The sequence below is a fragment of the Peromyscus eremicus genome, chromosome 12 (genome assembly GCF_949786415.1).
Source record: "Peromyscus eremicus chromosome 12, PerEre_H2_v1, whole genome shotgun sequence".
Taxonomy (NCBI): Eukaryota; Metazoa; Chordata; class Mammalia; order Rodentia; family Cricetidae; genus Peromyscus; species Peromyscus eremicus.
In genome coordinates, this window is record NC_081428.1 from 18,872,458 (window position 1) to 18,944,546 (window position 72,089).

The window sequence follows — 72,089 nt, forward strand, 5'->3', positions numbered from 1 at the left end:
TGCTTGTGACCACTTTAGAAGAAATGTCCTAAAAAAAAATCCAAAATATCATTTGGCCCAGGCAGAGAGGCTGGCTTTATTAATATCTCCTCTTTTTGAAAACTAATCTTCCATTTTTGTTTTCCTCATAAATACACACAAAATGGTTGCTAAAATAATAAGTTTGCATGTGTTTAAATGAAAATTCTCTTGTCTCTTCTATATCAAGTCAACCACGCCTAGAGATCATACACCACAAACTCAAAGCGGCTGTCACATGCTGTGCAAGAACTTGGTGATCATAAGTAGATTTCATCATTCTTTTTTTTTCCATTTTTCTTTATTAAGAAATTTTCTACTCACTTCACATACCACCCACAGATCCCCCATCCTCCTTCCTCCCACCCCCAGCCCTCTCTCCCAAGCCACCCCGCATCCCACATCCCCCAAATCAAGGTCTCCCGTGGGGAGTCAGCAGAGCCCGGCACACTGAGCCTAGGCAGGTCCAAGCCCCTTCCCACTGCACCAAGGCTGTGCAAGGCATCACACCACAGGCACCGGATTCCCAGAAGCCTGTCCATGCACCAGGGACAGATCCCGGTCCCTCTGTCTGGGTGCCCCCCAAACAGTTTGAGCCAAACAACTGTCTTCTGTATCCAGAGGGCCTAGGGAGGAAGATTTCATCGTTCTTAAACAACAGTGAAAAAGGGGGGGGGGGATACTTGGGCATAAATGTGCTTGAGATGATCAGTCCATCTGCTAATCTGTCAGAGGTCAGCATACCGCTCAGTATTACTATGTTTGTATTTGCAGGCTGGCCTTGAACTACCTATAAGGATGACCCTAAACTCTTGGTCCTCCTATCTCTACTTCCCAAGTGCTAGACTATAGATGAGCGTCATCATGCTCAGTTTAAGTTGGTCCTGGGGATTGAACCCAGGGGTTCAAGGGCTCTCAGCCACTACTCTACTAACAGAGATAAATCCCTGAAACTTGTCACTGCTTTGTCTTGAGTTTTCTAGACAAACTTTTAATTAAGTCTAACACAGTAAATACAGTAAGTAAGCCTCATGGCAAATGCATGCCTTTCCAAGTGTAGGACTCATCCTGGGTGTGTATGTATTTCTCATTTAAACTCAAGCTATCATGAGAGTTGACCATATTCAACTTCTCTTCCAGTTCTAGGTGTAAGCCCACATGCTTATCTGACACACATGGGTGATGACCTGGATTAAATACCCAGATCCCACAGTGGAAGGAGAGAACCAACTCCTGAATGTTCCCTTTCCTCTGACCGCCAAATGAGTACCATGATACAAGTGTACTTACACAAAGAGGGTGGAAAGGAGTGGAAGGAGGGAGGGAGAAAGATTTATAATAAAATAAAACTGTAGTATTCTTTCTCACATGTCCTCAAAGCTATCGTCTCTCAGCCACAAACTTTTTTGAACCACAATGAAACCTTAAATTTTATATCTAACTCAATGCACATACCAGCAGTGGAGTCTAATATACTGGATTTCAATTTCTGGCTTGAGTATTCCACACCCAGATGTTTGATATTTATATCATGGGCTATAAAAGTAAGCCTCTGGTAAAGTGTTATAAAACAGGACTTCCTCTAACTTCAGACATCAAACTTAAACTTTCCTTTTTATCACTTTCATTTTAATGATGAGAATTGTGTACATTACTAATGACTGTATTTGGTCTACTGTGGGGGAAAAATTAATATCTTAGTAGTTAACTCCCAGTCTTCTTCCAGAAATGTCCACACAGAGTTTATCTATAGGCTAGAAAGGTGCTTGATGTGTTTTTAACAGGACAGTGGGTCAGCACCCAGCTTACCCATAACGTCAGCATCAGACAGCAAATCCCTCTAATGCAAATATTTCTAACCCAAACTTTTGAAGGGATGCTTGCCTACGGTTATGAAAAGTCCTAATTTTAAGAGTGATATTTTCTTTAGCATTAAGAGTTCCAATTGAGCAGCACTTGAAAAGGATTAGGCACTTAGAAAATGGATGAACAAAACTGAAATAAAACCATCACAATTCAATCTGAGTGGAAATGAAAAAGAATCTTAAAACTAATGGTTATCAATTTCCTGCTTATTAGAAAAGGAAAGAAGTTTAAATACATACTTCAACCTCAAACACATTCTTTCAGCTGTTCCAGGGTCTAAGACTGGAGATTTGGTCTTTAGTCTTTATTAGCCAATTTTAATGTGTAATGTGCAATGCATTCACACCCACCTCCAGTCAAAAACTTTTTGAGCACTGGAGCAGCCTACTTGTTCATCCTCTTCTAGGAGCTCTGACTTTTCAGCTGGACACATGGACACTTGGAAGAAGGACATGGTTCTCAAGTCTCCTTTTGGAGCAGCTTTAGGGTAGCAAGAAAATCCACACAGCAGCTTTCAGGTTAAACACTAAATATATACATATATATAATTCTTACGTAAATCTAAGAACATATAGCTGCTATATATTCTTTACATTCTCTTCCAAGCCTCCTACTCATTGTTATTTGCAATGCCCACAAAAATGAGCCCTGCATCTGAGAGAGAAAATTAAAGACACCATTCATGTCTGCGGACTTTATGGACCAGGCCCCCTACATCTAGACAATGTAGGAAAAAAATTAAAATCCCATCTTTCTGAGCCAAATGTTATTTGGCATTTTATGTTAAATGTGGTGAAGCCTAATCCCAACGGTACAAGAGCAAACTAAGAGATTAAATAAGTACTAAAGTAAATACAAATTAGAAACGTAATTCTTAGAGACAATCTGTTTGAAACCGAGAAATGTAAAGAATTCCAATATGGTTTTCTTTACCACTTAGTTTTTTGGTTTTGTTTTGTTTTGTTTTTTGGGGTGTGTGTATGTGTGTGTGTGTGTGTGTGTGTGTGTGTGTGTGTGTGTGTGTGTATGTGTGTGTGTGTGTAACACAGTTTGTGTGATATATGTATTAATGTGGATGCATGCACGTGTGTGAGGTTACACATGATTGCATATGCACGTTATGGAAGACAGAGGTTGACATAGGGTGTCTTCCTTGACTGATCTCCATCTCTATTTTGGGGATAGGGTCTCTCACTGAACCTGAAGTTCATTGATTCACCTAGGCTAGCTGGCCATTGAGCTTCAGGGATCCGCCTATCTCTGCCTATCTCAGCCCTGGGGTAGCAAGTGTGAGCCTCCATCCCAGCTTTTTACATTAGGTCTGGAGATCTGAACTCAGGCCGTCACCCTTGTCCAGCACACACCGTCATCAACTGAGTCATCTCCCTAGCCCACAACGTACCCCTTCCTCTGCTGACAGCCACCACCTTCCTCTGGTGAAATTCTTCTCCTATGTCAAGAGATCAAACTTTACCCCATTTCTGAGCCTAGACAATTAAGTAGTAGCCCTTAGAACTTGATCCAGGGGTCAGTTCATGAATTCAGAATCTGTTTTAATCAGTGTCACTCCAACATGTTGCACAATAAACACAATTCAGTGCTTCTGCAGCAAACATCCGCCATGCTTCTGTCATTCAGCTGGTCCCACCTAGCTTGACAATGAGGCTGGACGTCTGACTGCTCTAAATCTCCCATCCACTATACACCAGAGAATAACCAAGTATCTCTCGAGATGTTTCAGCACAGAAGAACTCCAGCTAACCCACAGAATCACATTTACAATGTGTCCATTAACAGCTCATTGGGGTAAAATGATACATTCAAACCACTATAGTGAAGTATAAGGTTGAAGGGACTAGGGGGGATGAAGAGGTAGAAATAAGATGCAATTTATTTTGCAGACATTGTGAGTTTCCCCGGTTTTTAGAGGTTTGGTACCAGAAGACTCTAAGTCTGGGGCTGCAGGTGTCAGGATTCCTATAGGAGAAAATGCGATCGTATATAAGACAAGCAAGGATATTGTCTTAGTCAGGGTTACTACTGCTATGATGAAACACCATGATCAAAAGCAAGTTGGTGAAGAAAGGGTTTATTTGGTTTACACTTTCACATCACTGTTCACCATCGAAGGAAGTCAGGACAGGAAGTCAAAGGGGACAGGAACCTGGAAGCAGGAGCTGATGCAGAGGTCATGGGGGAGCGCTGCTTACTGGCTTGTTCTGTAGCTTGAGTTTTCCTGCCTGGCCCACAGTCAGGACAAATCTCTCTCACCCACCAGTCCCACAGCCACTTAGACCTGACCAAATAAACACAGAGACTTATATTGCTTACAAACTGTATGGCCGTGGCAGGCTTCTTGCTAACTGTTCTTACAGCTTAAATTAATCCATTTCTATTAATCTATACCTTGCCACATGGCTCGTGGCTTACCAGGATCTTCACATGCTGTTTCTCATCGTGGCAGCTGGCAGTGTCTCTCTCTCAGCCTTTCACTTCCCAGCTTTATTCTCCTCCTTGTCCCGCCTATACTTCCTGCCTGGCCACTGGCCAATCAGTGATTTATTTATTGACCAATTAGCAACACATTTGACATACAGACCATCCCACAGCATTGTTCGGCCTGCTTTCTTATAGAACCCAAGACCATCAGCCTAGGGGTGGTACTACCCATCAATCCCTAATTAAGAAAATGCTCTACAGGTTTGCTAATAACCTGATCTTATAGAGGCATTTTCTTAATTAAGGTTCCTTCCTATCAGGAGACTATAGTTTGTGTTAAGTTGACATAAAACTAGCCATTTATGGATAAACATGTTGAGTATATTAAGTTCTTTACTTTAAAAGTGAGACCCTGAGCCGAGTGGTGGTGGTGCATACCTTTAATCCCAGCAATTAGGAGGCAGAGGCAGGTGGATCTCTGTGAGTTTAAGGCCAGCCTGGGCTACAGAGTGAGTTCCAGGAAAGGTGCAAAGCCATACAGAGAAACCATGTCTCTAAAAACCAAAAAAAAAAAGTGAGAACCTGTTAGAAAAAATATCACAAACAATTATGCATTAGGGAAGCTGTGGGGATTATGAAAGCAAGAACATGAAAGAAAATATCAGCATGTTAGTAGCAGGAATTCATGTGGGTTGGACTTTACTAATGAGTGGGAATGATTTTTTACTACCACACATATATAAGAAATTTTCAGGAAAGAAAGTTAAGTCCCTCCAATGGCATTGTTGGCTGATTTACATATCTTTTTCTCTTGCTTTTTGTCATGGAAGCCAGAAAAAATTAGAACAAAAAAGACCTATTTTTCTCAAACCTGTTTTTCAGTAGATTATATGTAACAAAGATCTGCTATGGTCTCTTAGGAAATCTCTTGCTTCCTGACCAAATGGCTTACCCTCAGACCTTTCCCACATCTTTTGTTCCCTATTTTCTTTCCTGGAGGAAAATACGGAGCCTAATTAGAGAGGAAAGCAAAGCCCAGAGTCTTGACAAGGACAACCGTGAGGCGCTTGGCTCTGTTGATACTGTTCAGACACACCAATAAGCCCCTACTTGATTCAGATACTGTTAATCTGGGGTTTTGTTCCTTTTTATCAAATGATTCGTAGCTACTCTAAACCCAAATTCAGGGTAATGTCTATTTTAGATCAAGCCTAATTATAGAGATAATCTTTGTTTATAGTATAGTTTCGCACACTTCAGAGTCAGTAATTTGAGGGGCTTATTATCTCTCTCTGTGTGTGTGTGTGTGTGTGTATGTGTGTGTGTGTGTGTATGTGTGTGTGTGTGTGTGTGTGTGTGAGAGAGAGAGAGAGAGAGAGAGAGAGAGAGAGAGAGAGAGAACACGCCGAAGTGTACCTTGGAGGGTCAAATGACAACTTTGGTCCTTGCTGTCCACCCTGTTTGAGGGAGTCTCTTGTTCACCCTCACAGCATCCAGCAGAAAGGGCTGATTCAGGAGCTTCCAGGAACTCTCCGGTGTCTTCCTCCCATCTTGACACAGGATGATGATAGACATGCGTTACCCAGCCTGGCTCTTATGTGGGTTTCTAGAATTCAAACCCTTTTGGGCAGCAGGCTTTTCACCCACGGAGCCGTCTTCCCAGCCCGGATTACTAGTTTTAAAAGGACTACATGTAAAGATAAGCACTCAAGTCTCTCTGTGCCTGTCTCTTGGATTAAGGAGAACTGAAGAGCAACCCTTTTGGAAGGATGGCTTTCCTCATCTCTGTATTGGCAGGGCTGGGTGGGGAATGTGGTATCTCAGTGATTTCCTCCAGTGTCGCCCCCATCCCCAGAATGGGAGCAAATAACCACCGTCCTGGCTATTCTTAACACATTTTTATTACTTAAAAGAGAAGATACCTACTTATATAAATAAATGAGATTTTCTCACAAGCAATAAACTGGAAATCCACTTGTAACTGTCTCAATGCTAAATAGATGAAAATACTCCTTCCTGTTAGGAGAAAGGCACAAAGCCATTCTGAGTGTCTAGAGGACGATGTCATCTGCATTTGTCTCAGTAAACTCTCTGAAGAATACACTGAGAAACCAGATGAAAGGTCTGCAGGCAGAATAGCCAAGGATTCCAGCCAGGATGAAATAAGGGGTACCAGAATAGCTCGTAAAAGAAAGCTGGCCACAGTATACAAAAATACCTATTTTTAAATGTCGGAGCATGGATTATACAGCATGTAGTTTTTAATAGAAAGGAAGGCAAGTGGGATGTGACCCACAATGCCCATGGTTCTATGCCTAGAGGTATTTTCAGACTGTGTGAGGAAGGGCCAAGCCACAGTGAGGAGAAAGAGATCACATTTGGAGACGGGGATGTGGCTGGAATTTGTAATAGACAGTGCTAGAAAGGGAGACCTATGCATAGCAAGGGTTTCAAACATTTTCTGTAAGTCTTTGGCTGAAGATAAAGCTGAGCATGTGTAGGGTGAGACCCCAAGAAGCTGGGTGGAGGGGGAAACATCCAACAGAGAAAGGACAACCACTGGGGACTACAAGTCGAGCATCCACTGGAACTCACAGCAATAGGAGTTGACTGAGTTCTACTCAACTAAGATATAGAATCTTTCTTGAACATCTGTGACACACAACAGAGAGCCCAGAAAGCCATTTTTCAAGGGTGGGACAACTAAAGGCATTTACAAACGAGCTCAAAAACAATTTTGGAGAGAATTGAGCTGAATACCACTAAAGTAACCTCTCAAAACAAAGTCCAAACTCCTCTAAAACTGTATATATTCAGTGTATCAATTTCGTAATACTGCCATAACAAACTAAGGCACATTTGTGGCTTAAGACCATATCCACTGTTATTTCACGGATGGATAGGTGTGGTGGTTTGAATATGAATGGCCTCCATAGGCTCAGAGATTTGAATACTTGGTTACCAGGGAGTGGCACTATTTGAAAGGATTAGGAGGTGTGGCCAGGTTGGAGGAACTGTCACTGGAGGTGGGGTTTGAGGTTTTCAGAAGCCCAAGCCAGGTCCAGTGGCTCTCTCTTCCTGCTGCCTGAGGATGGAGACATAGAACTTTCACCTCCTGCTCCCGGGGCCTGCCTGCACGCCACCCTGCTCCCTGCCCTGTCGATAATGGACTGAACCTCGGAAACCGTAACCAGCCCCAGTAAGATGCTTTCTTCTATAAGAGTTGTCCAGGCCATGGTGTCTCTTCACAGCGACAGAACATTGACAAAAACAGTAGAGTAGGTAAAAGATCCAGCAAAGTGTGGTTCAGTTGAATGCTCTGTTTAGAGACTCCTAAGGCTGAAATTAGGAAGTCAGTGGGATGCTGGAAGGAGTTTCCCAAGTTTCTCAGGTTGTTGGCTGAAGGTAGCTGCTCACAGATTAGAGCTGAGATCCCTTCCTTGCTGCTTCCTGGTGATGGCGATGGATTCTCCCAGTTGTTTTGGCCTAATCTTCTGATGCATCTCCGGCATTAGTTAAAGATTTCTGCTTTTAAGGGTTTGTATGATTAGATTCACTTACTATCATGCTTTACTGTACCTAGGACTCCAAATACAGTATTTTTCCACTAGTACCTTTCAAATAGACTTGAAAGCCAAATGAAACTTCTGTACATGTCCTTACACATTACTAATTCTTGTTTTCTGTTTTGTTTTGTTTGTTTTTAAGGAAATAAAGATGGTTTATTCTGAGGCCAAATAAATGAGTGACCACAGCCTGGAGTCACAAACTTAAATTGCCCCAAATTCCATGGAAGCTGTTTCATGAAATTCTTACGGTAACCAAATAAAGCAAGTTAGAAATCAAGCCATTTTTAAAAACACATTGGTGGAAGTATCAGAGAAGCAGGTTACAGCCAGATGGCGAAATCTCAGCTCTGGGCTTCAGAGGCTATCTGATAGCATTCTAAGTTAGCACTTTAATGGTCCAGAAGAGAGTTTTATTAGGTTAATACAATCTAAAAATTTTTATCCATTTATCAGAAAGCTCCCAGAGGCAAGCAAGAAGTAGCTCTTTAGGGGTTAAAGATAGCCCAAAATATATAATAACTTGGCTCCAGACTTACAACATTCCAACCTCTCCACAGCCATGGAAATTTTAATCAGTCAATTAGCTTCTTTCTAGGAATTCTTGTTCACAATATAATTCAATCTGCATAAATGCTTTTGGCTATATCGTTTTTTTAAACTACGCTTTCTCTCTTCTGAGCTATAATTGCAGAATATTTGACTTGGTTTCGAATCTCTACGTCAAAACATTACTAATTCTTCTGATCTTCACTCCTTTGAAAATATTTAGATTGACCGGACATCATTTCCCTTAGCCCGAGGAACTTCCTTTGCCATTTCTCGTGGTGTTGGGAGCAATTTATTTTGGCTTCTCTTTGTCTGAAGACGTCTTTATTTCACTGTGTAAATATAGAATTTTAGGAGTCCGGCATTGTTCCCGCCTCTGAAAGCCTTTATTACATGTGGTTTTTCATTTGTTTTGTTTTTTGTCGGGGGCGGTTTCTAATGAGAAACCAGTAGCGGTTCTCACCTCCTCCTCCTTAATATGGCTCTTCTCAGTCTACTTGATGACTTTTTATCTTTTCTTGTGCATTTGAGTATCCATTGGTTGGGGTTCTTTCATCTAGTTCCAGGTTTGCTGAGCTTCTTGGATATGGTTGACACCTTTCCCCAATTTTAATAGTCCCTTTGCCCCAGGACTGCAGTCACACACATTAGGTAGTTCGGATGCTGCCATGGTTGAAATCACTAAGACTCTGGTTTGGTCCCCCATGTTTTCTCTCTGCACTTCTTCCCTTTCTGGGCACAGATCTTTTCTTCTGCAGTGTCTAATCTCCTTTTAAACCTGCCCAGTGATGATTTCCTTTCAGAGATATTCTTTGCAACGACAGGAAACACTCCCCCGCTTCATTTTCAAACAAAAAGGGTTGTATCTGTGATTTCTGTATCACTGTAACAAAAGCACCTCACAGAAACAGCTTAGGGCAGCGAAGGTTTACCTGGTCTCACGACTTCAGAAGTATTTCAGTTCATCCCACAGCAGGGAAGGCATGGTGAGGTGGTTGCAGTTCTTGGCAGCTGGCGTAAGCTAAGCGGCAGTGGGGGTTTACACACTGGTGGACCAGGAATCAGAGTGCAGCCAGGACGAGAGACCAGGCTAAGAATTGTCAAAGGTATACTCCCAGTAATCCATTTCTACTAGCTGGGTTCAACCTACAGACGTTTTCACGGTCCCTAAAACAGCACCACCCACAGAGAAGGACTACATGAGCCTTCAGATCATGAACCTATGGGGAGCACATCTTAGACTTAAGCCATAACAGGTATCAATTCACTGAGGGTATATATATATATATATATATATATATATATATATATATATATATATATATACAATTCTCAGTGTATAAAGTGGCATAAGCCCTTAGGAAAGCTGCTTGGTGATTTCTTTTTAAAAATGAAATACAAAGGATGATGCAGCTTACTGGCATGGTGCTTATGTAACTCACCCAGATTTGATCCCCATATCCAACACATACCCTGATACAAAATAAGCATACGTTTACCATATCATCCATCAATTCCGTCCTAGTTATTTACCCAAGAGAATAGATGAGATAGATCTACTGTTCTTGAAAACTATTGAGCCAAGGTGACACTTGATGTAACACATCAATGACACAAAAAGGTAACCGGTGTCCATGTTACTGAAGTGAAGTAGAGGAATCTTTTATTGAATAGATGAGTAGAATCCAGATGCGAGATATTTTAGCAATTAGCACACCTCAAATTTTAATGTGCATAGAGATCTGGGACTTTTAAAAATATTTTACTACTACTACTGTTATTATTATTATTATTATTATTATTATTATTATTATTATTATTATTGGACCTGTGTCACAGTGAGTGAATGTGGGCTCACAGGACAGCTTTGTGGAGACAGTTCTCTCCTTCCACCAGGAATGGAACTCAGGTTGGCAGGCTTGCCATAACAAACACTGTAACAACAGCTGAGGCCCCTCAAGTCCACGGAGCTGGGGGGTCTTGTTCAGCCGAAGGCACTGATTTAGGGAATTTGGGGTAGGACCAGAGATTCTGCATTAGTAACAATGTCACATGAAGTCCGTGTCCCTGAGTGATCTACTACACTTCAGCAGCATGGGCAAGGATGAGTTTTTCTGAGATGTGGATTAGTGGCTTTACCGCAGCAGCCTTGAGTTAAAGCTCCAGTTTTTGTTTCTAAGGAACTGCGATAAGGGGTTAGTCACCACTAAGCTGCAAAGATGAGAGCTGAGTTTCCGGTTTCTCTTCTGTGGGCTGTTGAGAAAGACTACTACAGAAAACGTAACTGAAAGTGTTACGCAGACTTTTGGCCCAGGAACGGCTTATGATGAAAGTAAATTTACATGCTAATGAGAGAAAAAAGTTTAAGAAGGGTAGGCAATAAAAACAAAAGGCGGGGCCTCGGGAATGTCCTCCGTGGATGCGCATGGGATGTACCATATTGTGGGGAGGGGCGCCTCATCAAGACAATCTGAAGGAAAAGCAGCTCTGTTTCCAGGATTATCCCTAAACCGAGATACCTGATTTATCAACTTTTATCTCATTCTGTAAGTCAACCAACATAGGGCTGGAGTTCAGGGAGAGTACGCGGTTCAGGCTCCTGGTTTCGAAGCAATCCACTCCCCACGCGTGTGTGCTTTTTTTTCTCCCCCCCACCCCAAACCCTCCTCGCACCCCGTGGGTCGGCTCCTGCAAGCCGCGGGCTGCTGGAGTTTGCAGGGGCTGGAGGGAGGCGGGCCGGACGGGTCCATGTGCGCCACGCGGAGGGGCGCGAGATGCGCGCTGCGGAGCCGGGGAGGGAGGCGGGGTGCGCGCAGGGTCGGGGGTGCCGTGCGGGCGCGGGTGGCAGGGGGACGGCTGCAACTCCACGCGGCGGGGCGGCCACGTGGGGCCCCGGGACCGTGCGCCGGCCCCGCCGTTCTCCCCGTGGGCGGCTCGGGGTTGGCGCAGGCGGCCGGGGCGGGGCGGAGCAGAGCGCGGTGGCCGTCTGCGCTGCGGCGGCGGCGGCGGCGGCGGAAACAATAGTGCGGATCGGGGCGCGCGGACGGCGGCCCGCGGAGCCGGACGGTAAAGCTCCTTCTCCGAGCCGCTTGGGCGCGCAGGGCCGGTGCCGGGACGGACGGACGGACCGAGAGGATCGTGTGCGGCGGGGACCCGGGTCCCACCCCGCGCCGGCTACCCACGACCCGAGCTCGAGTGGCGCCCCCGGGACCCTCCGGACCGTGGTGGCTGCCGGGTCTCCGACGGGAGCCGTCCCTTCCCGGGTGTCCGCGTCCCCACGTGCGTCTTCCCGCGGCGGAGCCGGGGAGCGGGGTAACCGAGTTAGCGGGACGCCTCCAGGCGCCCGCGGAGAAGTTGTCTGGCCGCCCGGACCGAGCTGAAGTTGGTTGACAGACCTAGTTTGTGTGCGGCAGCGACTCGGGCGGGAGGCGGGGGTCACCCCGGGGCAGCAGCCCCTTTTCTGCCCCCGGGCTTTTCACCGTAGAGCTGGGATCCTGAGCTCCGAGCATGGCGATGCTCGCCCGGGGAGGCTGTTGCAAAACGCCGCTGCCTTTTTCGTTTTTCTGTGGGTGCTTACCTCAGGCCTTTTCAGCAAGTTCTTGCCGTTGTGTAACTTGGCTTTTCCCTTTCTTCACAGGGGCACTATGAACGAAGAGGAGCAGTTTGTCAACATTGACTTGAACGATGACAACATCTGCAGTGTTTGTAAACTGGGAACAGACCAAGAGACGCTGTCCTTCTGCCACATCTGCTTTGAGCTGAATCTCGAGGGTAAGGACGCGCTGTGGTTTTTAACTGCACGCCATGAACTTTGTAGAACTTAGGCTGAAATGTTTGAAGGTAAAACTGAAAGGGCTTAAATGCCCCAGAGACGGTGCTAAGATGTCCTGCTAACGTTTTTTCTGGAAATGAAGCCGGAGTTAACACAGTTGTGAACTGAGGGCAATGTTTGCCTTTAAGACACTTAACGTTGTTCACTTGGTTTTTCACTAAGGTGAAAGGAAGTGCCGGTATTGTCTGGTAAACATGAGATTTTTTTTAGCACACGTGTCGCTCTCGTATTAAGAATCAACATGACGGTTTACACGGGTAGATGTGATTTTATTCCTTTCGGCCCAAACTCTTTTGGTCACTGTTTTCCCATCGTGTGAAAAGCTTCCAAAATTTTAAATAACATCCTTTACTTTTAGTCATTTTTAAAAACCATAAGGACTTTTTAAATTTTCTTGATGGTAGTAGTATTACTGTGAGAATCTGAAAAAAGAAACTCTTGAGAAACTAAAATGAACGTTTTGCTGAAGGTTGGTGCACAGTTAACTGCGCCCTCAACACCAGTAGCTTGTTTCCAGGAAACATGGGATGTAACCTTACTCCTCACATGGTCATAGTGAAACCCCGAATCTTTTTAGGTATATATGAATCACGCTGAAAGGAAATCCGAAAATTCCCGAAAAAATAAAACTGGCTTTTTGAATTTTGAGGTTGTACTAGGTCAGTGGAGAAAACCTTGCTAGATACTAGATATTTTAGGTTTTAGTTTGAAAGCATCATTTTATTTTGTCTTGGCCTATGTATTTAAAGATCTTCTTGATCATTTATTATTTATTTATTTATTTATTTCTGTTAAGAGGTGCAAAATGCCCTTATTGCTACACACACACACACACACACACACACACACACACACACACACACACGCGCGCGCACACGTGATGTGATCATAGACTTTGATGTTCCTGCTAGGACTTGTTACTCAGACATGCTGTAGCTTCTGAATAGTGTGTCATGGAGCATCATGGAATTTCTGTGGATTAAGTAGACTGCCTGTTACTTTGGCTTTAGTAAATGTGGTGATTACAGCTAGTTTTAAAAGGATGACTTAAGAAGGATGATCCCGGAGTGGAGTTTATTTGACCATGCTCTCCCTGCCACAGTGAAAGGGTGCACGGACGTACGCTCCTTGGAAACACAGTTTCCCCTGTGTATTCTGACACCTTGCAGAAGTTTACATTTTAGAAGGGCAGAGACATCAGGAATGATCAAGAGCAGCCTCTTGTGTTTTCGGTGGAAGGAACTGAGGTCTGGCTGGCGGGCTGTGCCAGGCTGCTGGAGTGGCAAGCTGTTGTTATACGCCAGGCCAATGTTTGCTGGGGACACATCTGTGCCAAGTATTGTACTAAGCGTCTTACTGGATTATCTTCATTCAAAATAGCTCTGGGAGGCCGGCTATTATTACTCATTTTGCATGTGATGGAATGGAACCTGGGAGACCTAAGCAATGCACTTTGAAGTCTCATAGCTGGTAATTGATAGTCCTGGGCTCTGAAGCTTGGCCATCTGGTTCTCGTGTGTGTGACCTTAATTCCATTGATCGACTGTCAATAGGTAGATAATTGTAGGATGGATGCTAGAAATCTCTCCTCCTGAATCCTAATTGGTTTTGGTTCAGCCAGCTTTCCCTAACCAATGCTTCCTGATAAGTCAGTCACCGTCCCATAATAAAATTTTATTGCAGAGACTCAATTTTCATAATTGCTTTTCTAGCCCTAATGAATATGCCTTTTAAGTAATTGTTTAGCTTTTGATATGTAAGCATGGCACTACCCTGTTTTTGAAATAATCATTGTCTATCAGTCCAAAACAGACAAAAACAGTTCTCAGCTGGATTAGAACTGTTTCATCTTCTCTGTGAGTTAGAGTTAGAATTCTTCTCAGTTTATCCATAGTGTTAGTTCCTTGTTCACAGATGCATTTTCATTTTTGCTGAGGTGCTATTTGTTATAAACATGTGTTTAGTATCTAGTATTGTTATTGTTGTAGGAAAATGGGGAAAGATTCCCACAAACATCAATTTTTATGTCAGTACCCAGGTTTAAAAAAAAAATTAATAGATGGCTTAATGCAGTAAAAGTACTTGCTGCCAAGTCTGAGGACCTGAGTTCAAATCCTGGATACCACATGATGGAAGGAAAGAACCATTTCCCTCAAACTGTCCTCTGGCTTCCATGTGTGAGTTGTGGCATGCACACACCACACACACACACACACACACACACACACACACACAGAGTGTTTTTAAAAATAAGTGGAAAAAGTGATATATTGTGTGTCAGAAAAGGTGGAGGGTAGAGTCTTCATCTTAGTTAGTGTCTTGAATTATCATTATAGTTTTTTCTCCACAATTGCAATGTAAGAGGAGCACTTTAGTAAGACATTTACCTCTGCTAGTTCAGTATAGGTTTCTCTGTAGTGTGGTAATGTCGCTGTTGCTTAGTTTCTTAACAACAAAAACACAAAGCCTGAAATTTCCCTTGAGGATCATGGCAGTTGGGCTAGTTTTTAGTTCACACATTCATAAATAAAAACAGCATCTTCTCTACTTTGGATTGTTGACATCCAGTGAACACTGGTCTGATAATGGGGCCTCTTGTTTCAAAGCTGTGTGCATGCATGTGTTTCCACAACAGAGACAAAGGAAGAGAGGGAATTGACAACAGACAGTCTGATCTTGTTGCAGGGACTTTGTATTCTAGGCATGGCTCCAAGTTGTCTTTTTCCTGTGGTTTCACAGTAGTTAAAAGAAAAGAGGGTGCTAAGTAACTTTTGTGTTTCCAAGGCATCGTCCTAGTCTTCAAAAACCTAAAAGTGTATTCCAGGGGCTTCAGTCATGAACTATTCATGCCCAGAATTCACTGGTAGGGTGGTTTGTGCATTGTAAGATAAGGAGTCAGATAAAAAACAGACAAACAGAAGGCTATGGCCCAACTTTGGCCTCAGGCGCTCTAAGATTTTGCATGGACATCTAGTTTATGGTGGTAAATTCTCTAAACCTACTTAATAACCAGATCACCACCATGCCCTAAACTGGTGAAGCCAGGGTAATGTATCAAAGGCAGTAACGGTCCTGGGAGAGGATCCAGGGAGGCAGGAGCCACTCTGCACTCTAGGCTTCCCAGTTAGGTAATGGAAGCTTTCTTTCCTGTAGGGAACCACTTTTAGATAAAACTAAACCAGTTCCTGGTACACCGACAGTTTGAGTGATGTTAAAAGCCACCAGGTCCTCCAGAACTGGGGTTTGCTAACTGATGAGTAAGCAAGTGTCCGGCTTCTCTGTAGTCTATCATCTGTCTTCCCGAATTTCTTGTTCTTTCATGGGAATGGAGGTAAATTGAGCTCCTGAATCTTTTCAGCAAGAAAAAAAACCCGTATTTTGCCTTAGTAAAGCATAGGGGAGTCCAGTGCCTGCTTTTTCTGTCTCTCCATCCTGTATTTTTGACCGTAACTTTTTTATTCATCACTAGTTGGCGTTAAATCCTTGCTTCCGCTTGAGAGCCGGAAGTGGTGGTTTGTTATTTAAGGCCTTCTGTTCTTCCTCCATGCTCAAAATGCTAGCATCTTTCCACTCAGGCAGACTGACCACTGCTTGAGGCCAGGAAGCAGAGAACTCGGTCTAACATCAGCCCATTTCTCGTTTCCCATCCCATGGTGGCAACACCACAGAATAAGGTTAACTAAAAATGGTCGGTTGGTCGGGAGAGATGGGTTATGAGTACTTGCTGCCTTTATAGAGGGCCCAGTTTTGAATCCCAACACCCACAAGGTGGTTCACAATCATCTGTAACTCCACTTCTGCAGGACCGATGCCATCTTCGGTGGGCACCAGGCATACCCACAGTACACAGACATATTTGCAGGCAAAAATCCACACACATCAAATAAATAAATCTTGAAAAGATAAAGCGATACAAATGCCATTTTTAGTTAACCTAAATGGGAAGCCTGATGCAGTTTCTGTACTTGTAACGATCTCGCCCCTTACCTGCTCTTGTTATCACTGAAAATGACTGGGTGCTCCGTAAATGGTTTTGTTGTAGCCCCTCAGACATAAGAGATGGGATGTGGAAAGCAGATTTTACCGGTGATGAGCGGAAATTATAGAATGTTTCCAGAGAAAAGTAGCTGAAACTAGACTGACACCTAGTAAAGGCTTGTCTTAACTCCATGTAGGAGGATCCAGGTTCAAAGTCTTACCCTTGACCTAGTTATAGTAGCCTATTTTCATTACTTAAACTTTTTTCTCCTTGACTTACTAGTCTCAGTAACTTAAAAGTCTGGGTTGAGTTTCAAGGTTGGGCCACCCAAAAATGTTGGTCATGAAGGCTTATTTGTTAGGATCTGGTTTGGTTATATACCACAGGAAGTTGAAATATAATGGAGTGGGGTAGATAGTTACATTTGTCATACCAAAAGCAGTTGGAGGCCAGGGAGATGGCGCAGTCAATAAAATGCTTGCTGTGTAAGCATGAAAAATGCGTGAACCCTATTGTTCAAGTGAAAGCTAGGCTTGCCAGCATGCTCCTTGGTCCTGGTGCTAGAGAGGCAGAGCCATGAGAACCCCGGGTTTCACTGACCAGCCGCCAGCCCAGCTAGTTGATGAGTTCCACATTCAGTGAAAGACCCCCATCTCTAAAAAATAAGGTAGAGAGTGACTGAGCACCGCCCCTGGCCTTGACCCCCCAGCTTGCCCCTGCACACACGTGTACTCTATCATGGACATGCACATACCCCAAAAGAAGTTGAGTTAGGAACTCCAGAGTTGGTACCTCCACTCCATGAGCAGAAAGACCCAAACTTGGTTTATGGTCTGTTTCACTTTGTGTCACACATAGTTTCTATCTTCAGGCTGTGTCACAAGCCAGGGGAGGCTGAGGTTACTCCTGCCATTATTGACTTATTCCCGGATAGAAAGGACTGTGTCAACATTGCCTCCTGTGTGGAAACGGAGCTTTCCCTTAGTTCCACCAACCAATTTCCTGCCCTTATGTTCCTTCATTATGTTCAAGAGTTGCTGCTCCAGATAAAATTGATGTTTTACAAGAAAGGTGTAGTGTGTACTGAGTAGTCAACTAATAAAATGGGCCGGCATTACAAATACTTTTTTTTACCCCAGTACTAAAGGTTTCACTATATTGAAGGCAAACTGTTTCCATTGGTTGAGACCAGTTAGTACTCAGATCAATCTAGCCTTGGGGCTGAACTGGATGAGAGCTCACTGGATGGTGGGTTGCACTGTGAAGACCACCAAGATGCAGCCATACTTAAAGTGGTCTTGTCAGAAAGCTGTAAGAATTTTCTATGTCCATAAAATGTCATAATTAATCCAACTGCCCAGAGAGAGAGAGTGCCCCAGGTATTTATTATTAGATTAAAGGGGATGAAATGAAACCTAAGTCATGTCGTGTCTTTTAAGCTGGGACTCCTCCCAGGCTTCTCTCAGCCTCTGTTCAGAAGAGACTAATAATGGAGTAGCTCCCCCTTCCCTGGGGATCTTTGGGCGGCTGAGACCAACCGCCATCACTGCACTGCTGCCCTGGAAATGAGCGCCTGGGCCAGCTCTTCCATTTTGACCTTGCCACTTTCTAGTTGGGTTTCCTTCCCAAGATAACCAAAGCTGCCAACCACTGCTGTCTTGATTGCCGGCTGTCCCCTGAAAGACGGCTTCCTAGTTTTCCTTCTTAGTCCTGACATCTTATGCCAGGGTATATGTTGAAAAGCTCAGCTGTCATTATTGTCCCTTGTCCAGATGTGCCTGGCCTTGCAGCACAGATCTGTTTCTTTGTCCTGATGTCTAGAATGGAGCTCCACAGTGTAGCTGGAGAGTTTCTCTCCAGCTCCCTCCAAAACCCGGCAGTCCCGCAGCCCACTTATAAAATAAAAACACAGACTCTTATATTATTCAAACTGTTTGGCCTAATGGCTCAGGCTTCTTGCTATCTAGTTCTTCTATCTTAAATTAACCCATTTCTATCAATCTATACCTTGCTACATGGCTTGTGGCTTACCAGTATCTTGCATGTTGGTACTCATGGCAGCGGCTGGCAGCATCTCCTGACTCAACCTTCCTGTTCCCAGAATTCTCTTCTCTGCTTGTCCCGCCTATACTTCTTGCCTGGTTACTGGCCAGTCAGCATTTTATTTATACAGAGCGAGATCCACAGCATCGTAGTGACTGGTACTGAGCTGGGTGACAAGGAGCACGGGTTCCTACTTTGTACCTTTGAGGTCCCAAAACTCCACACAGTGATACGGACTCCAGAACCAGACCAGCAGATGGGAATCCCCGCTACTGTGAGACCCAGCAGGTTCCTCATCAGCGCTGTTGAGTTTGTCCAGAAGTTCATGCTCATCTACATATGCAACAGGAAGTGACTAATTCTTCCTCTCATCTAGTGATAATCTGTAGCAAAAAAACATCGTAGACATGAGTGGGGAAACTGGAAACCCTTAACTTTATGAACCGATTTTTTTAAGTATCGTCTAGCAGTTGCTGTAGCAGACATGTAGATTTCTCCCATCTTGAAGGCCGAATACAAATAACTTTATCCTCATTGGTATGTGACATAATGAAAGCACTCAAGTAAAGTTACCCTCTAGTCACGTAGGTTGTAAAAGGCACAGAAGGGCTCATGTCCAGGTCTCTGATGCCAGAGATGTTACACCTACAGCCCCTGGGTAAAGGATGCTTCTAGGACTTTCTGAACATTTACATTGGTGTAACTGTAGATCAGACAGTCTGATCTCTGTAGTAGTAGCACCTTCCCTGTGATGGAGATGCAGGATACATCATAGAGAGCTATGATAGTGGCACCGTCTATGTGATAGTGGTACCCTGCCTGTGATGGTTCCGCTCACGCTGACAGTGTTGCTCTGTTGGGGTTTTCCCATTCTCTCTGACACACTCCTACACTGTCTGGCAGTGTGTTGTATCTGTTTTGTTCCATGAAACAGTATTGGTGTTTTGTCCAAGCCCTTCTAGTCTCACCCCTGGTCTTTGTGACCTCGAACATGAAGGTACCTAGCAGATCGCCTTCTGTTTCTCTCCCTCCCCTCAAAGTGTCTCTATCTGCAGCTAATTTTAGACAGCGGCACTTATATAACCCAGGAACACCTGAGACTGCATGTCTAAAGGTAAATTATTCTACCCCATATGTCATATTTGAATGAATGGATAAAATAACTGAACTCCTCCTTGTGTCTGCCACCAAAAGTATTGCCGTTGGAGATGAAGTATGGAGGTGGTGAAGACTTACACACCTTGCTGAATTAGGCAGGAGGGCATCTCCCCAAACTGACTGTGCCTGTGAAAATCCCTTAAGAAGTTAAATTCCACAGCCGGGGCGTAGAGGCTTATTTCAGAAGGCAAGAGTCTGAGGCAGGGAGATTGGTGCATTTGAGACCAGCTTAAGATACAGATTCAGAGCCTGCCTCACACGAACACGAAAGTTCCTTCAAATGAGCAGCCTGCTCGCCCTGCCCGCCCACCACTACTTCCCTTTAGTTATTCTTTTCTCTTGTATTGGGACAGGATTTTGCTATGTAGCTTTGTCAGACTGGAACTCACTAGGCAGACCAGTCTGGCCTCCAATACAGAGATCCAACTGCCTCTGCTCCCCACTGCTGGGGACTAAAGATGCCCCCATCTCCTCCCCTGCCCCGTATTGTTCTTTTGATTGCACCCTCCTCTCAGTGGTCTTGTGTCCACTTTACTGCTGTAGGAACTTGCTTGTGTGTTTGTCTCCCACACCCTTTTCCCTTCCCTGTGCAATTCCATAAAGATCAGACTGGAGTCTGTTTGATTGACCAGCAAGTGTCCAGCCATTACAGAAGGACTAGCAGAGCAGTGGGTGTCATATGAAAATTAACCTGGAAGAACTTCAGAGAATTAGTTGTCTTTAAGAATCTTCTTCCAGCCAGGCGGTGGTGGCACACACCTTTAATCGCAGCACTTGGCAGGCGGAGGCAGGCGGATCTCTGTGAGTTCGAGGCCAGCCTGGTCTACAGAGAGAGTTTCAAGATAGGCTCTAAAGCTGCACAGAGAAACCCTGTCTTGAAAAACAAACATACAAACAAACAAAAAAAGATTCTTCTTATAAACTGACCCAGGAGGAAACTTTGGTCTGTGTACCGAATTACATGAGACCCTTCTGGGATCTACTCACAAGCTGCAAGTCTTACTAATATAACAGAAGAGCTTTATCTTCCCTTCAGAATAACAGTACAGTGCAGCTAGTTATCTTAGTAAAGTGGACATATAAAAACAGTGCCTTGCCCCAAACACAGAGCAAGCAGTGTTGAAGCAGGCTGTCTTGGACTGCTTCTCTGGGTTCCTCTGACACAGGCAAACACTACCTCTGGATGCGGCGGCAGCGGCGTGGGCACTCAACCCAGAGTACTCTGTTAGTAATAATATCCTTCTTATCAATAACATAAATGCATACAAATGACTTTTTAGCTCAAAACCATGGACAAGTCATCCCACTAGCCAGGTGTGAGATGAGACATGTGAAAACATGAAATCTCATTGTAAGTCTTCAGTGCTTAGGACAGAATCCTTTCCAGCAGCAGATACAGGTGTCATGGTTGAAACTTTTCATGGAGACCTTTTCCCAGAAGTTGATAGAAGTCAAGCAAGCACCCAGGCTTCCAAGGTGACTTCTGTATTACATTCACATAGTCATGGCCTGTGAAGAAAACAAAGTCAGGCCTCGTCTCCGTAGGAAATGGTGCGTTGGGGCTGACATGGAGCCGGGCACTGCTTTCTCTGCAGGGCTTCCCTGCAGAGGGTGGCGCTCTCAATTGCAAAGGCAAGTCGGCTGTGGGCCGGAAGCAGTCTGGTCACGCCCACGTCCCCTGCCCTTGCTGTTCCTCTGTCCAGGGCATTAGTCCCTCACTGGCTTTGTCGCAGAAACCACTTCCTCTCCTCTCCCTCGCCGCCACACCCGCTCTGAGGCCTCTCCCTCAATACCACCAAGAAGGGTCTTTAGAATACAAGTCTGATCATGCATTTGTTTCTTTACAGCTCATCCATGAGTCCTCCATTTCCTTCAGGTTGAGCTCTTAGCTCCCAGATGTAGCATGCCAGACATCACATGATGAGCTACTTTTGAAAATATATATTGTTATTCCAAGAACTTCATAGAGTGTATTTTGATCATACCCCACGCCTCCTCCTGTTGTTTTAAGTATTGGAACTAAATCCAGGACCTGAGGTGTGCCAGGCAAGAGCTCCGTCACGGAGCTATATCCCACCCCTTGTTTTTTAGTTTTTTTATTTTCAGGCGAGGTCTCACTAGTGTTCCAGGCAGGCCTTGAACTTGCCGCACGCACCCACGTTGACTTTGAACTTGCTGTCCTCCTAAGGGAACCTCCTAAATAGCTGAGGTTACAGCCTGTACTGCCAGGCTCAGCATGCTAAGAGCCCTTTTCCACTGCTCACCTTGGCCTCTCATTCCCCCTCCAGAGTAACTCTGGACACCATTCCCTTCCTCCTGTCTCAGTTTTACGCCTTTGGTTACCTCAGACCTGTGTCCTAGACACCGTTTATTTCTCCTTCTCGAGTGTAATCGCTGAGCCCTTGGAGAATGTACTAAATGAGGAAGAATGATGAATAAGGTCATTCGGTGAGAGGGCCGCTATGGGGCCGAGAAGAAATGATGGTTATAGAGACGTCGGTAAATTACAGGACTGTGTAGTGTGTGATGCCGATGCTGGTGTTAGGAGTTGGGTTGAAGGAGTCCGCCTTCTCCTCAGCGGGCTGTGACTGGGCGCTCTGGAGCCTCTGCTCCGTCGACACCGTAGCTAGCTTCCAGTAGCTAGCTTCCAGTTCCGTGGGCGTTGAGGTCTGGGCCTTCCTGTGGGCTTTCCACCTCTGTGCCCATCCCCCTCCTCCGCGGCAGCAAGTGCTCCTGCCGGGGTGCGGGTTGGTTGATGGGGAACACAGACGGTGTGCACTCTGTTCACTCACCCACCTCCCCTGGTGCCCCTCTCCTCCTCCTCCAAGTGTTGACCGGTAAATAAACCTCTGCTGAGGTTCTGGTTTGACTGCCTGAGGGGATGGCGTGGCCTCCATTCATGTGCGGGTTACACATTCTGGTCGATGCATTGTTGGCAGAGAAAGAATTCTCACAAAAGTTTCAACATTAATGTTTGAAGAATGTGTCAGTCACTTTCAGTGTCCTAGTCTTTTTTATTTGGTTGACTGGAACATGGCACAGTACTTAAGCCTCATTTGTCTTGAACTGAGGGACACTGGTGTTCATTTTCAAACTCAACTCTGCTTCTTCTCAAGACTCTCTGGGACATTTTTAATTTTCCCTACTTATGTAAATGACTTTGTTCTTTCCAAACAAAATAGTCCCAATACAGGAAGCAAAAAGAGTAGGGGGCTTCCTGATCCCACGTGTTTACTATCCTCAGTGATTCTCCGACCAGATTTTCTGGGATGAGGGCACGTGGGGAGGGGGATTGTGCTTATGAGAGGACAGGTCGTGCATACACCATTACTGTCCTTCACATCCACTTAATACATGAGGAGCATCCTTTCTGTCAGTAGGTAGCTCTTCACACATCAGCTCTGCACAGTCCCAGCATCCCATGGAGGACTCTTTGGCTGGTGTCCAGTTTACCAGTGCTGAAACACTGTGACACAGCTCTTTTCCTTGCCTGGTTAAATTCCCGCTGTGATGTAACTTCAGTTCCCAGGAGAAGATTTAGTCATTGAAGGTAGGCTTATCATTAGTTTTAATGTCTTCCCACGCTATTAAATCGATACTGGTACTCCGTCATTTAAAAATCATTTTTGTTTCATTATGCAAAAAATTGGTTTCCCGTAGTCTTCTAACCTCTTTGGTAAGCTCAAAGTTATTTTGACCCTAGAATTATGAAAAAATGTAGTTATGACAAAGAGCCACACTACTTAAAGGTGTTCATCTCACCTTAGATAAAATGGACGTCAGTATTTGCTGCTCCAACATTATATTAGTAGGTTCCTTCCTTCATCTCCATTGAGAAGTGTTATAAAAAAAAATATTTACAGCACTGTGGTCAAAGTAAGGAGAAACTAAATTGTCTGCTGCTAAAATGTCACATTTGCATGGCTCATACTGGTCTGAAATACAAGGTAAAATTTGAGCTTTTGACAGCATAATTAAAGGATTTATAAAACACATAAAAAGTACTTCCCTGGAGCTTGAGGGTCACTGGTTCAAACACAGGTTGTTCTTTCCATAGTCTGGGGTCTCTTTATTTCTCTTACTTGTAAGAAAACCAGTTTCTCGATCCAAACCTTAACTGGGGTGATGGAGATTGGAGAGACAGGAGACGGTTGCTGCGGCTCTGGGTTCCAGACCTGCTACTGGGTCTGGCTGGCTTGTCCCCGTTCATGTGGTTGCTGCCGTGAACGCATTTTTCAGGCTGTCTTCAAATGACACTCATCTTTTTAACTTTACCATCGAGACACTGTCACTCTTGCCGAAAGTTAGTGTCCCTCCCTGTTTAAACTGGTGAATCTGTTGTATCATAGTTATGCTGTATTGTATCATAGCTTAATTTAGTTTTATATGATAACATCACGTTCAGAAAATAGAATAAATGTTAGACCAACGAATTAAACTTATTGAGTGGAACACTTGAACATATAGGATTATTTGAGAAAACAGGATTGTTGGCTTAAAACCTTGTACGGTAGCCGGGCAGCGGTGGCGCACGCCTTTAAACCCAGCACTTGGGAGGCAGAGGCAGAGGCAGGTGGATCTCTGTGAGTTCGACTCCAGCCTGGGCTACAGAGCAAGTTCCAGGAAAGGCGCAAAGCTACACAGAGAAACCCTGTCTCGAAACCCCCCCCCCCAAAAAAAAGAAAGAAAAACAAACCTTGTATGGTGTAATTTTATTTAATTGTGCCCCTTTCAATTACCTGGATTTGGGGTGTTTTAATGTACTTGGGAAACAGACCTAGTCTTTTTTGATTCTGTGTAGTTACAAACAAGTGTCCTTCATTACAGTGAGGGAAAAGATGGTGGGGCTTCCAGCCATGTCGTCCTTCATCCTGATCCCCTTAATCAGTTGTCTGTAGACGGCCACCCCGTCCTAGTCAGTAGTCTGAGGTGTCGTTAAATTTCAATGAACTAAAATGAAACCAAATTCCAAGTTGAGTTCCTGGGTCACACTAACCCCATTTCTGATATGAAATATCCATGTGGCAGGGGTTTGCAGTATTTAAGAGCTTAGATAGAGCATACACATCATCACAGACAGCTCCCTGGTTACAAAACCAGGTCTACAAATTAGAGAGTAGAATCGAGTGTGGGTTTTTGTACTCTCTTAGTAATAAACAGTTGTTATGTAGGTGTGTTTTCCCAACTTTCCAACTGTTAGAATGGGAAAGTAGAACCCACCAGGAGAGGGGCGTTCTTGTTTGCTTTGTTTTTGAAATCATTTGTAATTCATACACACTGTCAATCCATAAACTCGCTTCTCTGTTATTTGACTGATGTTGAGGTTTATATTTTAACATAACTTCTCTGAACTCTTGGCTTACTGAAGTTTTCCCTTATAATTCGTTTATTGAAGTAAGCTGATTTGATTGCCTGCTTAATCCTCTTAACACACAAAACCCTTAGCCTTGCATAACCAGCCCTGAGCTGAAATCTGCTGCCTTGTAAGACCACCTGTTGTATGTCTTTCTTAAGTTGACGGACGGTTCTCAAATATGGGAAAGTCAGGGAGCCCATCTGTGTGCTGGCTTAATGTGATCGCCAATAGTTCCATCTGCTACCCAGTGCAGAAATACCCAGTTGCCTTGCTTTCAAACGCTGTGTCAGAATCTTGAACATGGCAGACTTCGTCGTCTAAGTGGCACTTGCGTTAGCTAACGTGTGAGGTAAAAGAATAGGATTCTCCTTTATCTCGGCATTCCTGCAGGCACAGGGAGCAACTAGTAAAGCTTCCTAAGGAGGAACCTAGCCTGTGGAATTTAGGAAGGACCTATTCAGATCCATGCCTGCCTTCCCACTGTTACTTCCATGTCTAAGCAGGACAGGACAGACAACCTGAACTTCCACTTACGGCGAGCTTGGCAACAATGAAATGGTTGTGTCCTTTTGAACCATAGCTGGCCTTCTGCTTGCTGAACAAATGCATAGTAGTATAGTTAGAGTGGGTGTGCCCAAGCCTTGTTCTAACCAGTCAGTCCAGACAAATACCACTGCGGTCGGTCGTAACACGCATTGAGGCGGGCTGACCTGGCTTCAGAGCCTTTGAGGTCACAAGTAGGCATGAATCCATTCAGGCGTTGGTAAAAACTGTTTGGGTTCTAAGAACACATCCTCTGTTCTCATGATAGTTGCTCCCCCTGTATATTAGCCAGTGGCTGAGAGACTTGATTTAATAGTGACCAAGAACTCGAGAATTGTATATGAACGTAATGTTCTGTTTTGTTTGTTTCCTCTCTCTAAGACACTGGAGACCAAACAAAAGTTTTGTGATGGACCCATTTAGTGCGCCATCCCTTCTACTGAAGGGGCTGCTTTTCTGTTCTGTTTATCAGAAATGGTCATCTGCTCCTCAAGTGGACTTCCATTCATTTTAATTTTCTCTAATGGAACAGTGTGTATGTCCAGTCATCGTTATAATTAACAACTGCTTAAACAAACATGACATTACTTAACATGTGCAAGTATTTCTACTCTCTTAGCAACCAAGGTAAAATCATCAAAAGGAAACACTTTAAATCCTGGAAAATTTTCTAAGCTGGGCACAATGTGAATCTCCATTAAAAAATTTTTTTTGGAAGCAATACTACTTATTACATGAATTACTGCACAAATAATTGTCTTATTTTAAGATGATGTGCTTAAATTCTTTTTTTTTTTTTTTTAAGGTCTATTTATTATGTATACTGTATTCTGTCTGCATGTGTCCTTGCAGGCCAGAAGAGGGCATCAGATCTCATTACAGGTGGTTGTGAGCCACCATGTGGTTGCTGAGAATTGAACTCAGGACCTCTAGAAGAGTAGTCAGTGCTCTTAACTGCTGAGCCATCTCTCCAGCCCCATATATGCTTAAATTCTTAAAGTATTTTACTGAATGTTAATAACCTGGAGCCTTAAGTCATAAGGCTTGCTTGATTAAGAAAAAAAAAAAAAAATCCTACAGTCCTGCCGGTAGGAAAACCCTCAAAATCAGAACAGGGTCTAGTTGATAACTAAATGTCCACCAGGTAGTCAGGTAATGCGATCGAAGAACGCGTGAAGTAAAGCTGTGTGGCGTCAGCACGGACAGTGTGCAAGACCATGTTTCTTGATAAGACCCACTAGTAAACTGCTTAGTTGATTCACTACTAGTTAATCACACATATGATCTACAAGAAGTTAAGATGGATGGGATGAGAAATACAACTTTTTAAAGAGTTTTGGCAGTTGTGGCTTTTAAAAAATGACTTTCGGAGTTTCATCTCTTCTAGGAAGAAGCATTTTAGTCCCACAGTAAGCAGATGAAATAAAAGCCCAGGGATAGCCTCAATTTTAAGAATTAGAGTGGCAGTTATACATAAATATTCATGTTTGATTAGTTGTTGCCCCTCTGGGGGCTTTGATAGGCGACTTTATTTTAAAGAGAGAATTAAAGAATGTAATCGTGAGGACAACCTGCCAGGTGGGTGATCCGGAGAGTTTTCAGAACATGGAAGAGAGGTTTAAGTAAAAACTCTGTGTTCTGGTTTGTTTCCTGTGGCTGGGGTGAAACACTTTGTCAACTGTGTCAGGTTGACAGCCGAAACTATGACAACCCATCCCTTGTTAACTCTGACACACCACTCTAAACCATAACCTTTCCTTTCCAATTTGTCCCTAAGATCCTACTGCTAATATTAGACATAAAATACAGTACAGCCTTAAAAGTCTCACAGTCTTTAAAAAATTCTATCATTTAAAAGTTCAGTTTCTCTTTACAATTAAAAAAACCTCTTGTTTGGGCTCCTGGAAAATCCAGAGTAAGTTAAATATTTTATTACTCTTAAGAGGAAAGAACCAGGGCATAAAAGTAATCACACTTAAGTAAAACTAAGGTTCAGCAATGTAATTCTGAAAGCTGGTAGCTCGGTGCCGGACATCTGGGACTCACTTGTGAGCTTGGCTTCCAAGGGCTCTGGCAGCTCCACTTCTGACCTTGCCAGCCATGGCACGCATGCTTATCTCGTAGGCTCAGGACAGCTCCCGTCCACACCTGCTGCTTGTCCTTAGTGGATGTCCAACAGTCCTGGCATCTCCAATGTCCTGGATCTCCAACTGCAACCAAGGCTGTACTTCCAGCAGTGGCCTCCTCTGGCCTCTCACGGTGTCATGCCTCTGCTTCTGTCCCTGACCCCTTCAATCCGGAGATCTCTGATAATAGAAATGATTATTTCTCCAGTGTTAATGTGAAATGATAAACTAGAAAAAGCATCATCACTGAAGAGTTTACATAAGATGACAGGCATATTGCTATTATAAATTGAGATACATTTTTTTCTATATTAAAAAATTGTATGAAGTAGTCCTGGTATTATTGTTTTACTTTTTTGTTTGCTATTGCATGGGATAGTTAATGTGTGTTCACAAATATTTTCAGATTGAATTTTAAAATTTAGTGAGGTTAAAATTTTGTTATAATTTAACCAAAAACTAAATTGCTATTTAAAATACATAATGAAGTAAACTCTGTGATCTTCTTGGCAGACTGATATCACGGGAACCTATTTGTATTAGTGCCACACACACTACTTCCTTAGATGGTCAGCCCTCTAGACTCAAGTGGAGGAATGACTTCACAGACAGATGCCCTTAAGTGTCCTCTGAGTAAGCTGCCCAAACTGCCTCCTACCCTTTAGTAAGATGGGTTAAACTGCAGTGATTTGTCTGTACATGACAGGTGGTAAAGCAAGGCTTTTATTGTTATTGTTGCTGCTGCTGCTTTTCAAATATTCTTGTAACTTTCCCTGATGTCTTTAACTACTTCTTATTACGTGACAGACACTAAGACTGGGGATGCCTATGAGTAAGCTAGATAATGACCCCTTTCTACACAGAACTCACCTGGCAAGAAATAAAAGCCAGTGAAGAGGCAGTTGTAAAAAATCTTGTGTAATAAACCAACCTAGGTGTGTTGGTTAGAGAAGACTTCTTAGAGGAAGTGAGGACCAGATAGAAGATGTGGCTAATGGCCCAGGTTTGCAATGGATGAGGAGTAGCAGAAGGTCTGAGCGTGGGGCAGGAGGGGCTCAGGAGCAGTGTTTCACATTCTTGACTGGTCAGTGGCTCCCACACTCACAGTGTGTTCTGAGTGTTAAGAGTGGAAGCCGGGGAGATTCATTTCAACATGATGAACTCTAGGAGCCTATAGGGCCATCTGAGAGCAAGAGTTGTAGGTTCTCGAAAGCATGCATGCGGCGTGCGGAGCTGTTAGGCCACCCAGCATGAGACCTGGACAAAGTCCCAGTGTTAGCTAGCGTGGCACTTTGATTTCTTACTTTATGCTGCTGAAATACAAATGTTACATTCTCTTACCAGAGTTTCAATTAATAAAATTACAGTTTGAGCTTTTCAAGTTAGGAGGGCATAAGGAATGTAACTTTTCCCTTGAAATGTGGTTTTTGGTTTTGGGTTTTTTGGGTTTTTTTTTTAACCTAGCACCTTAGTGGCTTTCCTTACTTCATTTTCACACATATTTAGACTGAATCTTTCTGGCAGGCATTCATTTAAAACTGCACATGCCTGATTTACCTTCAGTATGGAAGGAGAACTGTTTGACTTCCAGTAACATGTATTGAATTATAAAAATGCATGACTACTTTGAAAAAAAATGTTTTGAATTTGAAAATGTATCCTATATTTTAAAAAGCTTCACTAAGAAAACTAGGAGCTATAAAAGGGCAGTCAAAATATTTCCATTATTTCTACTATGTCATGAATACTTGTGAGTTGAATGTAGACTGGCTAATGGCTAATGGGCTTAGTGCTGTATGAGTAATAATTGTGTATAGTTCGTTTCTTCTAGAAGATTAAAAATTACCTTGATAAGTTAAGTATAAAATTAAACTGAAAAGTGTAGCCATTTTGATTTTCTTACAAAATAAATTGAAACAGTTGATTGCATTTGTAAGACTTTTATGTTTATATATTTATAAATTATATATTATATATATTTATATATTCTAATTCTGGTGTATATCTTCCAAGTCAAACCATAACTCATTAGTGAAGTCCCATAGACCCTCAGACATTACAGGATTATTGTCAATTGCTCTTAGTTACCCTCCAAAACTTGATGGTAAGACCCTGCTGCTAAAGAGGACACATACTTGTGTCCCAGAATATGGTAACATCAGTCTGGTCCCTGTGTGTTCCCTCCCCACTGGCTATCATCACAGTGCCAGAAGGTACTATGCACTAGAAGGAGGAGAGAAATGGTCTTGTCCAGCTGTGAAGACTGACTGGCCTAGCAAGATATGCTCACTGGTCAACAGTGGCCACAATGTTAAGTAGTAACCAGTCATTTTTCTGCTATAAGTTAAGGCCAGTTCTATAAAACAAAACTCATGCCTAGCACCAAAACTCAGATACTGGGCTAAGAACTGGTGGCTGGGTAGGAATAGTGCTGAGGAACAGGGGAGGAATTGGGGAAGAGGGGATAGGGCATGAGTATAGGTTTGATAATAGACTTTTTCAAAACAATTTTCTTTCTTTTTTTTTTTTTTTTTTGGTTTTTCGAGACAGGGTTTCTGTGTGTAGCTTTGCGCCTTTCCTGGAACTCACTTGGTAGCCCAGGCTGGCCTCGAACTCACAGAGATCCGCCTGGCTTTGCCTCCCGAGTGCTGGGATTAAAGGCGTGCGCCACCACCGCCCAGCCAATTTTCTTAATATGATTAACATATGTTGTTGTTGGGGAAAAAAACTTTCTGGGGTACACGTGTTTGTAGTGTATGTAATTGTGTTCTTTTGTACACATGTATGCAGATTGATGTGTGCATCAAGTGGAATCCTGAGGTTGATGCTGGGTATCTTCAGGGATCACTCTCCACTTTATTTACCAAGGCCAGAGCTCAGTGTGTGCTTTATGTATGTACTTTATGAAGACTAGTGATTGCTGGGAACAACAGTGTGTGTTTTTAGATTGTATCCACTAATACGCCACTGGACCGAGACTCAAACTGAATCATTAAAGTTTTTGAAAGTCTTTGCTAGTCATAAAAATATTACTGTTGAGCCAGGCGGTGGTGACGCACACCTTTAATCCCTGCACTCGGGAGGCAGAGCCAGGTGGATCTCTGTGAGTTCAAAGCCATCCTGGTCTACAGAGCGAGATCCAGGACAGGCACCAAAACTACACAGAGAAACCCTGTCTCGAAAAAAATGGGGAAAAAATTTATATACATACATACATATATATATATATGTATACATATATATATATACTCTGTTGATCTGGAGCTATGGCTCAGTAAAGTAAAGCCCCTGCTGTGTTAGCATGGGCCCTGACTCTGATCCCTAGAATGCAGGCCAGGATAGGCAGAGCGGTGTCTAGGGGGGCTCACTGACCAGACCACCTGCCAAGTCACTGAGTTTCAAGTATAGTAAGGACTCTGTCTCAAGAAATAATGGTGGAGAGCAGGCCAGGAGAGACACACTGTGTTGACCTGGGGCCTCTACACATACACCAGCCTGTGTGAACACACATATACATGTAAATGCACACATACACATCTAAGTGCACACGTACTGTAAAAGAATAAAAACATTTTGAATAGAAAGCTAAATGGAAACACAGATTAGGCTACATTTTGTATTATCGGTGTCAATATTTAACATTTTTCTCTAATTTGCAGATGAGTTCTATCAAGAATTCACTAAGATTCATTTGTGCTTAAAGTAATGTTTTATTAAGAAAATCTGAATATTTTTTGAGTTTTCATTCTGTCTTCTTTTCATTTTAGGAGTACGAAAATCTAGTCTTTTACACACCAAATCACTGAGAGGCCATAAAGACTGCTTTGAAAAATATCATTTAATTGCAAACCAGGATTGTTCTCGATCCAAGCTTTCCAAAAGTACCTATGAAGGCGTTAAAACCATTCTGAGTAAGAAGATAAACTGGATTGTACAGTATGCACAAAATAAGGATATGGACTTGGATCCCGAGTGTTCCAAAAATACCCAACCTCACCTGTTTAACCTCAGGCATAAGCCAGATAAGAAATTGCTCCCACAGTTTGACTCTCAGGTGCCAAAGTACTCTGCCCAAGGGATCGCTGGGAACACGGGTGCCGTCTCGAGCTACACACAAAGGATTTGGGAGCAGGGGGAAAATACAGACTACGGGCTTGCTCTATTGCAAGGCTCAGATGCACTGTGGCCTCACAAACACAACCAGGCGCAGAAGAAAGAAGAGATGAGCTCCGGTCCAGAGGCAGCTGTCCCGGCCCAGAATCCTCATTACAGCAGAGAGCAGCGTAAGCAGTGTGGGAAGAAGAAGAAAGGAGGAGCGGAGACTGTGTGGTTTGTTCGTGTTGGGGGGTTGGGGGGTAGTTGGTTTTGGTTGGTTTGGTTTTCTGTGTGTGTGTGTGTGTGTGTGTGTGTGTGTGTGTGTGTGTGTGTGTAGAATTAAAGATTTGGTGAACATAATATTTAAGTGACAGATGCACCTCAGTGAATGTGAGATGTCTTAAAAACTTCTCTGGAATGCTCTTAAGTATGTGTTCTATACTGACTTTCATTGGCACCATTATTTCTTTGGCCAATTTTAGTGACCAAATGGAATGGAATCAGCAGACTGAATTGGAAGTTCAGAGTTCCCACTATTTCTGTAACTGGAGCGATTGGCCAGTATACATTGCCATGTTGCTAACCCTTAATAGACTAGTTGGCCAGGAGCCCAACTTAAATATCTGACAGTGTACTAAAGGGTAGAAGTTAATGTGGGCATTTATTTTAAATGACTTCTTTTGCCTCTACCTTTTCTACAGAATCTCACTGGGGTGATTTTAATTGGCTTGAATTATTTTCACTCCAAAGGGACCTTGACTGTGTCTTAATTTTTCATATAAGGGTTGTTTTACTAGATAGACGTTTCACAGTACTTTAAAGTAGTGTTTTAAAACCCCAGGTCGTGACTTATCCAGAACTTAATCAGAGTCAGTGTGAACAGGCAGTGACTAGTACTTCTGAAAACTGAAAGAGAAGATAGCAGAATCCAACAGTCTGATGACGTTCCCTTCCTTTTTAAACTCTTGTTTCCTGTGGATGATGGAGGTAGTGATATAGAAAACGTGTTCCTTAAGGGTTTTGTGGTTAGAATTTGCTACACTTTAAGAACCAATGATGGAGAGCTGGGGTTCTGTTGGATGTTGTATTGGGAATGAGCTGCACATTCTTTGCGAAGACACTGACAGAAACTCACTTTCCGAGGTTGTCTGTGGTAACAATGAATGTATTTCATGTTTCAGTGAATTCAATGACTCTTGAGGAAGTAGAAGAACTGAACACAAGGCTCCAGCAGCAAATCCAGGGTAAAGAATCGCCCTCAGTGCTTTTTGTTGTGTGTGAAAGTGTTACTACAAAATATCCCCAGGGATTGGACATTGTTAGCTTTCATAATTATTTAAATTTAGAAAATTAAGATAGACCTGTTGAGGATTCTGAGGCAAACAGTAAGGGAAAGTTTCGTTGGGACCGTCAGGAAAAATAATCTAAGTAGAAGGGAGACTGCAGCTAACCTCTGCCTCTTGCCATCCTTGAGTTCACTGTGGGCCACTCACCGTGACAGGCACCCTGGGCTTTGCATCCTGGTAGTTCCTGAAGGCAGTTGTAATATCCCTGGTTATCTCTATAAACTATGAACCATTTGAAACAACACATAAAAATAGTAAGGTAAGTGTAGTGACCACTGCCTGTCGTTATCAGTGTCAACTGTTATTAAAACATGGCTGTGTTTTCCTTACCACCTGTTTCCATTCTTCTCGCCCCACGTCAGCCACCGGCATGGATTATTTTGAGAACCCTGACAATGTATTGTTTTGTCCATAAATACATCAGGGTTTTAATAAAAATAAAAAGAAAAATCAGTCATACCCTCACTATCAGGTCTTCAAAAGAAACCACAGAATTGATTCTGTAGCATCGTCACAGACATCAGCACTACAGTATTCCCATCCCCACTGTCTCTTGCTCCAGCTCTTCCCACTTAGGTGAGGCAGTTAGCTGCATGTTGGAGACCTCTAAGTTGCTTACAGATATGATGCATTCAGTCAGCAGCAGACTTAACTGCAAAACCTGAAAACAGTAAACTAACACAGGTAATCCCAGTTGACGTTGGTTAAGTACTTACTTGCATTCTTTACACGTAGGATGTCATTTATCTCTCACAGTGTCCCTGTGAGCTGCTGGCCATTAGTATTGAATTTATCCATAAAAGGATATTCAAGGATAAGGTTTAGATGACTTACCTGGAGCACATACATACATGATCATAGGAGCCAGGATTTTGAAAATCCAGGGAATCTGTTCCAAGCCTCTTGGAGGAGTTTCTGGACCTGGATATTAATGAGCATTTCTCTGACAAGTCATTATGTATTGATTGAACCTACTTGTAGGTTAAAATGGGTAAGAGGCTCAAATGGTGGCCACTGTTTCTGCGGTGTATGCTGTAGTCTTTCTTAAGTTGCACTTGATGGAGAGGAGACAGCATCTCAGTTGTCTACACGAAATGCAATAAAATAGGATGATCGCCACTGACAGGCTGCAGAGAAAACAGCTGTTGTCCGTGGTATCAAATGAGTTTCCTGTAAATCCTGAGATTGACCCAGTGCATGGTACCTCTGTGACTTCAAACAGAAGTCTCAGGGTTAGCTCCCTTCTCCCTAACACTGAAACTGCCTTTGAAATCCTCACAGGAGTTTTTGAAGAGTTAACGCACCAAGTGCAAGAAAAAGACTCTCTGGCGTCCGAGCTCCATGTCCGCCACGTTGCCATCGAGCAGCTTCTCAAGAACTGCTCCAAGTTACCATGCCTGCAAGTCGGCCGGGCAGGAGCGAGGTCACACCTGCCCATAAACAACTGAACTGCACGTAGTTCCTGTGCTTCCCCTGCTGGTCTGCCGAGCATGTGTACCTAGAAAATGTTTGAAGAAAGTTACGGTCCATTTTTATGGTTGTTGTACTTGCAAAACATAAGATAATATTTATTATCTTTACCTAATAAAGCGGATCACTCTAGTCTAGGGTTAATCATTTGGCTTCATTGGGGGACTTTTTCTTATAATTGCTCAATGCCCCTCCCTAACTTTTACCATGTGTGACTACTTAAATATACTGTTACAGTGTTTTTATTGGACATTTTCTATTGTAACTCAGCTGTCAAAACAGTAGAAGCCTAATAAGGTCTTACGTTAGTCTAAACTACTAGAGATAATTTTTAAGAGGGAAGTAGAATTCATAATATCACCTTATTTATGAGCAATATTTTAATATAAAATTTTATATATAAAATTGCTATTTTGGGTATTTTTCATTGTCTTTATAAATGTGTATTTGAAAGGCCATGTGTATTTGCACTTCCATGTGTGAATATGTTCACCCATATGAAGATCACTGCATTTGGGGGATACAGTGTTTTTATAACTGTTATCTTTCTTTCCAAAGATAAATGTGTTTTGGATAGTATTTGGAGAAGCAGTCTGCCAAGTTGAGCTATCTTAAATACTAACAGCATTTGAAAGTGAAAGTAATCACTCTTTAAAGCAAATATCCAAGGAAATAAAGCACATTATTGTTTTCTAATGAAAGCAATTGTGAGTTAGCTTAGGAAGAAAATACTATTCTGGTTCTTGTGTGTCAGTCTCCATAAAAGTAGACGCCCCACTCGACTTCTTAACTCTCCTGTCTTTCTTTGCTGTGTTAGATTTTGGGTAAAGTAAATCAGCTCTCAGCCCTGAGTCCAGTGTACTGAAATTAGTCCTCCAAAAAAAAAAAAAAAAAAAAAAAAGAAAAGAAAAGAAAGGAAGGAAGAAAAGAAAAAGAAAGCATTTAAGGTACTTTTCTAAGTTTTAAAATCTAAAGGCATAGAAGATTACCAGGACCAAAAAAAAAAAAAAAAATCAACAATTCAATAAAATAAGCCCATTTTTAAAAAGATATTATAAGCTACTTAAGTTCTAGATTCTTAACTAATAAATTACCTCAAGAAGCTAGATAAGATTTAATGACATAATAAAGGTTATGATCAGTCCAAATTAAGATGGGCTCTAGATTGGTTTTAACTGGTGCTTAGAGTGTATTTGTGTGGTAGGTCTAAGGAAAGACAGCCCATTGGCTTGGCAGCTACATGCCTGGAGATGATTTCTGCCTTGACCTTGGCACTCTATCTAGGCAAGGGTCAGACTTTAATGTTGAACACAAATAGTATTTGACTAAGCAAAGAAATGCTTCCCTGTAGGAAAAGCACCTTTCCCTAATGTTCAGTTGGCCTGGGTTTGTGCATGAGTTGTGATAGCCATTGTTTTTGCTCTTTCCTTACTAAACTGAACCTTGGGGCTTTTTGGAGGGAATTTTTGAAAACATTACTTTTTAGTTTCAGTTTTTTGAATCATCCAAAATGAATTTCAAATCTGAAGAGTGGAGATGAATGCATTGCCTTAGTTTTGATAAGCTTTAAATTGAATGTGTGCAATATGGAAGTATCCACATTTACAAGCTGGGTAGAGACATGTCCTGATTATGCCAGTAAGTATTTTAGTGCTTCGTTGTTATGGTTACAATTTCAAGTTTGACTGTACTCCTGCTTGGTGTAACTCATTAAGAATGTTAGCAGCCAGGGTTTTGCACACATTTGGGCTTCTTTCTTGGTGATGTAAAGGCAGTCAGGGCAGCCATAGGAGTCTAGGGTACTTCGTATTTGGTATGTGCAGTACTTAGTGTATTTCTGTAATAGAAGATATATAGTGCAGTCCTAAATACCAGTGTTATCCAAAGAAAATGTTTGCTGATCTCTTTAAAGAATTTCCTGGCAAACATTTAGTTTACTAATGAGTTTGGACTGACTGGGATTTTCCCGAATACTAAGGTCTTAACTGGGACCTCCCATTCATTTCATTTAGATAGTTCACCTGAAACGTCAAAGGAATGGTGCTCCTACGTCTCTATCTGGTGCTCATTCATATGAATTTTGTTGGCGTACAGTATTTCATAGAGTTGACCCACCAGTTATTTGTTGTAGTTGGTTTTTTTGGTGGTGGTGGTTGTTTGTTTGTTTGTTTGTTTTGAGATGGGGTCTTGCTATATAGCTCTGGCTGGCCTACAGTTCTCTAGGCCAGGCTGACCTGAACTTTGTGACAGTTCTGCCTCAGGAGGAGATACAGTGCTGTGATTGAGGTGTGTATCCTACACCTACACCTAGCTTCACCTGCTCTCTTGATTGAATATGCAATTATTATATGTGTATAAATAAGATGGAGACAGAGTTGAATTACAGTTTAGGGAAATAGGAACTATCACAAACACTGGTTCCCGTATTTGCTTCTTTCTAAATCGTCTGTATGTTTTGAGAAAGTTCAGAAGAAACTCTCCCTCATGATTTCACTTTTTAAAAATAACAGAAGACAGACTGTTAGTGAGCCCTTCCATTTCAGAGTTTCTGTGAGTGTGAGGCATGAAGGAAAATGTTGTCATACTAGATTTCATAGCTAAACAAGATGAAGAGTTTTAAAATCAGAAGTCAAATGTGATTTTAGCATCATTTTTGTCTTTAAAGATTGGTGTTTTTATGTGCCTGGCATACATCAGGCCCTGGTAAAATATACAGAGGGTTTGGTTTGGGTTTTATTATGTTGCTCAGGCTGGCCTCAAACTTAGCATCGATCTTACTGAATGCTGGGGTTCAACACACACTGCCATGCCTGGCTTAAATTTTTTGTATTGTCCCACCTTGTAACGTTTCTCTTGAGATTACTGTCTTATCCTTTGATTCTAGTATTAGTTTCTAAATTAGCTATTTGGAAAAGGCCTTCACTTGCGACACAATGCCCGTGAGCCCAACAGTCGATTTGTTTCCTTGTGTGATTCTTGTATGCAGGATTGGAGTAAAGAGAAGTCCTTAGGTTTCTAAGCTACATGTTCATTTCACCATAAAGTGCCCATTTTTAGAAACATGTAAGGATTATTTTTCAAAATGTGTTCATGTTGGCAAGTGATTTCAGAAACACAGTTGAAGTATATTCTGTTACCATTTGGTAGGTAGTTTATGATTCCTTGGTTTTGTGTTGTATCTGATCTCCTGTTGAAAATGGCTTTTACCTTTCTAGTTTGTTTATATAATACATTTGTCTTGGTGTTTATACTGCTGAGGCCTGTTAGGGGTTTTTTGGTTCATTTTTTAAAGTAATTAATTTGATTCATTTGTATTAATGTTTACCAGTTTGGGTTTTATTTTGTTTCTTTTCAGGAGAAATCATGTTCCTTGTTAACGTTGTATGTAGCACATACAACGTGTGCGTTCCAAACTTAAGCAGGCATTTTAAAGATCTATGTAGCTTTTTAGAGGGTTTAGATTTGTGACCATGAAAAGTAATTACATATACATGAGATACTTTAATGGTAGAGTATATTGATACTTTTAATTTTTTTTTTCACTTTCTTGCCAGTTCATTTACTGACAGATGTTACTATTGTTCATGCTAAAGCAAGATGTGTGAATATTTTAAAACTTCATAAGTATAAAAATTTTATATACTGTCTATTAAGATAAGACTTTAAAGCAGAGATTTGTTTTGATTTTGGTCTGATTCCATTTTTACCTTGAACAATTTTTTTTGAGGAAATTTGCTAAAAAATAAATAAACAAACAAACAAATAAATAAATACCCTTGCCAAGTTCAGTTTTGTGGTGATGGGTAAAAAGGGTTTATCGGATGGAGTAGTAGGGCTCTGTGGGGAAGTGGGGGTCACACAGGGCTAAGAAGAATGCGCCTTGGCCTTGCATTTCTTTTCTTCCACCTACATCAGCCCTCACATGAACAGCCTCAGGCTACATCTACCTTGATGTGAACCGAATCACGTGGGTCTGGAACGTTAAGATTTTTAACACCTAGTTCATAAATCATACTTTCACTATTCTTTTTAGTTTGAAGGTGTCTCTGTTACAATTACTTAGTAATTTTGCCCTAATTTCAAGTGTACCAACGTGAAGCAAAAATGTCGTGGAGATGCATTTGTTCAACGCTGCCCCAGCTGCGCTTGCTTCGGGAGGGTGGTGGGTTTAGTCTGGTGTTTCCTTGTTTTTCTTTTCCCTGTCCTACTGCCTCCAGGAGGGGTGGTTTAAAGTGTTCAGTAGTGGGGTGTGGGGTGTGTATGTGTGTGTGTGTGTGTGTGTGTGTGTGTGTGTGTGTGTGTGTGACAGAGAGATGCTTTAAACCAGACTAGCATATTGAACTTTAATCTCTGCTGTTAGAAGTTTCTTTTAAACAATTGTGCTGACATTTAGAAAGAGAAAATGAAACTGCTGTGGTTAAAAACTTAAGTTTGTTTCCAAAAAAGTTTATTTAGTCATTATCTGGGTTGTTATATGCAATATTTATATATTTGTATTCTGCTTTGAAACTGTAAACTAGATAAGCTTGTCTACTATTTTTAACTTTACAATAATAAAACAAGTATTTTGTTATCTCTCTGCTAGCTTCAGTTGATTTTTGTACATTAATTTATTTATTGTGTGTGTTTGGGGGGCGGGGCACCAGGCCACCAGAACCTTCAAGAGTTAGTTCTGTCCTTCTACCGCGTGGGTCCCAGGGATCAAGCTCAGTTCTTTTCCTCCTCCCTCCCCCTCCCCCTCTTCACCTTCCTCCTCTTTCTCCCTCTTCCTTCCTACTCCTCCTCCTTTTTTTTAATCAAATAGTTGAGCTACATTGCAAGTTTTGCATAATCTAACTCTTTTTATCCAGTTATCTGTTCATGAACAACTTGAGGTTTTTTTTAATCCAAGTTAAGCTGGTAAGAATAAAACTTTAGGGCACCGGAGAGATGGCTCAGGTTATGAGCTCTGGCTGTTCTTCTGGAGGACACAGGTTCAATTCCCAGTGTCCCCATGGCTGCTAATAACCAACTCCAGTTGCAGTGGTGTTCCAGGGCCCTGTTTTGGCCTCCAAGGGCACTAGACACCTTGGTGGTGCACAGACATACAAGTGAGCAAAACCTCCACATACATAATAAAATAAAAATTTGCAAAGATGAATAAAACAGGACTATACTTCAGTTGGCTTTTTAAAGAATATTTAAAATAAGGAAACTGTAGTATCCGAGATCACTGTGGTTAGCATGAGGAATCAATGTTAAATTAGCCTTTACTCGTCCATGGTTTAATTTTTATTAGGACTGACAGAATGGCTTGTGGTTAAGAGCACTTGCTGCTGTTCCAGAGGACCCCTCTCAAGGTGTGGAAGTGGAGGTCAGAGGTCAGCTTTGTGAAGCCAGCCCTTCCACCCATTACCCACTGAGCCATCTCACTGGTCCTCACGGATGATTTTTAAAGTAATTTTTATGATGTTTTTATGGGAGTAATTTAAAACTTAGACATTCGTTTAAAAGATCAGAAGTAGATTACCTGGTAATGTCTGAGAAATGAAACATTGTGGTTGGAAAAATGTTAACTGTCCATGGAAGTCTCAGGAATTCAACAATCCTAAACCCAGTGTGGTGGTGCATGCCTATAGCCCAGTGCCTTGGGGGAGGCAGAAGGATCAGGAATTGAGGTCATCCTTGGGCTGTCTAGTTGGGAGCCAAACTGTGCCACATAAGACTGTCTAAAAAAAACAAACCCAGTAATTAATAATATCTAACAGTTGAGTCACAGTATTTCATCAGGAGAGGAAATAGAGACCAAGAGTGGGGGTCTGTAAATGATGCTGGGAAGAGTACCAGACCACAAAGGAACTTTTCCTGTTTGGCTTCTGCTTTGTGACATGAGGGAACATTCATCTTGACGTCTTTGAGTCTGAATTCACTACGTTTTATTCCTACTCAGTTGTCCAAACCAGAGAGTTTCAAGTTTGCTATAAAAGTCTTTGTTCTCCCTTGTTTTTCCAGTGATCTGTTAGAACTCGTTATTCTTTATGGGTGCCTGGGAGCCTGGCAAGTACCTCTGAGCACAGTGGATAAAGCAGGCGGGGAACCTGAAGGCAGAACAGCGCCCCTTTTATACAAATGATATTGTACATAAGAAGCCCTTTAACGGCCCTGCATCTACAGTCTGATCTAAACAACGTCTGAGGTCCTTTCCATTTTGAAATTCCAGCTTTATATCAGCAAAACTTTTCCATTTATTGATGTCCTATTGTGGGGTGTGGCATAGGCTACCACGTTTATCTCTAGATACAAAAACTTGTTATCCTGACCACTTTGCATCTGGGTTCCTCACCCTAACTTTTGAAGCAAAGATGCTGTCTAAGGGGAGGCCGTGCTAAGAGCCTCAGTGTTATCAGCAGGAACAACATCCATTATCCACTTGAAGTAGGCTAAGGTGTAAGCCACTGGCATCCAGTGTTGAGTAGTCTTTCCTTGCTACAAATCTGACCAGATGCAGAACTTGACTGGTCACTTTTTGCCTGCCTTCCCAGAGTTCTGGATGGTCTTGCAATGATTGAATTCTTAACAGCTGAAAGCAACGAGTCAGCCTTCTTTTGCCTGCAATAAAGCTCTGCTATACCTACCTCTGGTCTGGCGGCCTGGGACTCACCTACTTGGAAATCATATGAAATTGTTTTCTAAGAAGATACTGCTAAGAACCACTGGCTTTTTGTAAACGATGGCTCAGGACTTCACAGCTACTTGTTGAGTCAAGTAAAAGTGGACAGGAAAATTCTAAAGAAATTCAATCTCTTGACAATGCAAATGCCACTTTGGCCTTTAAAGGTGTTTTTGGTTAACAGGAGGGGGACTTCAGAGAATTTGCCACTGTCTGCCACTTCCTTAGTGTCTAGTGCTGTGATAAGACATTATGACTAAAAGCAACTTGGGGAGGACACGGTTTATTTTATCTTATACTTCAGTTCATCACTTCTGGAAGTCAGGAAGCCGGGGGCAGGAACTGATACAGAGGATATAGAGGAGTACTGCTGACTGCCTTGCTCAGTCTGCTTTCTTACAGTACCCAGGATCACCAGCCCAGGGGTGGCACCACCACAGTGCCACTAATTTTACAAATGCACGACAGACCAATCTTTAGACACGTTTTCTCAGTTGAGTTTCCCTCTCTCCACATGACCAGCTTGTGTCCAGATGACATAAAACTAACCGGCACAGCCACTAAGAACTAAAGGCATTCAGTTTTCACCTACAGAGCTCATGGAAGAGCTGGTCCAATAAAACCAGTGACAGTCATGGAGGGATTGGCCTGCATTCTCCTTAGTAGTACTGCATGACTCCCAATTCAAGTATCTATGGAATGGATGAATATGTGAAAAGCTTCAGAGGCAGTACCAGGATTGAGCAACTTCTAAAATTGTGTTTAAGTAGGCACGCCACAAAATGCCTGAAGCACTCTTCCAGGGACAGATTAATACATGCATCAGTTACATTTCTCGTTGCTGTGATAAATTACCCTTCCTTACAAAAACAACTCAAGGAAGGAAGGATTTATTTCACCTTATAGTTTGAGAAGATAAAGTCCACTTTGGCAAGGAAGTCATGGTGGCCGGAGCCTGAGGAATCTGGTCCCACTGATTCCACAAGAAGCAGAGTGTGATGAGCTTCTGCACCCAGCTAGGTTTCTCCTTCTGTGGTCCGGGCCTTAAGCCCAAGGGCTGGTACTATCCTCCTTTAGGGTGTCCCTTCCCACCTTAGTTAACCTGGTTGAGGTAAACCCTCATGGGTGTGCACAAGGGACTGCACAGCTTGCCAGGCTGTCAATCAATGCTCACCATCACACCCCCATTCTTTCCACACACCTTACTCTCCACTCCAGCTCCCTGACTGCCTTGAGCCTCTGATAGCTGGTACTCACTCTGCTTCCATTGCGTCTCCAAATTGGTGAGTCTCTAAACTTTGGGTTTTGTCCAACTGGGGTGTCATCCCTGGAATTTCTTAATTAGTTGGGGATTAAACTGGAAATTTTTCTCACCTACCAAACCCCCAGGCGACACGGATGATACACAGTGCTTCATGTACTGGTAGAAGCTTTTCACGGTCCCAGAGTTCTCTTCCCAAAGGAATGAGATAATGCTGCTTCTTAGCTCAATGATCTCTGCGAAAGGTTACCACCACCTACACAATAAAAGCCAATGCCCTACTGTCCCGTATCTAAAGCCTTCATCTGGCATCCACATGTTTTTCATTTCAATGATTTCATCCAAGAATTATGTCAAAATACTGGAGATGTAGTTCAGTAGCAGAGCAGAGTATTTGCTTAGTGTGCACAGGACCTTGGGTTCAATCCCACCGCCAAAGGGGGCTGTGGGGTGGGGGGAGGAGTAGGTCATTTGGCAGGCTCGATGCAGAGAGAGGGTGACTGGAAGTACAGAAAGTTATCAACTCCAGGCCGGCCCTCAGTGCTGCACTTCCTCCCACTACGGTCCACGTAGGTTGCACACCCTCCAATCATGAAGGACTCTAACGGGCCAGAGCATCGCAAACACGGCACTGATGGAGTTTGCCTTTTACCCTTCTCCCCCTTGCTAAAACCCGTTAGATTACATCCTAAAGTGAACCCCTAAGGTCCACTTCCTTATTCACCCACTGACTCATTCCTGAGACAGAACACAGAGGTCCAGCAATCAAAATTCATTATTTGGCTAACATGGCCAATCAAGATTTACCAACTCACCCTACCACAGACTCTCCTCTTTTCCTTTAAAAACCCATTCTTGCAAAACAAAACAAAAACAAACAAACAAAAACAACAACCAAAAAAAAAAAAAAAAAAAAAAAACCACTTGCTTGGTTACTGTTGCTACTTGCTGTCTGCCTTTGCAGCCACACTTTGCCCCTCCAGGATAACAAATCTCCCCTGTGCTGAGAATTTGGTGTCTGAGTGTGTCCTGTACCGACTTGGGGGAGGGGCTCTCTTACATCTCGGAGATCAAGTATCCAAATACCTGAGCCTGTAGGGGAGAATTCTCATCCAAACCACCACACTAAGGTATTATAATTTAAGGAAGTTAAACCGATTAGATTCAGCTCTACTGGGACAAATCTGAAATTTTGATACATCTGTCTCTCAAGAAGCAAATTCACAAAACCCTTATGCAACAGATGAAATTTCAAGTGTGGGATAAAAACAACATTTGAAGCTACTGCAAATGCCATCTGGGGAAAATGAGAATTCTGTATTGTAATTTATTCTTTTTTTCAGACTGATTTATTTTTACGTGTAAGAGTGTTTGCTTGTGTGTACCACAGTGTGCCTAGTGCCCATAAAGACCAGAAGAGAACACTGGATCCCTGGGAACTTGGATAGTTGTGAGCCACCATGTGGGTGCGGGGAACTGAACTTGGGTCCTCTGCAAGAGCAGCAACTGCCCTTAACCTCTGAGCCATCTCTCCAGACAATATTCTTTCTTCATGCATATATGTGTGTGTGTGTCTTTGTTCATGTGTGCGCACATACATGTGTGGATGTATGTGGAGGCCAGTGGTTGGCCTTTGGTACCTTTATCAGTTGATATCTACCTCCCACCTTGTTTTTTGATACAGAGTCTCTTCGCTGAGCCTGAAGCCCACTGCTTAGCTACACCAGCCAGCTAGCCCTGGGATCTACCAGTCTCAGCCTCCTGCAGTACTGAGATTTTAGGCTCATGCTACCAGACCCTAGTTTTTGTATGAGGGGCTGGGTATGAAAAATCAGCATAGCCAACACTTTACCAACTGAGCCATGTTCCCACTCAATTTCCATTTGTTATTGGTTTATTTATTTGTTTGTTTGTTTGTTTTACAAGCAAGTTTTATCTTCTGAGTAATTGCTAGTACCAGGGACAGAGGTCTAAGACCACCTTGAAGGCCCCATCATTATATGTTAGAAAGTATCATTCTTTACTGGGAGGAATTTGGGGAATCTCTGGCCTAGAATGAGGTAGTTTTATAAGAAAAGTCAACATGGAGAATGTGAAGGAAAACCAAGACACAGGCAGCCACAGTCTCGTGTCTGTAACTCACTCCAAAGCGAAGAACAGGCAGTGTGAAGGAAAAGGCTCCTACAGGGGGAGGAGGCAACTGGATTGACCAGTGGTGAAGGTGTAAGAGGAAGTTCCCACGGGCAAGAGGACTGAAGGGATTGCTACCCGATATTCAAGGTTCATTTCTAAGCCTCCTTTGCCACTCCTGGGCAGCCATCTGCCTCTCTTAGCCTTTGTCTCCTAACCTGTGAAAAGTGGAGGGGAACTCGATTCTCGAGGATCCAGTGTCGGATGGCTGTGAGCAATGTGAAGAAGGGTCCAAGTGGCAGACCATTCCCGCTCCTGCATGCACAGCAGAATGGAGCCGAGAGGCCGCAGAGGAAGTGCGGTTTTATTCAAGAGGGAACTGGAGCCTTATGAGGAAGCAAGCAGAAAGAAGGTGGCCAGACTAACCCGGTTCATAAGCAGAGACCTAATTCTCTACATGCGGTTTCAAAGCATTTAAGCTGGAGATGGGAAAGTGTCTATAAGCTTTCACACCTTGCTCCTCCTCCACATTTCTCTGTCAGACAAAACGACTGAAGAAGAATACTTTCGTAGGACTGACGGTGGGATGGTCATACAACCCAATCAGAGTCACCAAGAGCATGTTCCCGAAAGGCTGCCTCACATGTATCTTCGCAGTGCAAAGGCACATGATAACTTCAGCAGAACCTCCTTCGTTCAATTCACAGGACTGTCTTTTATTCTGAGATAATACTTTCTCTACTATCAGGACAGCCAACTACTCTTTTTTGAAAGAATAATGGCAGCAAGGTGGTTGGATTTCACTTTTGTTTACCAGGTATTTTATTTGTTTTGAGTCTTCTTATTTTATGATGATTCATTTTACCAACTTCATTGGATTAAGAGATAGCTGAGAAATCTGTAAAGCACAACGCTGGGGGTATCTGTGAAGATGTTCCTCGAATTGATTCACATATGGCACAGCAGGGAAGGTGAAGCCCTAAATGTAGGCAGCACCACCCGGTAGGCTGGGGTCTGGATGAAACAAGATAGAGAGTTACACTCATGCTCAGTCTTTGTGGATCGGGTCATCGGAACTAATTCACATAGCCTTGGATGTTAAATGAGCACTGATGCTCCCCAACACTGACTGGGTAAGTAACTACATCTCTGGCTCTCTCACTGTGGGTGTATTTTTGTTCCTTTCAGCCCTGATTAGATGGCTCTGAAACCAGGAAAGGCAGTATCTGGGCCTCCTGCTAAGTTTCTGTCGGCTGTTGCTGCCATGCTGCTTCAGACAGAAACAAAAAAACTGGTGGAGGAGGTGTGTGTGCCTACTGAAGACTGAAAAGCTGGCTGTGCTTGGAAAAAAAAAAAAAGGTGCAGGGAGGGAGCAGCTGAGCCAGGGATATTCGAAGCCTGGGCTTCTCTTTCTTTCTCCTGTCTATACTTGTGTGAGCAAAACCGGAGGCCGTAGACCCACAACCTTCAGGACAACATTGCATTTCCTCCAAGCAGGGGAGGAATCCCTGTCCCAGACTGATCTCTTCTACACACTGATTTCTTCAGACAAAGACAAGATAAGCCAACACGTAGGGTGTAACGATCATAGCCAACAACCGGATATGTAGAAGGGCTTTCTGGAGTCTCAACAGCTCAGCACTGATTTGATCTTGTTTGAGTTTCTCACAGCAGAGATGTTTATGTAAAATAATCCTAAAACTGTCCAAGAATGCTATAATATCTGTGAAAGCAGAGCTGTTGCTGTTTTAGCTGAAAGAGTACACACTAGTTGGGGGAAAGTTTCCTTCAAATCTACTTCAGGGGCTCTCCTTGCCGGCCCTGGAACTGCTACCAAGATCCCTGAGGCAGCTCTGAGAGACGTGAAGGGGGGATGTGGCCAAAGCGCCATTTTTTTAATCATCCTCGCTTGCTTAGGACACTCACGCATTCTACATTTTGTTAGTCACAGACATGCACCCAACTCCCAACTGCCTTTCTTTCCATAGCTTCCATGGCACATGCCACCTTCACCCAGACATCTAGACATCTAGGTGGTGACTGCTGCTGCTGCTGCTTCTCCTTCTTCTCTCCCTCCTTCTCTCTTTCTCTTTCTTCTCTCTTTTTCCTTTTCTTTCTTTTTTTCTTCTTCCTTCTCCTTCTCCTCTTCCTCTTCTTCTTTTTTGCTTTTATCCCATGAGAGGCATTTCTGATGGACTTTCTCTGCACTCTGAGGGATCACAGAACCAGTCAGCCAAGAACAGCATCCTGGGGAAAAAAATAAGCAAAGCGAGCTTTTTTTTTTTTTTTTTTTTTTTTATGAGTCAAGAGGTACCTTAAATGTTTTTAATTTAGAAGACAACCAGATGAAGTGAGAAGAGGTTACAGGATTAGAGCATGAATATGTGCCCTTCTTACATCAAAAATCCAGTGCCAGAAGAATTCATCACTGCGAAATTTCAATGTTTATGTCCATCTGTAGCTATTATCTGGGGATGGGGTGGGTAGCCTGTTGCTCCTGACTGGTTCTTCAAAGTAGAGGAGATACAGTCACTATAGTCAGATGTTTGAAGACTTGGATATGATGTGTTTGAGATTTCCTATAACAGAAGAAATTGGAAGGATGTGAACAAAAGCCTTGTCCCTCACTATACAAGCATTTTTCAGGTAAGAGGTCATCCTTTTCTATATTGCATAGAGGAACCAATGAGAAGGCTTAACAAGCTGAGCGAGAAAGAAGCTCAGTGAGAAGCTAAATCCCAGCTTCATATGTGAATGAATCTGAAATGGGAGCAGTTAGACAATTAAACAGGACCTGGAACTCTTTAGGGTAAGCAGCCCTTGTAGTCACTACTACTAACTTGATGTTGGTTAGAAGTAAATGGTGGCCCTATCCAATTACCCTCTGCTGGGTTTCCTGTCGTGCTGAAGAACAGGAAGAGAAAAACAAATTATTCTGCTAAGTAAGAATTCTCATCTGTAGGTGGCCTGTGGTTTGGTGGCATGGCTGGATGTTCTGATCAGTCAACCTAGCACTGAAAATGCTAGAAATAGTATCAGAAAAATGCCCCGAGAAAACCCCAGGTGTTTGTGTGGCTCCTTTCTTTCTTTCTGGAACTGTTCCGTTCTAGAACTATTATTTATATTAAGTAAGGTAGGTGACTACCAGGACTTGGAGAGGTGGGAGGCTGGCAGAAAGGGGCAAACAGGAGGTCTCACCTGGGGGTGCCCTTCCATCAACTGCCAGCTCTACAGCGAAATAAGGAGGGTACCCAGGAGGACAGCAGAGAGAGCCGGGGGCCTGTCAGTAAGGAGTTAGAGCCTCGGAGAGCACAGACAGAAGAAAGAGGCAGAGCAGCCAAAAGAAGATAGATTACATAGAAGAAGGCTGATCAATATGGACATATATTAAGAATAACAGAAGCCCGGCATCTCAACCTGTAAGGAGAACTGGAATAAACCTATGAGTCTAAAATGAAAATAATGAGGTAAACTCTTAACTCTAAATAGACAAAACATGATGAAAATAGCCACAGTCATGAATCACCTGTGTGTGCTTTCCCACGGAGAGAGCCAAGGGAGCAAATGACAAACAAAAGCAACCTAATGCCTATTGCCCAAATCCTGCCTTCTGTTTTACCTTGTAGTTTATTTTGGTTTTTGTTTTGATTGTTTGTGCTTGGGCTTATTTTGTGTGTGTTCGTGTGTAGAGAGTGTATGTGGGCAGATCATTCATGGGCATGTGTGGGCATATACATATATATATATATATATATATATATATATATATATATATATATATATATGTGTGTGTGTGTGTGTGTGTGTGTGTATGTATGTATGTATGTATGCCAATGGTCAATACTGGGTACCTTTGCCAATCACTACCCCACCTTACATTTTTGAGACAGGGTCTCTCACTGAACCGGGAACTCACCAACTTGCTAGACTGTCTGGCCAGCATGCCCCAGGAGTCTTCCTGTCTCTGCCTCCTCAGTGCTGGTATTACTGCCATGGCACCCATTTTCACATGGGTGCTGGGGACAGACAAACTCTAGTCTTCAGAGCCGCATAGCAAGCACTGTCCAAGTGAGCCATCTCCCCAGCCTGTTTACTGTAGACTGCAAACTTGCTATGTAGCTGAGAATTACCTTAAACTCCTAAATCTCCTGCCACCATCTCTGCTGAAGGATGTTTTTCTGTACACTGGGAATATATGTTGTTCCCATTGGTTAATAAGTAAGCTGTTTGGCCTATGGCAAGGCAGCTTAGAGGCAGGCAGGAAATCTAGGAGAGAGACAGGAAGAAGAAAGGTAGAGTCAGAGGAGACACCATCCAGGGAACAGCACGGCACACAGGTAAAGCCACAGAACACGTGGTGACATATAGATTAATAGAAATGGGCTGAGTTTAGTTATAAGAGCTAGCTAGCAAGAAAACTGAGCTATAGGTCATGGTCATGCAATTCATAATTGATATAAGCCTCTGTATATTTATTTGGGTCTAAGTGGCTGCAGGACCGGGTGGGACACAGGAAAACTTCCAGCTACACATCTCAGTGCTGAGGTTACCAACTCCTGGTTTCTTAAAAAACTATACACTTAGGGGCTGGTACACACAGGTGAGTCTGGGGCATCTTTTTCCTGGTTGTATTGGTGATATTTCTGATGTTTGTGACCATTATCACTACTAAAGAGTTGTCGGTCTAAAATCTACCAGTGATTTGTAGAATCTGTGACAAACTACCTTCTTTGCATGTTTGGAGGTTTCAAATTCTGGCTATACCACTAATGACCTGAAAAAATCCACAACAAAGGGGTACTAACGCTTCTATGAAAGACCATTCTGGGCAGGACTGGGAGAGTGGCAGCTAAGAGGTGTGACTACTTAGGAACTATTTCTCACATACAGGGATTCTGGATTGAATTGCCACCACCCTAATGACGAGACAAAGAGGATAAAGAGTGAATATTCAGTTGCCAAGGTACATTCCATATCAGAAAAGTATTCAAAGCTGTGCACCACAGGGTCCAGTTGTGACATTTTCCTTTGGAATACTTCCTCCGATGATTTCCCTGAAAGAATCTCTTAAATTCTTTTTCTATGGCTATAACAAAATATGAATCCAAGCCGGGCGGTGGTGGTGCACGCCTTTAATCCCAGCACTCAGGAGGCAAAGCCAGGCGCATCTCTGTGAGTTCAAGGCCAGCCTGAGCTACCAAGTGAGTTCCAGGAAAGGCACAAAGCTACACAGAGAAACCCTGTCTCGAAAAACAAAAACAAAAAAAAAAAAAAAAAAAAAATGAATCCAGGATAACTTATGAAGAATCTTAGTAAATCACAATTCTAGAGGCTGAGAAGTCTAAGAGCCTGGTACTGGCCTCTGCTCAGGCCCTCTTCCCATGCCTGCCATGACCTGTCAGAGGGCATCACTTGGTCTCTTGGTTACACGTTCTTGTTGCTGTGATAAAATGTACTGACAAAACAACAAAGGGAGAAGAGCTTATTCTGGCTCACAGTTCTACACATAGTTTATCATTTCAAAGAAGGTGTGGAGGAAGTCAGGGGGAGGCGCGGAGGAAGTCAGGGGGAGGTGCAGATGAAGTCAGGGGAGATGTGGAGGAAGTCAGGGGAGGCGTGGCAGCAATGGCATGGAGCAGCAGGAAAGGTGGTCCCACTGAATCCACTCAGGAGGTAAAGCAAGAATGGGAAATGGATTCAGGCTATAAAAACCTCAAGCTCCGCCCCCGTCATGTACTTCCTCCAACCAGGCTCCACCTCCTAAAAGTTCCGTAATCTTTTCAAGTAGTGCTACTAACTAGGGATCAAGTATTCACACTCAGGAGCCTATGGGAGACATTACACACGCAAACCACAACACCTGGTAAGACAGAGCAGGGATGCAAGCTTATGACTCTCTTCTCTTCTTATAAAGACACTCATATCATCATAAGGACTTCCACTCATGACCTCATCCAATCCTAATGACCTCACAAAGACCCATCTTCAAAAACCGTTAATATATAAATTTGGGGATATTGTCTCTATTACATGAACTTTTAGGAGGCACATTCAAACCACAGTAGCATCCTATGTAGCAATGTCTCTATATCCCTAAACTCTATGGATGTTCCTGGAATACTCTCTTTTCCCTTGTAATGCCCAAATTAACTGTCTAATTTGCTGGGGGGACAAAAGACTTTTCCCCAAATTTCTGTGATCCTATAATACTTTACAATATTTTGGAAAGCATTTGTTTAGGGCTAACCTCACCTAAAGACTGAAAAGTCCCTAAGGACAAGACCATTTCTGCCTTTATATCCTCACTCCTTGCATAGGGATGGTAATAGATACCATTAAATTAATATTGAAAAACTTCAGTTCATGAGTGCACTCTTTCCAACTTTTGATAACTATTCATTTTGGCTATAGTGGTAACTCATTTAAAAATAGTTTTATTTTAGAAATAATCTTGCCTGTCCAGTTTCCTAACATTACAAAATGACTGCCGTTCCACTTCCAGGTCACTGACCAAATATCAAACAGAACATAGCTTGTCACCACAACTCCAGTGAGTCACTCGCCTGAGGGAAAAGTGCCATTCACACATTTACACTTTGGCCTTTAGGTAAAAGCCCTCTTTGGTTTTCAGAACAGGGTAAAACTGTTGAAATTAATAAACCCCATGCTAAATGTGGTCATGGATTAAAACCTGGTTAATGACTTAGAAAAACACACAGCATCTGAATGTGTTGTTCTGATGTTATGGCTGATATTTATGACCATTATTGCCACTCAGGAGTTGTTAGATCTAAATGCTACCAGAGATTTGTACACAGAGTCTCCAATAAGCTATCTTCCTGATACACAGTTTTGAGAAGTCTTCCACTTCTGCCTGCATCACTTGTGACCTGAAAAAAAAAAATCCCTGAGAAGGGGCTCTGTGTTTGTTAGTATTTTGTCAACTTGACATAAACTAAAATCATTTGGGAAGATGCAAACCTCAACTAAGAAAGTGCCTTTATCAGAGTGACCTACAGGCAAGTCTGCGGGGTATCTTCTTTGTTGATGTAGGAGGGCCCAGCTCACTATGGGCAGTGCCAGCTCTGGGCAGGTGGTCCTAGGAGGTATAAAGAAGGCAACTGGATGAGATCCTGGGAGCACACTGGTGCGCAGCATTCCTCCTGGGTTCTGCTTCAGCTCCGGCCGCTGGGATGCTGCCTTGAGTTCTTGCTTTGACTTTCGTCAATGATGGACTGTGATCTGGAAGTGTAAGTCAAATAAACCCTCTTCGCCCCAAATGATATGATTTTATGGTCACGGTAGTTACCATAGCAGTAGAAATCAGACTAGGAGAGACTCCAACACTTGCATGAAAGAAGCAGGGGGTGAGAAAGATAGCCACTTAGGAAGTATCCCAGTAGTCTAGATGTCATGCCAAAATAGATGGGGACGGATTTCTCTGAGGTATTCTTCTGTACCTTTACTTAATAGACTGCTATATATAAAGATGCTGAAATATTCACAAAGTCATAACTGCAATAAGATATTTGAATATATACAATATTCTTTTACTTTTTCTGAGTTGTAGTATTATTAAAGAAAAATCACTGAACTAAACTTCTAGAAGACTTTGGAATTAATGATAATAAAGATTGTGACATAATCCCAAAGTGTCATGGGCTGTTCTGCTTTGGGGTTTTTTGTTGTTATTTTTCTTTTTCTGTTTTGTTTTTGTTTTTTGTAATTATTGAATCAAGTTAGTGTTGTTAGAAAGCATAAGAGGTAGATGCTATGACAGATGGGAAACTGGAACACAATATTGAATTGACCACATTATGCAATGACAACTAATAGGGCTTGCAGAGGAGACAAGGCATTCTAGGTAACATAACTTCTATTAGTGGTAGCGTGGTTATCTGACATTGCTTTATGTATACTAGAAGTGTTCTATCACTGAGATACATCCCTAGACCCATGATTTATCTTCCTAATCACTTGCTCCATTATTCAGGGATAGTATTGGCTTACATAACATACTATTCTCATAACATCTTATATGTTTAGGATTTTAAACATCAAGTTTGCCTCATAAATAACATTACTGCTAGACTGTCGCTTGTGAAATGAATTGAGCATCACAGTCAAGGGAAATTAAATGGGCCAGATCATAAATGATTTTTTTTATTTTAAAAAGTAGGAGCTAATCGAAAGTGCTATATTCTCAGCTATCAGTCGATACCTATTCACAAATCTACACCTAGATCATTAAAACTCCCATTTGTTAACAAGCTCCTGAACCATACATCAATGATTCTGTAGTCCCCCTTTTACTGCCAATAAAGTGAAAAATGTTTGTTTTGAAGACAGAAACAAAAACTGTTGAACTTACTGTGGATTTAACACTTCTGTTATTGAAAAAGTGTTCTCTTTGGGAAAGTTCCGGGAACACTATTCAATTTGATCGTAAGTCTTGGAATATTGTACGACTTGACACCAACAATCGACATAAATGGATGTTCCAATAGGAAACTGGGAGCAGCTGAGGGAGCCAGTGAGTCAGGCTCTCTCGGGAGGTATGCAGGTGCAGCCTCTGGCTTGTACCCTGACCTCAGCAAAAATGCTCAGCAAAACACAATTCGCTTTGTAATTTCACAGCTCCACTTCTGTGACCCGGCCTCAAGTTTTCATTTCTCCACCCAGAATGAGAATGTCTCGGAGTGAGCTACTTCCCTGCCTGCAGGTTTTATGAGGACAGTGAACTAGAGTATATGGTGCCATTAACCCATAACGGGCAGTAAATTACAGGCTGAAAACTGAAGCAAACACTGCTGAGTGGGTGATTTTTTTTTTTTTTAAGTGAATGGCTACATCTTTTTCTGAATTAGCAAAGAGTGGAAGATCTCTTAGGGATTTGTCACTATAATTCATCTTTATTTTGCCTTTAGTTTGGCCATTGAAGCAATTTGAGAGAAGGAGTTTCCACTTGGGGAAGGAACCTGGAAAGAAGAGTGCTCTAGCAGCCGTAACAGCTACCCTCAAACACACTTTCTCTGACTCTTAGGATATTGTTTTTTAATTGATGGGCAAACATGTCGGGAAAAGAAAAAAACTCGAAGACTGCCATCCTCTCTGCATTCCTGGAACTGCTATGAAATCAGCAACAGCACACAGTTCAGATTGTTCTGGGGAAGGAGGTAGAGAAGGAGAGGATCACAGTGATGGCATAAAACAGACAGCCAGACACACAGTGTGAAGACCGCCTGAAGGCCAGTGGGAGTTCTTAGCCTATTATCATGTCTGTTCAGTTTCACCAGCACCCATTCACCCCAAAAGCTGGAGAAGAATTTGACAGACAAGAGTTCAAGCACCTTTGTCCAAGAGAAAGGCTCAGTGGATGCTCTGCTTTCCTTCAGTAGTGACAAAAGTGGTCACTAACTGATCCTGACTGTCAGCAGATGTGTTCATCAGAAGGTGAGGGAGCCTTACTAGACACACAAGGAAGGGGTAAAGGGGTGGCAGATTCAACAGTGGTTTTTCTTTTATTTTTCTGAGTAAATAAATTGCCTTCTATTTGAAAATTCTCTAGAGCAAAGCTTTTCCAAACACTTAAAAAGATAAAGTGAGACTAAGTAACCCCCTCCCCATGTATTAAGGCAACCCAGTATTGAGGATTAGGGTCCCAAAAGCTAGTGAAAGAGTCAGAGACAGCCCCTGTTCCCACTATTAGGAGTTCCACAAGAGGACTAAGCTATACAGCTATAACATATATGCAGAGTGCCTAGGTCAGTCCCAATACACGGGGAGGTGCTTAGTCTTACTGCAACTTGATATGCCAGGTTTTGTTGATACTCATGGGAGATCTGCCCTTTCCTAAACAAAAATGGAGGAGGGGTGGATTGGGTGGGGATAGGAAGGGAATAAGGACTGGGAGGAGAGAAGGGAAGGGAGACTGTGACTGGGATATAAAATAAATTAATTAAAATAAAAATAAAAAACTATTAAATACCAAATCAATAAAAAGGAAAAAAAAAGGTAAAGTGTAGGGGACAACAACACAGAAATGCTCACATGTCTCAGTGTAACCCATGCTGCTACGTTCCTTATCTCCACCAGCCCACCTCCCTCAGAGTTTCTGTGGTATTGACTGAGAACATACACATTCAAAACAAAGGTTACTCATTGCATAATTTAGATCTTAGAGAATGTCAGGTTGTAACAAGTTCTCAGACCGACGTGCCTGAAGGATGAAAGCCTATAAATTGTCTCCCAAAATTAAAACTGTCATAGGCGTCTTCAATATTACATAATTATTTTTATAAGAGTGTTTATGATGTATATAAGTGTTTATGTGGATGTACGCATGTGTGCACAGGTATGTGGAGACCAGTGGTCGATGTGAGGTGTTTTCCTTACTCTTGTTTTTTTAAGACAGGGTCTCTCACTGAACCTGGAGCTCACTGATTCAACTAAGCTGCATTAGCAATGAGCTGCAGAGATCTGCTTCCTGCATCTCTCCAGGCCCAAGACTGCAGAAGCAGGCCACCACATCTGGCTTTTTCTTAGGGGTGAGCTGAAGTCCCATTTCAGTCCTCATACTTGCACAGCAGGTACTTATCAATCGGTCCCTTCCTGAGAGATGGAGAGGAAGGCTGCTCATAGTAAAGAGTGAGCAGAAGTTTCCATCAGGAGATGAGGGAATCTTACCAGAAGAAGAGTCAAAGAAGCAGGGTGTGAATAACAATGTGGCAATTTCAAAGATGGTTTGTCTTTTATTTCACCAAATAAATAAATTGCCTCCTGTTTGAGAATTCTGTGAAGCAGGGATTCTTTCCCCAAACATTTTAAAAGATAAAGTAGTAAAAAGAAACCAGGGCAGGAGGGTGCTGAGCACAGAAATTATATTCGTTAATTAAAATATTAAAGGCAGTGTGCGCCCCACAAATAGAGCCATCCACTGGTCCAAACAGATATGGCTTACAGAGGGAGAGACCCAGCTGTCTCAGAGGAGGGAGCAGAGAGATTTCTGCTTGCTCATTCCCATCGGCCCTTCCTTCAACCCCAACCTTCTCACTTGCTGGCTTGTTAGGACTTGCAGAGTCTTCCTGTTTCACTGACATACCCACAACACATGAAGCCATCTCCAAGGAGCCCTTCCCCCACAGCAGGAGACACTCATCAGATGTACCCCTATCAGAGTTTCTCACTCCCAGGCAGGGGACCCCTCCCTTATGTTCACAGAGCCCTTCTTCCAGCCACCATGCTGACACAGGACACAACCACAGTATCGTTTATTTACATATGCATGTCACCAGCTGATAAAAAAAGGGAGAAACCAAATGCTTACTCTGTCGCAACAGACTGAATGTTTCCTCTCATGTCTTCAGTTCATACACTGAAATCCTAAACCCCAAAGCCGTGGTATTAAAAATCGGGACTTTTAGGAAGTAGCCAAGTGCAAAGGACAGAGCAAGCCTCATGAATGACAGCAGTGATCTTAAGGCTCACTTCTGAGAACTCCCCTGTGGTACTATTCTGATCTCACTGTCTTGACTCTAGAACTGGAAAACTAAATTTTGCTACTTATAGCAAAACATGTACGGTAGTATGGTACTGGTACTTTGCTGTAGCTGACTTAATAAATAGGTGTTGATCTGTTGATTGTTCAATTAAGTGATAAAAAAAAATACTGGGGAAATTAAAACTCAGACTTACTAACAATTATCCAGTTCACACTGCCTCTTCATAGAAAGTACATCTGCTCCCAAAGGCTTTCAGAAATATGTGGACATGAGGACTAGAGAGATGGCTCAGTGATTAAGAGCTCCATCTGCTCTTCCAGCAGACCCAGGTTTGATTCAACTACTCCATAACACCTCACAATTGTCAATAACTCCAGTCCCAGGGGAACCCCTTCTCTCGTCTGGACTTCACACATACACAGACATACACGGGGACAAAGCACCCATACACATATTTAAAAGGGAGGAGGACAGCTGGGCAGTGATGGCGCACACCTTTCATCCCAGCACTCGGGAGGCAGAGACAGGCGGATCTCTGAGTTCAAGGCCAGCCTGGGCTACAGAGTGAGTTCCAGGACAGCCAGGACTACACAGAGAAACTCTGTCTTGAAAAACTAAAATAAAGAAACAAACAAACAAATAAATAAATAATGGGGGGAGGATACATAATCCAGCCAAAGATTTTATTCTAAAGGGGGAAATTCTATAATAAAGATAGACAAAACTTTTTCATAACCCAAATGTGCACTTGAAATTATTCTCTTTTTAGTATTGATACAACAACATTGCTAGATATTACAAAGGGAATTTGAAGCCTTGGTACAAACGCCACCAACCCTTGGTATTTCACACACATGTTATACTTTGTCTATATCCACGGTGCTGTGCTTGAAGACAGACAAATGAAGCAGATCCTAGCTCTTAATGAGCTGGCCATCTTATGAGCCCTTAGTGGAGAGCCCATATATGTGGTGATATTTTATTCATCTACATATATATTCTTCCATTTTAGAAATAAATACAGGACTAGGGAGATGGCTCTGTCAGTAGAGTGCTTGGCACAGAAGCATGGGGACCTGAGTTTGATCTCCCAGAACACACATTAAAAAACGGGGTATGTGGCTGCTGTGGGAGGTAGTCAGTTTTCCTCAAGAGTGTGCTTCTTGTAGGTCGCCCACCCTCCATTGGATGACCCTTCACCAATGTGCACAATGACAGACAGCACTACTGAAATCCCAGGGGTAAATGGGGAAAAGAACAGAATAATGAAGTTGGGAGGGTGTAGGAGCATCTGAGAAAAGTTGGTGGATTTGATCAAAATACACTGCGTATATGTACAAAATTCTCAAAGAATGGATAAGTAAAATAAAAGGGTTTTGTCTTGTTGTAAAGCTGGGCATTGCATCAAAGTCCTGTAATCAATCCAGAATAGGCAAGGCTCAGTGGCCAGAGGGCTTGGGGAAGTTGGAGATCCAGGTTCACGAGAGACATTGTCTCAAAAATAAGGTGGAAGCAGTTTGGAAGACACTAGAAAAGCATCAACCTCTGACCTCTATGTGCATGTACACACACATTAACATGTACATTCACATATGCCCATACCAATAAAGGCAAAAAATACAAACCAAGCATGGTGATACATACCTCTAATAACAGCACTCGGGAGATGAATGCAGAAGGATCAGGACAGAGTTCAAAGATTGTAGCACGAATCTTAAAAGGCCTTATTAATAAAAAACAAACCCAGAGCCAGTTATTGGGGTGAACGCTGAAAGATCAGAGTAATAGAACCAGCTACAGGTAACCTCACCTCGCCAATTCCTCAGCTGATCTTGTTTCCTCAAACTGGAAGCCTCTGTGTCCTCATCCGAATGGATCTCAGCTGAACTGCTACTCAAAAGCCTAAAAGCTTAACCAGGCTCTAGTTCCTGCTCCTCATGCCTTATATACCTTTCTGCTTCCTGCCATCACTTTCTGGGATTAAAGGCATGTGTCACCATGCCTGTCTGTTTCCAGTGTAGCTTTGAACTCACAGAGATCTGGATGGATCTCTGCCTCCAGAATGCTAGGATTAAAGGTGTGTATGCCACCATTTTCTGGCCTCTATGTCCATCTAGCAGCTGTTCTGTTCTCTGACTCCAGATAAGTTAAGGTGCACAATATGTTGGGGGACACAATATCACCACAAAAGATAGCCAGCCAATAGTGATTTTGAGCCAACCTGAACTACCTGAAACTCTGTCTCACAAAAACAAAATAAAAAATAGGAGTTATGAATCTGGATTATTTGGTATTATGCTTGCCTCAAAAGTACAAGACCCTGGACTTGATCTTCAGCACTGAGAATAGTGAAAATAATATAAATAGAATTTTTTTAGGAAAATATTTTCACCTGAGAAAAATAATAAATGTAGTTTTTAAAAGCTAAGGAAGCCCCTGAGGAAAGAAACGCCAGTGATCCAAAGTTAGGAGACCTTTTCCTGGGTGGCCTTTGTTATGCCCTAGTCATGAGCCACCCAGAGACCACCAGGAGTTTCGTATGCAAAGCAAAGAGCTTTATTGCAAGCTCAAGCTTGGGCTTCCCATCCCTTGCAATACAGTGGTTGGATCAGGGAGAGCATTGAGCTGAGTTATAGCAGGGTTTTTAAGGAGTAAAGAATGAGGGGGTAGGGAAATTCCGAATTCAGATGGGGGTTGAACTCCTGATTGGGCAGAAGTAGGGCAACAGAAGTCTTGTCATACAGGGATTGGTACTGGCATTGCTGCAAGGAAACTGGCTGGATGCAGTACATCACTGTGGGGTGGGGGAGGGGTTGAGGATACCTGCCATTCACTCTTGGCTTCCTGAGTGACGAAATATTTTCAGCCAGCTCAGGCGACCTGCTGCCATGCCTCCCTTGCCGTCACAGACTTCCCCTCTGCAACTGTAAGCCAAATAAACTCTTCCTTTCATAAGTGGCTTTCGTCCTGGTATTTTAGCAAAGCATCTGAAAACTAACCGATACACGGCTACAGATAAGAGCCAGGGCTCAGATGCAGGAAAAGGTCACTCTGGGCGTGTCCCTGAGGACTAGATCTTCTGCTGGTCTCTGCCTGTTTTCCTATCAGACCGCTTGTGTTCACCAAGTGAAAGCAACCTTTGCCACACATTTCCACCCAGGTTCTTGTCCAGCCCAAGTACGTGAACTGAAGCTTTGAGCCCAAATCATTCTCTCCCTTGTTGTTTCTGTGAGGTATTTGTTCACAGTGACAGGAAAAGTAACTAATGTGAAAGCACACAACCCCACCCCCCACCCCCCAAAGTACTCTTCTTCAGGAAACTTCCAAATTCCTAGATGAGGCTCCAGATTCAGGCACCAGATTTTGGCACCCATCCATAGAAGCAATGTGGCAAGAAATAAAGGCCAGGGAAGTCATGGAACCAGACTCCTGATTGCATTTACACAAACCACACCACTCCTCTAGATGCGCTCAAGCCCTCCCTGGCATCTAGTTTCTCTTCTAAAAATGACCAAAAGCATTTCCAAAGTCAGGGTCAGAGCGACTTCATGGACATGTGACCAGGATAGATACATAGGTCTTCCTCTTAGATGAGCCCAGGCTCATGTTCTCTGATGTTTTAGAATTCTTAACTTTTTAAACAACGGATTTCTCATTTTTACTTGTGCAGAGTCCCACAAATTATGTCCTTGTGACCCCAGATTTTCAAAAGCTTAGCAATTAAGGCCAAGAAGTTTCTAAGTCTGTTTGGATCCTAATGAAGTGTTCCCATTCCAGGCATCACTGTTTCAACAGTGTATTGAAGCCACATTGGAAGCTGTTCTCAAGTGCTATCAACTTCCTGTGGGAGAGAAGGGCTATCATAACAGAATTCCTTCAGACCTCATCACAAGCTTAAAGAACTCTCAACTAGGAAGAGTTAGTCTCTCATCAGTCAAATCCACTGATACACTGGCCAGGTGGAAACTGATTCTGGAGTCTTCTAAATATCCTCCTAAGCAGGCAGCATAAGACCTCGAGGGATAAATGTGACTAGGAAATAATTCTATAACTAACGTGCAATTAATTGCTACAGATCACTGCACAAACACAGAGGCTCTCAGCGTCCTGACCAAAGCTGTGGCACGAACATCACTGGAGGATCTGATGGACATGTTCATGTCATCTTTGGGGCTGTAATTCTGTTGGAAGAGTGATTACCTAGCATGTGCAAAGACCTGGGTTCAATCCCCAGGTCTGTATAAACTCAGGGGCAAGTACAGCTATAGAGATAGAGGCAGGATGATTACAAGTTCAGGTGTATGAGTTCCGGGCCAGTCTGGGTTTAATAAGACCCTGTTTTAAAGACAGAAAAGAGAGAGAAGGGGGAAGGTAGGGAAGAGGGGAAAGGAAAGAAAAGGAGAAAGGAAAAAGAAAGAAAAATGGATTGTTCGCTCCCTGATTGATAGATTCAATACTGAGGATGAAGTCAGCCACCTGTGTTTTAAGAAGCCTCTCAGGGAATTCTGTTGCTACTGGGAGCCAATGGCTCATGACATCTGAAACAATTGCTTCTAGTTGTAAATATAGTTCACTAAAAATCATGGTAAGTTTCTCCATCATCCAACCTGTTGAGGAAGGTTATATCTTTACATTCATTTATTTAATCACTCAGAATTACTTTATTATCATTATAATCATTATAGATATTGCTGGGTGAGGCATGAATGCACATGTAGAAGTCAGAGAACAACTTTGTGGAGTCAATTCTTTCCTTCTACCTTATGGTAGTTTGAATGAGATGCTCCCCCCTCCCACCCCCCCCACCCCCATAGTCTTGGGCATTTGAACACTTGGTCCTCAGTTGGTAGTGCTTTTTTTTTTTTTTAAGATTTATTTATTTATTATGTATACAGTGTTCTGTTTGTATGTATGTCTGCACACCAGAAGAGGGCACCAGATCTCATTATAGATGGTTGTGAGCCACCATGTGGTTGCTGGGAATTGAACTCAGGACCTCTGGAAGAGCAGTCAGTGCTCTTAACCTCCGAGCCATCTCTCCAGCCCAGGTGATAGTGCTTTAATGGGAGGCATGCCCTTGTTGGAGGAGTATGTCACTGGGGGTGGGCTTTAAAATTTCAGATCCATTCACGAGTCCCAGTCTGCTCCCTCTGCTTCCAGTTTGTGGTTCAAGACACAGCTCTGAGGCTCCAGCTCCGGCTGCCATGCCTCTGCTCTGCCAGCATGGACTCTGCTCCCTTTGGAACTGTAAGCCCAAATAAACTCTTCTATACACGGACTTGGCCGTGGTGTTTTATCACAGCAGTATAAAAGTAGCTAATGCACACCTTTATGTGGGTTCTAGGAATCAAACTCAGGTCTTCAGGTCTGTGTAGCAGATGGATGTTTTATCCACCGAGTCACATTGATGGCTCTAATTCATAAAGACTTTATCCACATGTCAACAGTTTCTACTTCATATGCATCATAAATGAGACAGGTGTCAACATGAATACAAAGATGTGTGTGTGTGTGTGTGTGTGTGTGTGTGTGATATAAAATAAAAGGATAGAAGAGAGGGAAGAGGTAAACTCATAGACCATGAAGAACTCTGCCAAGAAATCAAAATAAGCACCAGAAAGTATAGTATGGCTATGGCTCAGAGGAAGAATAATATAGCACTCACAAAAGCAGGGTTAGGGAAACAGTGAACACACCCCACAGCCGGAATTTTGGCACATAATAAGAGAAAAAAGGACCTTCTAGACACAGGAAAACTGTAAGAGCCTGAGTTGGAGGAGGGTGTCTATGTCCAAAATAAGCACCATTGTATTGGGATTTGGATTCTGAGGGTAAAGTTACCCAGAAAATAAATAAAAATAGTATTCTGGAGCTCACTGTGCAAGCGAGAGCCTTAAGTACAAAACAGAAAGTTCAGGCTTCTCAAAGTGAGAGTGAGAACAGCATTCTGCCCCCTCTAATGGGGGCCTCAGTACCCACCTCCTCAACCCCAGTTCTGCCTTGGATCACAGTTTTACTGTGATGTTCCAGTGAACAACACTAAGAAATCTGTCATGCTATTTCCCAAGGAGAAAAGCAACAGTCATCCTTCTGTTTCACAGGTAAAGTCACATGGGCAGAAATGAGTGTACTGCCACAAGGACACAGCCACACTGGCAGTTGTTTCTGTGAGACAAGATACTTCTTTAAAAATGTATCTCTCTCTCTTTCTCTCTCCCCATGGCACAAGTGGAAGCCAGGGGTTAACTCTGAATGTCTTTCTCCATTACTCTCCACCTTGGTTTCTTTTGTTTAGATGGAATCTCATGTATGACACAGAGGCTGGCCTCGAACTTGCTGTGTAGTCTAGAATGACCTGGGCCTTCTAATCCTGCTGCTTCTACCACTCAACACTAAGATTACAGGCAGGTGCCACCACAGTCAGTTTATACCAGGTTGGAGATTAGACTCAAGTCTGTGCATGCCAGGCAAGTGCTCCACCGTCTGAGCTATATCCACAGCCTTCCAGTTTATGTTCTGAGAAAGTGATCGCACCTGAATCTGACCTGGAAGTCTGTGGGGAGTGTCTCTACCATCCTGTGGAGCCACAAATGGGTGTGGCACTGTTAAGTAGGTGCTGGAACACCTGAACTGAGGTCCTCATGCTGTGCGGCAAGCCCATTACTCACTTAGCCATCTTCCCAGCAGCTCCTGCCAAACAACATGCATTACCTCCTTATTCTTTCACATCAGGGTCTCTCATGGGAGTAGGTTTGACGGTATTTTTTCCAGTTTTTTTTTTTTTTTTAAGTCAAGAGTAATTTGTAGTTTAGAGAGGTTTTTTTTTTTTTTTTTGAGCAAGGTGTGTTTAAGTTTCCACTTTTAGACACCAGACTTCCAGCTCCCTTTCTCTCCCCACCCTCCTCTCCTGTGTGTGCCATAGATGGATACTAGGCGGCCTCCCTGAGACATCTAGGACAACGTGATGGGCCCTGAGGCAAGAGGAGATCATTATTTGTTAACTACCTTTCTGGCTGCTTCTGCCAGATTCACTACATTCACACTCCTGACTTTTCTAAGGCTAGGCAAAGAAATGTGAACAATGGACCACAATGAGGGAATTTTTAACAGCTCATTTAAAAAAAAAAATAATAATACATGTGCTCCTGCCGTAATTTACCTCTTTTGTTCCTGAGGGCAAAGCCCACCATCTCTGGTTAATTCTGAATTAGCATTTAAGTGACATGAAGTAAGTTGATGCTTTTAGGGCCTCACTTATAAAAAACATCACAGAAACATAGCTAGAGAAATGTGAATTAGTGCTACTCCTGTGCACAACGAGTTGACAATGCCCATTCAAACCTAAAGGGCAGTAAAATCTAGGCCAAAGGTTACACTTCTAGGGCTTTATCCTCCCCAAATACTCAAATAGGCTAACTGACCCTGTGCAACATTGGTCAATAAAGTACAGTTTGAAATAACATTTTGGAAAATAAAAGCACTTAGGAGAATTTGTGGCTCTTGCAGAGGACCACATGGTGGCTTACAGCCGTCTGTCACTCCAGTTCCAGGGGATCCATGGGCACCAACCATGCAAGTGGTACATATACATACGTGTAGGCAAAACACTCACATATAAAATAAAATGAATAAATTTAATAAAAAAATTAAAATAAATAATTAAAACAACTGTAAATAAGAAACTGGTTAAGGGGGGCTGGAGAAATGACTCAGCAGTTAAGAGTGGATACGGCTCTTTCAGAAGACCCTAGTTCAATTTCCAGCACCCACACTGGGTGACTCAACCACCTGTACCTCCAATTGCACATGGAATATTATGCCTCTAACCTCTTCGGGCACCTATGATCATGTGCACACTCACACACATACACACATGACTAACTTTTAAAATATTTTTTAAAAAGGCAATGGGAATTGGTTAAATAAAGAACAGCCACAGAGGACAAAGGAAGAAGTACCTGTGGACTGTTTTGGAAAACACTCTATCATATTCAGTTGTTGACAAATAGAAAGGTACAGAGTGATCGGGTTATTTATTTTGATTTCTCTTCTTTCAAGGAAAATGGCATGGCATTTATAAATATAAAACAAAAATGCAGCATCCATGAAAATGAACTGAGTTGCTCAATAAAAATTCATCAGTCACTCAATAGATGTACAATATTTTTATAATCAAACCAGTGAGAGTCACTGCACCTGCAAATATATGTGTATGTGTGTAGTATATATAATGAAGCATTTACCCAAAGACATCTTTACAGCAGTTATTACAAGTTCATAGAGGTTCCTTATAAAGTCTTTAAATGTAGACAGATGTTACAATGAGATGGCTTTATTCGATTATAGCTGTAGTTGAGTAAAATCCACACAAATCAAGCCAACAGAACCTGAATGAAGAATCCTGTGGCAATATACGTAAGTTAAAACACAGATTTAGATTGCCTCACAAAAGCAAAGGCTGCATATTCTTTCAAACATAAATACTACTTGTTTCAATGAGCTGTGGATTCCTACTGAGCGTCTTAGAAGTTAACATTACAGTTGCTAATGGGTGCCTGGAGATAGCCACCGGTCCTCATGGCTGTAGAGCAGAATTATGTGTCTTAATCAGCAACAAAACTAGTCTTGAATGAAAAATCCTGTACAAGAGACATTTGTCCTATGTGGAAATAGAAGATGTAGCTACTTTTGCAGGAAAGTGAGCTAGTAAGAAGAACTTAAAAACTTGGGTCATTGTCGTCAAAGTTTAACAATCTGTCCTGAAAAAAGATAACACCCAGTGTCACCAAAGTCCATCTTAGTCTTTTTTTATTTTAAGTCAGAAGAACACCGAGAGAACATGTAAGCGTGAACAAATGACTGCTTGAGAAAAGCTACAATAAACTGGTTGCAGATTTTCTGCCCGGATGACCGGTTGAGTACTACACATGTAGCAGAAGGCAGGCGTGCTTAAGTAAGAAAGCAGATCTGCCTGCTTCTAGCCATGCAGATTCTTCCTGCCACAGCATATCAGTCAGAGAAAGGGTTGGCCTTATTTCACAGGAACACCAAAATAACAGTGGCTGAAACAAAAGGACTTTTTTCCCTTATAGAAGAGAAATCTAAAGTTAGGTAGCTCAGCTTGACACAATGGTTCCATTGTTCTGCCTAACTAGGAGAAAGGCCCCAATGTGGTCCCTGCCCTCCAGGAACACAAACTGAAAACCTGTAAGGAAAGCCAAAAATAAGTGATGTTAACAGGGAAATTTGAAATTTACATTGTAAACAAGTGTCACTCAAATACACAGCATGTTTTGGTAAGTAAGAAAAACATAATGAAAGATAAAAATATAAACGGACAGGTCTCAAACAGGAAATATGAATGGGTCTTGGGTCTTAAATATGTTAACACTGTAAATTGTTCCTTGTAACCCTGTCTTTCATTTTTTTTCTCTTTTCCTGGCATTCAAAATTCAAAAGACAAAGCCACCTAAGTGATTAAGATGTTGACTGGAAAATCATCTACTTCAGGAAATAGAAACAAGGAAAACATTGGCCTAAGGCCTCCTAATCTGCAATCCGGAGTACCGAACACAGAATGTCTTGTGACTCTATCAGATAACATAAGAATACTTATCAAGAGATGTACACTGTAGGACTACTTGGTTACACTGGTACTCGCTCATCTGAGGCTAGAAATATATTTCTCTAAAATTTCCATTATTTGAAGCATTATTTGTGGGTGAATAAAATTGGAAAGTTTCTAACAAACTTTAAAAATGGATGAGGAAGCCATGTGCTGTTAAATAATTATTTTCTAGGTATTTTAGTAAGTGATAGCATCAAAATATCTTTGGAATACTTATACACACAGTTAAGTGTAGCTAGCTCTTCTTCATCAAAGAAGCTTCTCTTGGCAGCAGAGCCCATTACAGAAAACCACAACTGGTCAAAATGCAGAGAACAACTAACCCTGGGGTACCCAGCCCCACCCAATGGATAAATCTACAACACAGCTCCTGCTCCTCAGATACAAGGAGCATTGAAACTGAAGCTGGGGAGGCTGGAAGAGTCAGAGGACCAGGAAGTCTGCTGTAACATTGTGTCTCCTAGAAACGGATAAAGCTAAACCCAGGATACCTCAAATATGATGGCTAAACAAGACCAAAACAGTGACACCAACAGACAGGCCAACAGACAAGGGCAATGTCACACAGAGACCCAGCCCTAGATAAAAAACTATAGGCAACAAATGACTTTTGAGAGAGAAGAATTAATTTTCCCTAGGGAAGAGCTCCTTAATCGGTTATCCAATACCAAGTATTCAATCCTGAAATCATATCCCATATAAGCAACCCTTAACAGACTCAGCAGGTTATATTTATATACTTATGCAATATCCTAACAATAAAGAAAGGGAGGCTATGAATTTGAGAGGAAATTAAGGGGACATTTCTTTCTAAATTACTCCCATGCTCTTCTTTTCTGACGCTTCTTTCCTGTCCAGGCTTGTTTGGGCTTTGCCCTCAGCAAGATGAAAAGCCACCGCATTCAGTTACAAATGAAGTATAAAAGAGACTTTCACTGTAGTAAAAGAGATAGGTATTTATGATAATATCTTTAATCTTTGAAAGTAACAGTTTAAAACTAGCAGGACCCCTGGAGAATAAGCACATGCAATTTAAGTTTGTTTCAAATTAAAGCTAAAGAAAAAATCCATAAGAATCATAAATGCCTAAACTTTTCCTAGAATACTTCTATTTTGACTATTTAAATGGATAGTAGTAGAAGCCCCAGGTTGAAAGCAGTTTCTTGGGATACTAAGACCTCCAGCATACCAGGAAGGGAATAAGCATTTGACTTAGTTGTCTTGAGTGAGTATTCATCATTTAATAAAGTGGGATACCCTTTTACTACATGTAACAATGTACACTCTCAGTTCAGTCGTGCTGTGGAATGATCCTTCTATATGCTGTGAATATGTATTTCTCTCATTGGTTGATAATAAAGCTGTTTTGGCCTATGACAAGGCAGGATAAGGTTAGGCGGTACAATCAAACTGAGGACTTGGAGAAAGAAGGGCAGAGACAGACTCGAGCTGGCCACCGAAGGAGCAAGAAGCCCAAGGAGCAAAATGCGGGAGGACTGGTAAGCCATGGACCATGTGACAATAAACAGATTAACAGAAATGGATTAATTTAAATGTAAGAGTTAGTTAGTAATAAGCTTAAGCCACTGGCCAAGCATTTATAATTAATATAAGCCTCTGAGTGATTATTTGGAAGCAGCTGTGAGATGGGGTGTGACAGAGAAACTCTGTTTACACAGTCAGATGGAGTCATACTGATAGAACTGGTTAAAAAATGTATTTGTTTAATTTAGCCACTTCTATTTAGTCTTTTTGGGGTAACTTCTTTGAAAATTTTAAGTTATGTATGAAACAAGAAGGAACACAAATGAAACCATGTCAGAAAGCAACTGAACCCCTGCCATGTCCTAGCTTTCTCCAATGGCATGTCACTGGGTGTATGAACCATACTCCATGCCAGGCTCCACGCCCAGGAGAAGATGGCCAACACAAAACAGACTCCATGTTTTCTGTGTGCTTTTTGCTTTGTTACTTATTTGCCTCATTGTTTGTATTAATTTTTATTTTTAGTGTGTGTGTGTGTGTGTGTGTGTGTGTGTGTGTGTGAGAGAGAGAGAGAGAGAGAGAGAGAGAGAGAGAGAGAGATGAGGAGTTGTGGGAAGGGAAAGAATATGACCAAAATAATGTTGTATGAAAAATAATTTTTAAATAAAAAAATAATTATTTTAAAGAATGCAGTTTTCAGAAACATAATTTTCTCATATATTTCTCCTTCATGGAATGGTCCAATGCTATCACGAAATTGAGCACCTAAGATCCTTCTTTGTTATTGCTCCCTTGTTGTCTTAGTTACTTTTCTCATTGCTGGAAAAAAATTACCCGAGGAAACCTTAAGGAAGCAAGGGTTCAATTGTCTGGCAGTTTGAAGTGACAGTTCACGATGGTGGAGAAATCCTGGCAGCAAAAAGGTGGTCACATTGCATCCACAGTCAGGAAGCACAGTGATAAAACTGTATATTCCTTTGCTGTCTCCTTTGCATTCAGGCCAGAGCCCTATCTGAACTGCTTCTGCCCAGGTTAGGTGGATCCTTGTCCCTCTGCTAACCTAATCAAGAAAACCTCTCAGAGAACACCCATAGGCTTCTTCCCTAGGTGATCTTAGATACTGTCAAATTGACTATCAGGACTGATCATGACAACTCCACCCCTCTGGATTAGTGAGTTGCCTAAAATCCCCTAAATATATTCCAACCTATGTAAGTGCATCTCTAGCCTGTTGCTGAATGTTTCCCCAACGTCATGGAATTTGAGACAAAGCATGGGGGAAGTTAGGAAGGAAACAGTAACATTCTGAAGGCCAAGGTTTCTTTTGTGAAGTTTACAAACGATGTGATAGTGTAACCACATCTCACAGCCCTAGATGGACCTGTGCTAGGGAGCCCAGCTCCGTGCTGGCACTGAAACACATCATAAGCCTGCAGAGCAGGACAGAGAGCCCAGAAATAAACCTGTGTACTCACGGTCAATTGATTTTGAACAAAGGTGCCAAGAACACACAATGGGAAAAGGATAGTCTCAACAATAAAGGAGGCTGGGGGAAAAATGAATGTCTCTGTGTAGAGGACCTTTATCTCCAACCATATGCAAAACCCAAGCCAAAAGTGATTAAAGACTTAAATGTCAGCATTGAAAATATAAATTTTACATACAAATCCCCAAAGCACAGGCAATAAAACTCCAAACTAAAAGGCTTAAGTTATGTTTGTTTCCTTCTTGCTTTATCCCAAACTCCCTCTTTGCCAGCCTCATTTATTGAAAGGGCAGAGTGAAGAGAAATTTGTGAACGCTTTGAAAATGAAAGGCTTCCGGGAAAACAGACACAGGCAGATCGAACACAGAGAGCTTTAGAGAGGGCTTTCTGGACCTATCCTCTGAGCAAATTAAAACTGAGCACCTTCCGAGATTGGGGGCTCTGGGGTTTCCTTCCATTGGCGGCTTCCTTCTTTCGCTTTATTATCCTTTCCCCACTGAGGTTATTTTACATCATTGTCTTGTACTTCCTGCTTTTTCTGTTCTCACTTTTGTTAGCGCCCGCCCTTCCCCTCCCACTGTCTAATTCCTGTGGTCTGTGGTCTGCTTAGGGAGTAGCAGGGCCACTCCCCTGGCATTTTTTTAAACTACTTTTTATATTTCTAAGACCTATATATGCTGGGAAAGGCCAACAGTGTGAAAAAGTGCAGCCAGGTGACTCCAGGTGGGATTTCAGGGTAACCCTATCTGGTCATTAGCCTCAACTTCTGAAATACAGCCAGTGATAAAATTCATGGCAGACCATCTCCCCGTACAATGTGCGGTAAAGACATGATGGATAGGCCAGCAATGATGGCCAGCTCCTGTTTCACCCTTGTTTATGGATTTTGGTTTGGGGGTTTCTTCCAGGTAGAACTAAGCTATCCCATGGGCAATAGCAACTATGGGTTTTTGCTTGTATATCAATAACACCTCTTTTAGTTAGTAAAACCGAATGATTACTGACTGACACAAAGGTTTCAGTCCATTATAGTGGCTTTTAAATTAGAAAGAAAGCTTGACCTATGTATGGATCAAGATTTCTAGGACTGTAAAATATTCTCTTGTAAGTTTGGACAAAACACTGAATTTAATACAAAAGAGATGATTTATACATAGATGCTTAATAATCCTTTTTATCATCCATTTGTTCTTTTAGGAAATATAATCTTAATCCTGCTTGCAACCTTTAAGGAAACTACATGTGTTGTTTTAAAAATATAAGCAGCACTTTTACCGGGGTCATGAGACACGACAAAATCCAGTATCAGAGCTTTATTAGGAGGAAGTGGGGAGGGGACAGCAGAAAGTGTGGCCAGGCCTGGGGGAGACACACATACAGGAGAGAGAGAGTCGAGGGAGGAGAGAGCAGAGAGAAGAGAGGAGAGGAGTCTGTGTCCGGCTTTTTAAGGATTCCCCTGCACATGCGCAGGTAGGCTTAGGAAGTTATACCACACATACGCTGATTGTGTGACCATGCTGCACGCACTTGCGCAATCACACAGCACACAGATGACATAAGACGTAAGCCCCTTGCTTAGCTACTGAATTGCTCACATGCGGTCATATAGCTGGAGTGGCATGAACTAACAACATGTCCTGTTTTAATATTAGGGAATAAATTCTAGTTCTATACATGAAAAACTTGGTTGACTTTAATATGCCTACTGACCATTGGCACAGTCCTCAGGGTGTTTTTCAAAGATCTACGCAATGTATTGTTATCTCCATTTACAATGTGAAATCCCCAATGCTCTTTAGCATAAAGTCACGCTGGTTGTGGTAGTTTGAATGTAATTTACCCCTATAATCTCATAGGGAGTGGCACTATTAGGGAATGTGGGTTTGTTGGAGGAAGTCTGTTACTGTAGGGGCAGGCTTTGAGGTTTCCTATGCTCAGGATACCACCCAGTGTGTTAGTCAACTTCCTGTTGTCTGTAAGATGTAGGACTCTCAGCTACGACTCCAGTATCATGTCCACCTGCACACTGCCATGTCCCACCATGATGATAATGGACTAAACATCTGAAAATGTAAGCCACCAGCTCAATTAAATGTTTTCCTTTATAAGAATTGCTGTGGTCATGGTGTCCTTTAATGATTCAGCATCACTTACTGTGATGACTTTCTTCTTTTCCAAATCAGTATTCAGTTTCAGGTAAACTTTTCTAGTCACCAAAGAGTGGGCTTGTTGGTTAATTTTCAGAAACCTTCTTATTAGAACTGACTCCTATATCTGACTATATTACTAAGCCAGTGTCTTAGGGTTTCTATTGCTGTGAAGAGACACCATGACCACAGCAACTCTTATAAAGAAAACATTTAATTGGGATTGCTCCCTTATCATTTTTGAAGTTCAGTCCATTGTCAACATGATGGGGAGCAGGGCAGTGTACAGGTAGACATGGCACTGGAGTAGTAGCTTAGAGTCCTACATCTTACAGACAACAGGAAGTTGACTGATATACTGGGTAGGATGCTAAGCATAGAAAACCTCAAAGCCCACCCCCACAGTGACACACTTCCTCCAACAAGGCCATACCCACTCCACCAAACCTGATATACTCCTGATAGTATCACTCCTTATGAGATGATGCAGGCCAATTACATTCAAACTACCACACCCTGTAATAGCACATGTTACAGACATTTCAGCAAAAGCATCAACCAAAAATTTTTACAAAGGCAATGTTGGATGCATATGATCAAGATACACAGTTTACATGTATGAAATTGTTGATAAATAAATAAAATATGTACTACTAAAACAAACAAACATAAAAGGAATCTTGAGGCTGGAGGTGTAACTCAGTGGTTGATTGCTTGCTTAGAATACTTAAGGACCCTAGGTTTGATCTCCAACATGAAAGAAAAGGGAGGAAGAAAAAAGAAGAGGGAGGAAGGGAAGAAGGGTCTTATTCTCCTGTAACCCCTAATCACCTAATTTGTAAAAGTTAGAAAATTGTTTCCACCCTGGTCAGCCTCAGACAGCTACCTATGTAAGCAACACTAAATGGACACATGGAGCTGTATTTATACATAAACTTGTACATGTATATGTAACAAGAAGAGGCCATGAATTTGAGAGGGAGTTGGAGCCACATGGGAGGAGTTGATGGTGGGAGAGGGTGGGATACAGATTATGTAAATATAGTACTCCATGTATGGAATTCTCAAGAAAAATTCAAAAAATATTTCAAAATATTTCTTCTAGTTGGGAAGAGGAAGGAGATGAGCAAGAGTGGGGAAAGCAAAGAGGGGCTTATATGGTCAAAAACCATCATATAGATGCACGAAAATGCCATAATGAAACTATTCGTACATAACTAATACATACTAATAAACACTTCAACCACCTAGGGCATTAGTGAGGCCCACCTTTGGGTGGACCACTGAAGGCATTTTCAGGTAGGATTAACTAAAGAGGGGAGACACACATGACTGAAGGGAACACCATCCCATGAATTATGTCCTGATGAATAAGAAAGGAAGAAGGAGATATTTAGTTGACTGCCAACATTCCCA

The 72,089-nt window shown here is 42.4% G+C and overlaps 1 protein-coding gene across 4 annotated transcripts; it reads left to right on the forward strand.

The window, feature by feature from the left end:
• The first annotated feature begins 11,443 nt into the window (after positions 1–11,443).
• Positions 11,444–34,518, forward strand: C12H21orf91 (chromosome 12 C21orf91 homolog). Of its 4 annotated transcripts, none has more exons than XM_059277250.1 (5): positions 11,444–11,504; positions 12,076–12,209; positions 31,243–31,758; positions 32,752–32,814; positions 34,198–34,518. In XM_059277250.1, the coding sequence occupies exons 2-5, from the start codon at positions 12,083–12,085 to the stop codon at positions 34,362–34,364; spliced, it is 873 nt and encodes a 290-aa protein (XP_059133233.1). In that variant the 5' UTR covers positions 11,444–11,504; positions 12,076–12,082; the 3' UTR covers positions 34,365–34,518. The 4 variants fall into 4 exon arrangements, with proteins under 4 accessions (XP_059133233.1, XP_059133232.1, XP_059133234.1 ...); XM_059277249.1 differs by lacking the exon at positions 11,444–11,504 and adding an exon at positions 11,511–11,717; XM_059277251.1 differs by lacking the exon at positions 11,444–11,504 and adding an exon at positions 11,708–11,819.
• The last annotated feature ends 37,571 nt before the right edge of the window (positions 34,519–72,089 follow it).

Bases quoted from the DNA above. Each gene is read 5' to 3' on its own strand.
- C12H21orf91 (XM_059277250.1), top strand. From the start codon at position 12,083: ATGAACGAAGAGGAGCAGTTTGTCAACATTGACTTGAACGATGACAAC. The intron at 12,210-31,242 runs GTAAGGACGCGC...TTTTCATTTTAG, and splicing joins CTTTGAGCTGAATCTCGAGG to GAGTACGAAAATCTAGTCTT. The intron at 32,815-34,197 runs GTAAAGAATCGC...AAATCCTCACAG, and splicing joins GCTCCAGCAGCAAATCCAGG to GAGTTTTTGAAGAGTTAACG.